Here is a 72,089-nt window from a genome sequence, read left to right on the forward strand (position 1 = left end):
GGGTGCCTAAGACTTTTGCACACTATTGTATATATAACCCCAATTTCCAAAACAGTTGGGACGCTGTGTAAAATGTATATAAATGTAAATTAAAACAGAATGCAATGACCTGCAAATCTCGTAGACCCACATTTTATTCACTATAGAACATAGAACACACATGAGACGTTGAAAGTGAGACATTTTACCATTTCATGAAAAACATTAACTCGTTTAGAACTTGATGGCAGCAACACGTCTCTAAAAGGTTGGCACAGGGTCGTGTCCACCGCTGTACAGCATCCCCTCTTCTTTAACAGTCCAGTCTGTAAATGTCTGGGAAGTGAGGAGACCAACTGCTGGAGTTTTGGGAGAGGAATGTTGTCCCATTCTTGTCTGTGTCTGATGTAGGATTCTAGCTGCCCAGTTCTGGGGCTTCTTTGCCGGGTTTCTCATTTCATGATGCACCAAATGTTCTCAATTGGTGAAAGATCTGGACTGCAGGCGGGTCAGTTCAGCACCTGGACTCTTCTTCTGTGAAGCCATGCTGTTGTGATGGACGCAGTATGTGGTTTATCATTGTCTTGCTGAAATATGCAAGGCCTCCCCTGAAAGAGACGCTGTCTGGAAGGCAGCGTATGTTGTTCTAAAGCCTCTGTATACTGTTCAGCGCTGATAGAGCCTTTCCAGATGTGTAAGCTGCCCATAGCACTAATGCAGCCCCAGACCATCAGAGATGCAGGCTTTCACTCTGAAAAGTGGCTTGTCAGATCTGCTTAATAAGATGACTTCATGTGGTCACAAGTAAATTGACTAGTTTCATTCGATTGTTATTTAAATGTGTTTATATTTATGATTATTGTTTATTTATCACTTCATTTATAAGCAGAATTCATTTTGTAATTTCTGTGTCACGGCAAACCCTCGTGTTAAGTGTTAAGTTGTGTTTTGCATGTTGATGTTATTCTCACCTTGATGGGGTTCCGTGTTCAGGTTCATCAGTGCAGTCTGGAGCCGTGAATGTTAACAGAACGGCAAACACCGTTAATTCTATTGTGGTCCTCAGAAATGGCTGATTTCAGCCTTAGCTAAGCCCTTTATTTGTTGCCATGTGAAACAGTCCATTTAAAGTAATGGGGCTGCTTTAATTGATGCCGCCACATTACATAAAGAAAGAGTGTCTGAATCGAGTTAACCTGACTGACTCAGACTGACCAGAACTTCATAAAGTCGAGAGCAGCTTTGATGGGAATTCAAAATGCCTCGGGTGTAAACCTTACTCACTGCAGAAGTGTGGATCGCTGAAAGATGGTTCTAAAAATGGTCCCTCAAGGGTTCTTTAGCAAAGAGAGTGATTGCTTTTAGAACAACTTCTATACAGAACCACTTCAAGCTTAAACTGTTCTCTGCATGCTTAAAGGTTCTTCAGATTGATGGAGAATGTGCTGTAGATGGTTCTACCTTCTAAGCTTTTGAAAAGGGTTCTATATAGCACCAAAATAGGCTTCTGCTTTTGTTAGGATATCAAGCTGGTAATAATAGAAGAACTCTGTTTGGTGCTATATACACTCTCAGAAATAAAGGTACTGAACTGTCACTGGATCAGTGCTCCTCTTGTCACTGGGGTGGGACCCTCAGTCAGGGAACATAACTGAACCATAATTCACTGAAATGATATTTTCTAAGTTGTGTTGACGCCACGGATCCCGTCCCGTCTCCAGGCTTTTATTCTACTGTTCTGTTTTAAGGAGTGGTGGACAGTAACTGAGTATCTGAGTAAATGTAATTAGTTTCTGTACTTTAGTATTTTTGGTGTATCTGTACTGAAGTTTCTCCGTTCTGGGCGTCTTTTTCCTTTCACTCCACTACATTTCAGAGTCTAATATCCGACTTTTTCCTCCTACATTTTGAGAAATCTGTCGTTCCTTTTGGTTTCTGTGTGTATAAAAACGTAACATGTCAAAACGAAAGAAGCGCAAAGCCAGAGCACCAATCAGGGCCCAGCGGTCACTTTGTTTAGAGCTGGTTTTGACCTGTTGGTCATACCGACCCAGTGCAGCACGCGGTTCAACGTCAGCGCAGCAGCGTAAAACTTTGGGAGAGTCTGTTCAACATAAATGATGAACTAACCTAACTTTGTGTAAATAGAGCTCAATATAGAAATATGTCCACATATGCAGTCGAGACTGACGCGGCTTTTTTCTGAATTTCTACAAACACCGTTTCATTTTATAGTAAATGAGTTTGGGCTGGTTTATGTTTATGAACAGACGCCTACAGATCAACATAGTAAAGGAGCTCATCTGTGATCCTGAGTTTAAAGCCAGTTTTTATTCAACTTAAACTTGGAACTAAGTTGCATGAAGTTAATTACTCTTTTAGTACTTTTACTTTATACTTAAGTACATTTCAAGGTAAATACTTTAGTACTTTTACTCAAGTGGAGGTCTAAAGGGAGTAGTATTTTACCTTGAGTATCTACTTTAACTCAAGTACGTGGTTTGTGTACTTCGTCTACTGCTGGTTTTAAGACATTCCTTTATGAAAAGATACAAATATGAGCTTTTCTCCTAGAAAAACGTATCTAAGGTTCTCAATCAGACCTTAAAACCACTTCTGTTCCTTTGAGGGAACATTTACTCTGTTCGTACCACAATGAATGAAAGGTGTACTTGAGCAGAACCCTAATTTCTATTAGTGTAGAACCATACCACTAAAGAATTCTTAAGAGTGTACAAGTAATATATAAAGTTATTTAAGCTGGAACCTTACTCAACTTTTTCGAAACCAAACACTTACATGATTTTTTAAAGCAAAGTCAATCAATTTAAGTTTACAATGAAGAAGACTGAATGCAAGTTATGAGTTTGGCACTGATTCACTGTTTAACCTCTTAGAACTGCCAGCCATCAGGACTTAAATGGTCCAGCAGGCCCAAAGTTTTATTACACACTTCTCTAACTTAAGAACAGCTCAGAAGGTTGGCACTGAAGTGACTGTAGTTACTGAATAATAAGCCTAGCATAGCATATAATAAACCTGAGATTTTAAGTGGTTAAGACACAGAATGTCATGCGATTAGGCTCTAAAATCAAACTGGACAATCTCGTGTCATCCTAAGCACAGGAACATGCTCCTCTAGGACTAGAAGGTTCTGGCCTCCCAATTAGGACACAATCTAATCAATAAATTCCAGCACCTACACGGAGTACAAACGTGGAATCACTTGTAATGTCAATATCTGATGATACTTCATTCAACTTACACAAAGAGGGCTGAACTATGTATTATGTAATGGGGCAGTCGTGGGCTGGAGGTTAGGGAACCAGCCGGCAGTACGTGACTGAAGTGTCCTTGAGCAAGACACCTAACCCCTAACTGCTCAACGGACCCTGTGGATAGGGCTGCCCACCGCTATGGGCAAGTGTGCTCACTGCCTCCTAGTGTGTTTGTTCACTAGTGTGCATGTGGTGTTTCACTGCATGGATGGGTTAAATGTGGAGGTGAATTTCCCTGTTGTGGGACTAATAAAGGGTAAATTAACGTATAACAGTCCTTCACTGTATTTGTATTTTTTTTTCCTGCACAGCTCATATGTGCTCTAACGTGAGCCCACAGCTGTTTGAGAACCCTCAGTTTTGCTACACTATGTAGTGTAACATGTAAAAACACACCGATCAGGCATAACATTATGAGCACCTCCTTGTTTCTACCCTCACTGTCCACTTTATCAGCTCCACTTACTGTATAGCTGCACTCTACATAAATACTAAATAGTACCTGCTCTGTGAGGGTCCATGGGGGTTCTGACCACTGAAGAACAGGGTAACAGTGTATCAGAGAAACAGATGGACTACAGTCTGTAACTGTAGAACTACAGAGTGCAGCTATACAGTAAGTGGAGCTGATAAAGTGGACAGTGAGGGTAGAAACAAGGAGGTGGTCAGGATGTTCTGCATCTGGTTTATATGCAAACAGATGCAATTTTATAGGGAGCTCTTGATAGCAACTGTGTGAACATTCCTGCATGGTTAGGAAACAATCATGATTCCACAGCGCAGCTCTGTTTGTCCACCACAGCATGAACTGAACAGCACTTTGCAGCACTGACTGATCTTCTACCAGCTATTAAGACCACAAGACAGCAGCAATATTAATGGTAATATTGGTAATATTAGTGGACGCAAAACACGGGTCATTTAGCAAAGCATGTAAAATACATTCAGACATGCCTTCGTGGCAAGAATTACATGTGAAATGAACTGTGGAAGAAAATATACCACTTGGAAAATAAATAAACAAAACTGCAAGGAATACTGTGAAGCTCCGCCCCTTTATTACAATATTCAGAGACAGGCTGCTCAAGACAGCACGTAATCCCAGGCACTCTGCCTACATGCTTTGCAAATAACAACTAATTAACAGCTAAATAAAAGCTCACATCTTACATTCTTGGAAAAGAAGCTGAACCTGTTTCTCCCAGAATGCATCATTCTTTACAGCATTTACAGATTTTACAGAATACAGCAGCTTAATGTAGAATTTATGTGTTAACTGACATCAGTTCTTAAGAAGTTTTGTTCAATATTTAAAGAATATTGAGGACTTATTATATGACAAACAAACACTGTGGTTGGTCAGTGTAGTGGGTAACACCTCTGCCTTCTACTCTGTAGGCTGGGGTTCAATCCCCACCTGGACAAGCCCACTACACCAATAAGAGTCCTTGGGCAAGACTCCTAACACTAACTTCACCTCCCTGTGTAAATTGGTCAAATTTTGAGTCGCTCTGGATAAGAGTGTTTGCCAAATGCCAAAAATGTAAATAGACCAATGTACTGTACATTAAACTGCACTATTTTTACATAAACTATTGTGTATGTTTATGCTGTAGCTGTGTTCTGCTGTACACGTATAGGAATAAGCGGTAAATAAATACATAAGAACTGCTTAAAACTTTATTTTAAACTGCAAACACAGCTTTGAACAGTTGTAAACACAGAAAACCATCATATATTTCATTAAAACACAACAAAGTGCTTAACTGTAGAAGATATGTGACAATTAATGTTTCACATTTAGCTTAAAACAATGGGATCCAACTGCTCGCCATGTGACCATGGACAGGAACGCAGCCTCACTTCCTGGCTAAAATGCAGGGGCGTGGCTAAAATGAGTCTCCGCCTACAGACTAACAAACTGTTTCAGTAGTGACCTAAAATTGTGGAGTTTTTTTCTACTTAAAAATTAAACTCATGATAAATCTTTCAACCTCGTTGTAAAAGAAATAAAAACAAGCAATCAAACAAAAAAAAAACATTAAAAATGAAAAGTGAAAAAATGAAAAATTATTTTCAAAGTGTAAATATAGGGGTTATGGGTTGGGACAGACAGCTCCTAATAAAATGTATTCTATAAGTGATGTATATATTTTTATATATTTTGTCTATTCCTGTCTGTATTAATGCACTGGGGTTTAAATACATCAAAACATAATCCTGGTAAATATTTACAGTACTTACTATACTTGTTATACTGTGGGACTGCAACTTCAACTGATTTAATAGAATGATCCTCAAACGCTGGCTCTGGGCTTGAACTCCTCGAGGGTACGACTTCAAACTTTGAAGTCCTTTCTTGGCTCCAGACTTTTTATTTCAACTTTCAATATCAAAAAGTTATGAAAAGTTACAAATACCCACAGTAAATGCAGTGTACCTTTAAATCGAAAGCAATTTAAGACAGACAACTGAACCTTTAGGACTATGTTACTTTGACAAGGTACATTTACAATCGTAAACATTTGCCCCCCCCCGCAGTCAAATGACATGTCTTGCTGATTTTTTACGTGAAAATAAGTGAACACATCATCTATATTTTTAATTTGTTGAAGTTACTCAGCAAACACATTGAAAATATGCAGAAAGTGTCATAGCTAAGAACGTTTTCTGTAGAGGATGTGTTAGAAAATCAACCAAGCAGGTCATTTGCACATGACTGCATGATTGGTTTGTCTTTTTAATGCTTGTTGTAAATGATCAGTAATATGGTTAAGGGGGTGGGGTTTGCTTGGGGACCCCAAAATATTCATAAACAGCCCAGTATGGACGCAACGCTGCTCAGCCGAGTCACAGAAAGCCAATGTGTTCAGTAAAGTATTTAACCTGGAACGCAGCACAGAGTTCAGCTCTGAAACCAGCGCTTCTGCATCATGTTAGACTTTAGCTTCGGTAGCCTTTTTACCCTTTTTAACCATTATTATCTTATTTTCATTATATTATTATTTATTTGTTGTTTATTTATTCTTATTCTTATTTCAATTATGATGATTTTACTATTATTATAGTCATTTTCATGAAGGTTTTGTTTACTTTTTGATATTGGCTTTCTTTTATTTTATTTTGATTATATTAACCTTTCCATTTCTGCTGCATTTTAATGAAATTTTTATATTTTTTATTGCATGTTTATGTATTTTTATTATTTATGTTTAACTTTTTTATTTATTAAATGTACTTTTATTATTTGATATGTTCTTACTCATTATCAATCCCTTGTTCTATAACAACTCGGTGACATTGTAAATGAGGGTCATCTCAGTGTTCTCCGAGAATGAATAAGGGTTGGTGGGTTGGTTGGTTACTTGGTTGGTTGCTTGGTTGCTTGGTTGGTTGCTTGTTTGTTTGATTGGTTGGTTGCTTGGTTGGTTGTTTGCTTGGTTGGTTGGTTGCTTGTTTGGTTGGTTGCTTGGTTGGTTGCTTGTTTGGTTGGTTGGTTGGTTGCTTGGTTGGTTGGTTGGTTGCTTGGTTGGTTGCTTGTTTGTTTGATTGGTTGGTTGCTTGGTTGGTTGTTTGCTTGGTTGGTTGGTTGCTTGTTTGGTTGGTTGCTTGGTTGGTTGCTTGTTTGGTTGGTTGGTTGGTTGCTTGGTTGGTTGGTTGGTTGGTTGGTTGGTTGGTTGGTTGCTTGTTTGTTTGATTGGTTGGTTGCTTGGTTGGTTGTTTGCTTGGTTGGTTGGTTGCTTGTTTGGTTGGTTGCTTGGTTGGTTGCTTGTTTGGTTGGTTGGTTGGTTGCTTGGTTGGTTGGTTGGTTGCTTGGTTGGTTGGTTGCTTGTTTGGTTGGTTGCTTGGTTGGTTGCTTGTTTGGTTGGTTGGTTGGTTGCTTGGTTGGTTGGTTGGTTGCTTGGTTGGTTGCTTGTTTGTTTGATTGGTTGGTTGCTTGGTTGGTTGTTTGCTTGGTTGGTTGGTTGCTTGTTTGGTTGGTTGCTTGGTTGGTTGCTTGTTTGGTTGGTTGGTTGGTTGCTTGGTTGGTTGGTTGGTTGCTTGGTTGGTTGCTTGTTTGTTTGATTGGTTGGTTGCTTGGTTGGTTGTTTGCTTGGTTGGTTGGTTGCTTGTTTGGTTGGTTGCTTGGTTGGTTGCTTGTTTGGTTGGTTGGTTGGTTGCTTGGTTGGTTGGTTGGTTGCTTGGTTGGTTGATTGGATGATTATTTGGTTGCTTGATTGCTTGACTGTTTGCTCGGTGGGTTGGTTAGACACAGTCAAGTCCAGTTTGAGATCAGAGTGAGATTTAAACCATTTTCTCCTGCTTCTGAAATTTGTCTTCAGAAAAATAAATAAAGCTCAGATTTTTTCACTTTGATCAAAATGAGGCTGAACATTTTGACTCGTCTCAGCCCGGTTCAGCTGAGTGATCTCTCCATAAGAAAAGTGTGAGATCTCATCATTTTATTATGCAGCTCTGTTCTATATTACAGAGCTCTTCAGAGAAGAAAGAGAAGTCACGCTTTTCTCCTTCATCACCAGAACGTCTCACATTGACATGCTGATGTTAATCACCTCTTTCCTCCTGAGGAGGTTCAGGAGAAACAATTCAGAAATAAACAGTGGTGGACGAAGCACACACACCATGTACTTGAGTTAAAGTCGAGACACCCAAGGTACAATATTCCTCCAGTAAAAGTAGAAGTTCCTCCCTTTAGACCTCCATTTGAGTAAAAGTACTAAAGTATTTACCTTCAAATGTACTTAAGTATAAAGTAAAAGTACTAAAAGAGTAATTCTGGCTCTGATGTCCTGTTATCATTTTTATAACCAGACTGGCTTCATGAACTCATTTCAGGTGAAAGTCCTCCAGCGTCTCTCTTGGTAAACCAGTCTTTTAATAGAACGTCATTAATTAGTGACGCTGACGTCTATTAAAATGATCAGAAGCACAAAACACTGAAGGTAAACAGTTTCCATCAGGGAGAACCGAGTGGCTCTGAAATCACTTTTTACACACAAGCAAAGTTTCAGTTTCAGATTTATTTACAACTTAGTTCCAAGTTTAAGTTGAATAAAAACTGGCTTTAAACTCAGGATCACAGATGAGCTCCTTTACTATGTTGATCTGTCGGCCTCTGTTCATAAACATAAACCAGCCCAAACTCATTTACTATAAAATGAAATGGTGTTTGTAGAAATTCAGAAAAAAGCCGCATCAGTCTCGACTGCATATGTGGACATATTTCTATATTGAGCTCTATTTACACAAAGTTAGGTTAGTTCATCATTTATGTTGAACAGACTCTCCCAAAGTTTTACGCTGCTGCGCTGACGTTGAACCGCGTGCTGCACAGGGTCGGTATGACCAACAGGTCAAAACCAGCTCTAAACAAAGTGACCGCTGGGCCCTGATTGGTGCTCTGGCTTTGCGCTTCTTTCGTTTTGACATGTGACGTTTTTATACACACAGAAACCAAAAGGAACGACAGATTTCTCAGAATGTAGGAGGAAAAAGTCGGATATTAGACTCTGAAATGTAGTGGAGTGAAAGGAAAAAGTCGCCCAGAACGGAGAAACTTCAGTACAGATACACCAAATAATACTAAAGTACAGAAACTAATTACATTTACTCAGTTACTCAGTTACTGTCCAGCACTGGAAATCAGTGATCCTTCAATATAATATTGAGATCTGCTTTACGTCTTACATTTCTTTGCTCTGGGGCTGCCGACTATTGTGAACTGCTTAATACAATAAAGCAGCTTGTGTTAAATGACTGCCTTCTGGTGACATCAAGTGGTCTGATGGGAAACAACCCCGTCTACCCTGTGAGATCTCTTCAAAGGCTTACCGTACTCTAAAGCCACATTCTTTCTTGAATGAGCTCAGTTCTCTTATTTGTCTTATTTAAAGATTTTCAACAGGTTAGGTTGCCTCTTTAATTCTACTCTCCACAAGTGATGCTTATATAAGCAAACCTAATTATTTAATGAGCTTTAATCCTGGATGTTTTAGAGATAATGGTTCATTCAAAGCTCTGGCTGATCCTGGGAGTATGTCTGTGATTATCTGCATACTTGTGTTTCAGCGCAACATACACTCACCAAACACTTTAATACGAATGCTAGAAATTACACTAGCTAGCGCCTCCCTTTGCTCTAAAAACAGCCTCAGTTCTTCGTGGTGGGGATTCCACAACACATTGGAAACATTCCTGTTTCCATTCTGGTCCATGTTTATATAATTGCATCATGTAATTCCTGCAGATTGTCCACTTTCATGCTGTGAATCTCCTGTTCTACCACATCCCGAAGGTGCTCTACTGGATTCAGATCTGGGGAAAGGGAAGGCCGCTGAAGAGCACTGACCTGGATGTCACGTTCATGAAAACAGTCTAAGGCTTTTGCTCTGTGACATGGTGCATCATCATGCTGGAAACAACCATTAGAAGATGCTAAATTCAAGCCATGAAGGGATACACATGACCAGCAGCAATACTCAAACAGTTTGTGGCATTCAAGAAAAGATGAATTGTATATATTGTATCATAATTATGACTTGATATCTCATAATAATGACTTAGTGTCTCCTAGTAATGAGAAAGTTACTCATAATTATGACTTAATATCTCATAATAATGACTTAGTGTCTCCTAATAATGAGAAAGTTACTCATAATTATGACTTGATATCTCATAAAAATGACTTAGTGTCTCCTAGTAATGAGAAGGTTACTCATAGTTATGACTTAATATCTCATAATAATGACTTAGTGTCTCCTAGTAATGAGAAGGTTACTCATAATTATGACTTGATATCTCATAATAATGACTTAGTGTCTCCTAGTAATGAGAAAGTTACTCATAATTATGACTTAATATCTCATAATAATGACTTAGTGTCTCCTAGTAATGAGAAAGTTACTCATAATTATGACTTATTATCTTATAATAATGATGCAGTGTCTCATAAATAATGGGAATGTTACTATCACTATGACTAGCACTGAAAAGAATACACATTTATTCAGTAAATCATAATAATGTGTGTTGTACATAGTTATGACTTAGCATCTCATAATTATAACTTACTTCTTATTATCATGCATCACTAACACTAGTAATTATTATGAGATATTAAGTCATAACTACGAGAGATTAAGTTATGATGATGAGACTGAATCTCATCATTATGAGATACTAAGTCATTACTATGAGATACTAATCGTGGAAAATCATTATCATAATAAAAATAATAAAACACGATTGTGATGAACTGTAAGGTGTGTCCTAAACCACATACTAGCGTACTACACATATGACACCCTATGTAGTGCGCTTGTATGCGGTTTGGGACGCAGCCGTAGTTTCAAGTTTCTCGGCTTCTCGGTTTCCCCTCTGCGCGGTGTCCGTTTCCATGGATACGGAGTCGCTGGCCAGGTCTGCTAGATGCGGGCTGTAACTCTGCTTCGTCGTTTCGGTTGATAAGCACACAGGCGTAGTTAGTAAATAGTTGTATAACTTAGTTTTCCACTGGTTTCCTCGTAATTAAAGAGGTGGGCTGTTGGGATGCCATTTAAAGGCTGTTTCGATCGATACTGATGGCATAAATGTCGTCAATTTCGTAGCCTGTCACCTGTCTATGCTAAGCTAACTGCACTGCCTCAGTTCGGCCATGTCTCACAGGTCAGTAACTACGTTACGCTGCACTGTTAGGGATTAAACAAAGGTTAAGAAAGTTAGCCAGATAAATAACAATACACGAAGCTGAAGTTTGCCTCCTGTTCGCCAGCTTCTTGTGCGAATTTTCCCGTTCCACCTTAAATGGTACCTCAGGCGCCAGAATGTAGCTTAACCGCTGCACCATTTAAGGTGGAACGAGAAAATCCGAATAAGAAGCTGAGCTGAGTTACTGTGCTCAAAAGTAGTCTCGGTTAAAAAAGTTAAAGAGGAATTCCACCCATTTTTGCATGATTTGTGCATAATTAAACGGTTAAGATGTAAACAGAGCGGTTTGGTGTGAAACGCTCAGCTCTAGTGAAACTTCCAGAGTCAGAACTGTTCACAGTGGTGGTGATAGGAACCAGACGGTTTACCATCATCCACATTACATCCAAAACTCAGAAGACACATGTAGGTTCACTGGTGGTTTTGGACACTAAATGAAATGGCAGTTTATGGGTTGTAGACATTGTGACCCCTGGTTCCTGTCATCACCACCACCAAGAAATCCAAGTTGGCAAGTTTCTCTACTGTTAATCATCTCACATCAGGCCACTCTGAATGACTTTGTTTGCATCTCAGTGCCTGAATTATACAGACATTTTGGAATTTCCCTATAACAGCCAGCAAATTAAACCCAGGCGCGTGGGTGGGACGAATATTAGGGTACCTTTCCTTCATGTATGTCAGTGTTTAGTATGGAAATATGTAATATTTAATATATAGTCTAGGTTAGAATTGGATGTCTTTACAGTGGTGGTGATGGGAACCAGGGGTCATCATGACTGCAACGCAAATATAGAATATTTAATTTACCATCCAGAACCACCAGAGAACCTACACAGGTCTTCTGAGTTTTTATATGTAATGTTGATGATGCAAAATAGTGGAAAAACTGAAAAAGTAAGTTTTCTCTGGGGAATGTTTTTCCTCACACCACCCTACATGTATTCCTCCACTATGAATGTCTTCTTAAAAATACCTTTTAGGCCAAGATCTTACTTCAGAACTGTCATAAAACAGTGTCTCAGACATCGGGCAGGGCATTTATAACCACTTCATGTAGGAACTTTCTGAGGGAGCTTTTAGAGGTGGACGTCTGGTTCCTATCACCACCACTGTGAACAGTTCTGACTCTGGAAGTTTCTCTAGAGCTGAGCGTTTCACACCAAACCGCTCTGTTTACATCTTAATTGAATTGTGAAAGTTTTGAAAAATGTCTCCTTCAAACAAAATCTGTTTTGATGCAATTATTTCCATGTCAAACAGACAAGTTTGTTAAAAGGAATAAAAGACTCCAACAAAAATCGTCAGGATAAGCCTTTTAGTGACAAAAGAAATGTCAACATCATTGCCAAGGACACCAGGCAATAGACGGTGTCTACCCTGCTAACAGCCCTGGGTCTGGAGTACTCCTGCTCTGCGCATTTTGATGTTTTCACGCTCAAACACTTGCTTTATTGCTGATTTGTTGAATCAGGTTTATTGAAGACATTGAAAACATGTGCAGGGCAGGGCTGGACCAGGAACTGAAGCCAATAAATTCAAGCAGAATTTGTGCTTTTTGCGTTGCAGTACATACAATAAGCTATGGGGTGAGGCCCATGAGGAGCTGAGCAGCCTTCTGACCCAAGAATTACCCGCAGAGCCGCTTCGGCCGGAGAGAGACAGAGTGGTCTTCTTCCAGCGGCTGGCCACCCTCTACGTGCGCTACGTCCAGATCTTCAGGCAGCTGGAAGAGGCCTATGACCAGGTCGTTCAGCCTCAGAAGAGGAGACTCATCAGAGAAGTTCTGGATGGTGCTATGGGGCGCGTGCTGGAGCTCAAGAATGAGATGGTGGAGAAGGAATTCTCAGAGTACCACTACATGGATGATGTCATCCAGGATTTGAAGCTAACACCTGTACGTTTGTAGGGGGGGGGTGTTAGGTAGAGTTATAAGAACTGATATGAATATTCATTGCTTATTCATTGGTTTATTTATTGAATTATTGGCTTCATATGACACCTTCACAGTTTGACTGATTGACGCCACTCTTCCTGCATGTTGTGTTTTTTGTTTTTCTGATGTGCTTCATCTACTTTAATTGTTGTAGGAGGACCTCGAGATTCCAATTCCAAGGTATTTCATGAGCGAACGGAGCAAAGTGCTTAGAGACCGAAGCAAAATGCTCTCCAACATGCTGGACCTGATGGGAGTGGTGGAGAAACCAAAAGTGAGTACAGTTCAGTGTGATGGATGTTAGCGGATGGAACTCATTGTTCCTGGGCCTCATACAGCCTTTTGCTTCGTCCCTTAGCCTACTGGAGAGCGAACCCTGAGTGTGGAGGAGGCCGTTAGGATTATTCAGGTGACGGAAAGGGCTCGGCAGGGTCGCTTGAGGGCAAAGTTCATGCGGGAGATCCAGAGGGATCAGGAGAGGCAGCGAAAGTCTAAGGACAGAGACCTCGGGGCATCCACCATGGACCAGGCTGCAGTTTGCATCCAAAAGGTATTACAGGCTTGCAGGAAGCGGCAGAAAACACTATACTGTAGTACACAGTGCCATTTTTTGACTTACTCTTATTTTAATTTTAATGACATTTTTAGCTTTCAAATTGCCATTTTGACTGAAAGTTAAATAAATGGGCGTGGTCTTTCGCACTCCGTGTATAGATCGATCCTTGTGCATGAAGGTGTAACTTATGCTGAAAAGCCAATTATGTGAAACGTGAAGAGTCGACTGACTTATTTTTTATACTGCATAAATATGTAGAAAGTAAAGCATTTATAACCACTGCCACTGTGGTAGTGCATCTACCTACATCTATCTACATGTTATACACTCTATTAGACACTCCTACCTTGGTCAGTCCACCTTGTAGATGTAAAGTCAGATGTAAACATCTGCTGCTGCACCCTGGCCCTAATCCTAACCCTCACCTTAACCTCAACCCAAAACCTAATCCTAATCCTGGCTCTAATCCTAACCCTCACCTTAACCTCAACCCAAAACCTAATCCTAATCCTGGCTCTAATCCTAACCCTCACCTTAACCTCAACCCAAAACCTAATGCTAACCCTCACCCTGTCCCTAATCCTAACCCTCACCTTAACCTCAACCCAAAACCTAATCCTAATCCTGGCTCTAATCCTAACCCTCACCTTAACCTCAACCCAAAACCTAATGCTAACCCTCACCCTGTCCCTAATCCTAACCCTCACCTTAACCTCAACCCAAAACCTAATCCTAACCCTAGTCCTAATCCTAACCCTCACCTTGACCTCAACCCAAAACCTAATCCTAACCCTAGTCCTAATCCTAACCCTCACCTTGACCTCAACCCAAAACCTAATCCTAACCCTAGTCCTAATCCTAATCCTAACCCTCCTATGTTTCTGACATGTTACTGAGAGTCTGCTGAGTGTTTGTTTCATCTAAAAAGGACTCAAAATAAAGTGTCACCATGATTTTCTCTGCAGGTGTGGAAAGGTTTCCTGCAGAGGAAGAGAACAAAGCGGGAGCGGGAAGAGGAGATGATCTTTCTGGGCATGGTGAGCTGAGCGCTGCGCTCTACGGCCGATTAGACTGAAACTACTTCCAGCAGAAAACCCAGTTATTACCAAGCACATGTTACAATAAAACAGAAATAAAATAATAAAACCGCCTGTAGACGTTTGGAAGAGGAACCCTACAGTTCACTTTCTATTCATCACTATTCAGAAAGCTCTCTAAAGAGATGCTTCTTCAAGGGTTCTTTAGCTCTTCAGATTGATGGTGAATGTGCTGTAGATGGTTCTGTACAGAACCTTTTTGAACCTTCTATTACAAGCTTGACATAACAAGACAAGGCCCTTTTGGGTGCTATATAGAACCTTTTTCAAAAAACGTTCAATACATCACATTCTGAGGAACACTTTCATGATGCAAAGAAGTGTTCATGGTTCTTCATAGAACCGTTTTCTATACTAAAGAACCCTTGAAGGACCATCTTTTTTAGGAATGTATGTATTCTCTCATTTTTATTATACAAGCGGTCAGTAGGTGGAGCCGTACCACTGTTTGATGAAGAAAACTCCACTCTGGTCTCACTCTGTACCAACTGTAGGCTATGGACCAAAACCTGCCCCAGTTTTGTCCGGCGGCTTTGGTTGCGGAGGCCACCAAGACGTGCAGAAGGACTAAGCAGGAGGAGCATGAGGAAGACTACCAGAAATCCCTCATCTCCATCACCAACAGCCTCCGAGAGCTGGAGGGCCCCAACATGACGGAGACTATGAAGGATCAGATACGGCAATGGTTTATTGAGTGCCAGTAAGTGAGACTGTGTTAGAGCTATGAAAATACGGGTAGATTCATTCGAAAGAGGCCCCGAGTTTCTGTTGTAACTCCCGTTAGGATGAAGCAATCTGAACCAGAAATATATGCTACAGACGTAACATCCTGACCGCCTCCTTGTTTCTGTGCTCACTGTCCACTTTATCAGCTCCACTTACTGTATAGCTGCACTCTGTAGTTCTACAGTTACAGACTGTAGTCCATCTGTTTCTCTGATACTCTGCTACCCTGTTCTTCAGTGGTCAGGACCGAAGCTCCATGGCTTGAAGAGCACATTGCATGTTGTTTGGTTCAGATTGCTCTGTTTTGTCTCCTTCAGCCTGTTTTAGGCTCCTTTGGGTCGAGTATTAGGGGTGCAAATCTCAGACAATGATCTGATTCTCTGATTCTTAAAGAAATGAGTCACTGCATCATGAAATCTCACCTCTGTCCAGTTCAGAATTAATAAAAAAAAATACATGGAATGCACAAATGTGCCTGGAGAAACTATTTTACATTACATTACATTTAGCAGACGCTTTTATCCAAAGCGACTTACAAATAATGAGGTACATAGAACAGACATAGTCAGGCCTTAAAGGAGGCCAAGGGGTAATAGCGGGGTAGAGAAGGGAAGGAGGGCAAGAAGGAGATGAGGTTGGTAGTGGTTAGATTTGCAAGAGGCGATTAGAGCAAGTGCTCCTATTTATCCACAGTAGAAAATAAAAAACAACATTTATTTTTACTCAGTTCTCTCAGATCAGTTACTAGTTCCTGCCCACTACTTAGATCTCCCCCTGTCACAAGATAGCTGCAAACCTGTGAGGAAAAGGCTAGCACATGCTTTAACACACCACACCATCACATCTCCGTAAGCTCATCTCATCAAATGATAAAGAGGGGAGGAAACCGGCCCATCCTTCCCATCCAGGGAGCAGCTAATGGGATTCAAACCCAGCAGTAGGGTGAAAACTTTGTTTCCAGCAGTATCTGAGCTCAGGACCGGCTTTCTCTCAAAGCAAAGACACTTTCTCTAGATAGACAAAGCACTGCTAAATGCTGTACAGGTGAATTTTAAACAAACAGTTTTTTGCCAGAGCTTCTTTTTATTTTTTTGGACAGAAATTGAGAGCATGCTTTATTACATATTAATTCAACAGATCATTATTCAAATAGATCGAAAAAAATCCTAGATGCAATTGATTCAGCACCTTCTGTAACGAGTCAGAAGCTCACCATTAAAAGGAGCAAAAGAGGCTTTACTGATGGAATCGCAGTCCAGGTTGGGTCCAGAAAATCCAGAAAACACAACCAGCACAAAAATACAAATATAACAGCGTCGGAAAAACAGGCAAAAATGGTCAAACACACAATAGAACGCTCAGTAGATCAGAAATAATAAATACCTCTCAACTGCTCTGTGTTAAAGTCCGGGCTTATAAACTAAACTAGGAAGATCACATGATACACAAGGCAGGTGAACAGAATTAGTATTCCGGGGAGTGAGAGCGCTGACTGGAGCGTGAGGGATAGTCAGGAGTCGATGGAGTCAGATCTCTCAGAGGACTGAGAGATGGAGTCCGAGTGTGTCTCAGCGCCAGAAGGGATGCGTGACACCTTCAGAGACAATTTTACACCAGTATCTAAATTAGTAATCAGTAGTTTTGATTTGTGAACTGTGTCTGTCTGTAACTACAAGTAAATCATTTTTGTGCAGTGATGCAACAGGTTCATTTCCTGACTACCCCGAAGAGGAAGATGGTGGCTCTGCTGTCATTTTTGCTGATAAAACACCTGAGCAGGTAATCTTATTTGAAATAAAACCAACAAAAATAGATACGGGTGATTCTACAGCAACGTCCATTTTTGTGTCCCTAGCATTTACAGATATATTGCACTTCAAAAATATGTTTGGGTTACAATTCATTTATATTTTAAAATGAAACAATGTTATTTTAACAGTTAGACCTTCTTGATCCTCAATTTAGCAGCATTGGTTTTTAAGTCAATTATCTAGAATTCCAAGCATCACAGAAGAGCTCGTGTCCACAGTCATGCGTGAAGGCTGAGGCCGTATTTGGAAGAAAAAGAAAAAAAAATTCAATTTTAACTACAATAATCCACACATGACTATGAGATATAGAAATTAAATGATACCCAATAAATAATAAATAAATAGTAAAATATATTATGAAAGTCGTGGTCCCCAGGAGGCGTGTCACTGGTGTTACCACGTAACAAAAAATCTCTTATTTTGCAATAAAAATCACACTGATGACATCACTCGACTCCCTTTTGCCAGTTTTCTGAGGATCTATGAAGAAAAGCAGAGATGAGATTCTCATTTAGCTCATGATTTTATATGAAGCTTTTAGCTGACGTCACTGGTGTGACCGACTTTATTTTAAGGTAATTGTGAAAAACTAGAACACAAATGGATGAAATTACATATTTTAGTGGATGTTGCAAGACATGTGGTCTGATGTTCTGTAGCAGCCATTTTTTAAAGTGCATTGTCCATTAAAACGTCTCTGGTGTTTCCTTTATTATGTGTAACACTAATGAAGATCAGTGACACCAGTGACACCTATGGAGAGACAGAACAGCGGGCGTTTCTGTAGAAAATGGCCCATACAGCCTTGTTTACGATGCTTAAAGCCATTTTTTTGTTCAGATTTTCTCCACCCTTTCCTTAGACAGAGGCTGATTTCTCATATATATATTTGCTGATTCTGTTGCACATGTTTATAAAATATAGAAATAGCATTAAAATGAATAAAGTGCAGGTATTTTAGTGCAGTAAGCCTTCTACTGAAGCGCAATAAATACCTCACCACATTTCAGTCTGAAATGACCGCTAAATCTGATCTTTTTAAGCAAATATTTGCTGAAAACCGATATGATTTCGATGTCATTGTACGTCCCTCTACTCTGATTTGCACCATTTGCCAGGGTTGTTAGTTTCTTGCAACTAACTGCATTTGTCACTGCAGTTGATGGAAGAGTTGGCAGCTAAAGAAGAGGAGGAAGCCAACAAAAAGCCAAAAGGCAAGGAAGAGACTAAAGACAAAGGGAAGAAAGAGAAAGCAAAAGGAGAGGAGGTGAGCATATGACAGACCTACCAACCTTTACACATTTTGTATAGCAGATACGCATTTTGACATCAAACAGCTGGTGACACTGAGTTCAATTGTACATGTACAGTACTCAGATCTAACAGCAGGAGGCAGCAGTTTCTGGCCTCCTAAAAAACTAAAGAAAAAGAGTTTGACCAGTCACAGCGCTGGATTAATTCCCTGGGGATGACAAATGTGTAATGTCAGTCATTTCAAGAGACCGCAAATCGACAGCAACACTAAATGGTCCCTCTCATTCGTCCTCCTCTCTCTGTCTGTCTTCCACAAGGGAGGGCAGTACTTTGCAGCTGGTAGTTTGTGAAGGTAAATGGGCTGCATTAAGAGGAGGGATTTAAACAGGAAGTAGAAATACCGCTTATTTTTCACATGCATGTGTTTCACTCACGATTTTCTCAAAAATTCCGGTTTGCTGAAAGTGCAGTTCAGGTGGAAATTACACTGCTGCGGTGTGGTTTTTGTGCTTGGACAGCTTCCTGAATGAACCGCAGCCACTGAAAGTGGTTGAAAACGAATAGTTTTATGAATATACGGTGACCCTAGTTTTCAATAGCTGGCAACCCGTTCTGTTTCTTCAGGGTGCGAGTGACTCGAGACTGCTGCAGCTCGAACGCGCTGCCCATTCAAAGCAAAGGAGCAGCAAGAAAGTAAACACAGCCACTCACCGTGACCACGGCAACACCCCAAAATTTAGAATTTTGAGATTCTGTCCAATCAGAGTTTCATATTTATGATGTTCGCGACAAGATCTGCGACACAGTTTCCCTCTTTTGTGGTTTTACAGAAGCTTCTTAAGTCTAAAATCTTCTGTTTAGTCACCATGACAAGTTAGGAGTGAAACTAAGGCCCAGTCCCATTTCTTCTTTTTACCCCTGCCCTTGTTTCTGAGAGTCACCATAACCCCTTAGAACTGAGCTACAGGGCAGTGGTTGAGATCTTCCTCTATGAAATGAGGCCCTCTAATAAAAGAGCATCACTTCATTAACAGCTACCAGCGCTGCTCTGTAGGCGACCCTGCCCGTCTGCAGGGACAGCAGAGGAGGGGAAAGTTCAGCTCCTCACTGCTGGGCTTCAGTTACATTTAGGGATCAAACGCCTTCAAAGAGGGGGCAATTATTTATTCTCACCCCCCACTAATTCTTCAGTGATATGAAGCTGAAGTCAGAGATTCTCCAGCTTCCTTTTCGATTTTTCCTGTTCCACCTTAAATGGAGCAGCAGTTACATTCTGGCACTTCAGGTGTCAGAACTGCCGGACTATTTAAGGCGGAACAGGAAATTTAGCTAGCTAGCTATTGAGACATTAGCATGATATTAGTGATTTTTTATGCTCATTATGTAGAAAATGACCATAATTCACTGAAGCGACATTAAACTAAGATAAAACAGTGATTACTGTAGTTTTTTAACAGAGAAAATCCTCACATTTGTGTGATTCTTAGGTCTCAGGCTCAGCTTTCTTGCCGGTTTTCCTTTTTTCTTTTTCTCTCTGTTTGGAGAGTCTCTGAAAAACCTCTGTTTAGAGGGCCATGCCCCAACACTTCGCCCCACCTCTCAACAGGAATTGGGACACCCAACCCCTAGACATGAGTGCGCAAACCAGAGGGCTAAAGGCTAAGTGGTAGGGGTGAGGGGTGAAATGGGATTGGGCCTAAATCTCCTAAGTATAGTATCCTAACTTTAAGATAAACCCCAGAGCGTCTCAACTTCGTTTAGCCATCTGTTTCTGCTGTTTTATGCGGTGTCAGGCAGCACAAATCACTCTTAACTGGCAAAATGACGTTACATTTATCTACACTGAAGATGCTGCTTTGACTTATGAGGGTTTTTTTCTAACAGTGTTTTAAAACCCTCAGATGCTGCAGACTTGATCTCCATCGTCCCCTCTTATTACCTTTGTGTTAATGTAGGTGATAAAATATTACAGTGGTGGTGGTGAATAATGAGGAGACAGTGCTGAACGCCTCTCAGTTGGTAGGCAACAGACGTGACAGTTGATTATCGACTTTATTCGAGTAGTTTAAGGTTTCCTAACTTGAGATATGGTATAAGATTCCTAAATAACAATAAGATTTGCTTCTATGGTATGAATTTGTGAAAAATCTAATCTTGACCTGCCAGATCTTACGACAAAAAGGCAGGAAGTTTGTGTAATACTATAGATTGGCCTTTACTGTTAACAGGTCTGCCACTTTAGCCTTTACTCACAAAATAATTAATCTGATGATCCGATGTAACTTTTGTTACAGGAAGAGGAACCTGGACTGAAGATGCTGCCTTCTGCTTTTCTATCAGAGCTACAGAAAGCGCAGAAAACATTTACCGGCAAGTCTAAATGAACCCTTGTAACTCCAGAGATCATTATCTCAGTCCAATCAGGGATTAAGCATAGAATGCTTTAGGTCTTTGCATGATCTGAGAATGCTTTGCATTCCAAGACTAGGAGTAATCAGTGGACGGGAAACCAACCCTTGAGATCTGGGCAATTCCTCACTCTCATAACTATAGAACTTACACATTAGTTTCATAGTAACTAAAAGAAGTCTCAATAATGCATCTTCAGATAATAAGCCTGTCTTTATGTCTGATAACAGATGTCTGGCAGAACAGAGATGAATCCAAGAACTTTAACCAGAGACATGAAGCAGAACTCATAAAAGAGGAGAAGAGGAAGGAGATAGAGGCAGAAATAAGACTTCAGGTAATTTGGAGGATCCTTCATTAACTCCTCGCTTTCTCTGAATGTGTGGAGAGCACATTTCAACAACAGAACACAAGAGGGAGTGTGTTATCGCGAAATGACATCACGGCTCAACCTCGAGTGTTTCTACTGCTTTAATACAGTTAAATAAATTTTAAATAAATAAATATGCTTTAATGTTCAGGTCCTTCACCAAATTATAGCTCCTTAACGAGCTGCTCGTCAGAGTAACGAGCTCCGCCCACTCGCTGCACAGCTAGCAGTTCGTTCTCCAGCTCCTTACAGTAAATTCCCAAACTGCCGTCACCACTGAGCAGCTTTTCAGTCGGCAGCTGTGACAGAAGAACAGCTGAACAACCTGGAATCAGCCAGAAATGAACCCAACACCATTCGCCAGACGTGTCTGATCTTCAGAGTCGGACCAAATCAGACTGAGCCATAAAACTGACCCAATATCAGGTTCAGCTCAGCTTGGTCAGTTTCTCCAGATCAGTATTAATGTTGTTTTGTTCCAGCCGGTCTGTAAAGCTTCTTACAGCCCGTTTAGTCTGGCGAATGGTGTTGGGTTCATTTCTGGCTGATGCTGCATCTTGTGCTTCCTCAGAACAGTGTGATCCTCAAAGTAACCCATTTTCTTTTTGAATCGTGTTAATCAATTTAATCAGATGCATTGCCTTGATGCTGCTTTGGCAGGTGGATGAGCTGATGAGGCAGGAGCTTGCTAACTGGAAGCTGGCGGTGGACAGAGACAAAGGCAGGAAGGCCAAGGCCACAGCGAAGGTCTGCTGGAATCTGGAAGTTAAAATCGACTAAAGTCTGAGTGATTATCCTGCTGTATTTACAGCGGGTGTTTTTGAAGAGAAGGCAGTAGAGGGCAGTGTGTCTTTCTCTCTCCATACAGAAAAAGAAGGCATCCAAAAGTGGAAAGAAGAAAAAGAAAGACAAAGACCTCACGGCCGATAGGTGAACTGTGCTATGAGTGCGATGTTTGTGTGCAGTACTGTAGTTACTGCCTTCTTACTGAGTGAGTGAGAATTTTTTGGAAATAAAGTTTATCTCTTTATCCCTTCATATTTGGTCAGGACCACTGAGTCGCTGTATCAAGAGCTGGTGGAGCAAAGGCTGTTAAAACCAGCAGATAATGTTAAACTACAAGACTACATAGGTATGCACCCGTATTTGACCAGCTGTCAAAGCTCCTTTATAGTCTTCCTTATTGTCTGATGTGTGTAACTATGCAGAGGCCTAGAAACTGGGGCTAGAAACATCAGCTGCGCTGTTTATGGCCTGGGCAGTTATGTTGTCAGCGGTATTTGTATTTGTATGATTTTTTAAATGTTTCCTTATCCTTTAGGGGACTATAGCTACCTTGGCACTACCCTTCGGCAGACGGACATAGAGCCCATGCCTTCCCTGTCCGATGTACGGCAGGTTATAGCTCTTTACGCTGTCTTACCTCTAGGTAGGTAGACTTCACATATTATTCTTCTTGTTTTTAGCTTCAGACCCTCCACCCTCATGCACACAAAGCGTCTAATATCTACACTACAAAGACGAGATATTTAATGTTCAAACGGATAAACTTTATTGTTTTTTACAAATATTCACTCTTTTTGAATTTGATGCCTGCAACACGTTCCAAAGAAGTTGGGACAGGGGCGTGTTTACCACTGTGTTACATCACCTTTCCTTTTAACACTCAATAAGCGTTTGGGAACTGAGGACACTGATTATTGAAGCTTTGTAGGTGGAATTCTTTCCCATTCTTGCTTGATGTACAGCTTCAGTTGCTCAGCAGTCCGGGGTCTCCGCTGTCGTATTTTGTGCTTCATAACACGCCACACATTTTCAATAGGAGACGGTCTGGACTGCAGGCAGGCCAGTCTAGTACCCGCACTCTTTCACTACGAAGCCACGCTGTTGTAACACGTGCAGAATGTGGCTTGGCATCGTCTTGCTGAAATAAGCAGGACGTCCCTGAAAAAGACGCTGCTTGGATGGCAGCAGATGTTGCTCCAAAACCTGTATGTACCTTTCAGCATTAATGGGATCTTCACAGATGTGCAAGTTACCCCTGCCATGGGCACTGACACCCCCCCACACCATCAGAGATGCTGGCTTTTGAACTTTGTGCTGATAACAATCCGGACAGTCCTTTTCCTCTTTGGCCCGGAGGACACGACGTCCATGATTTCCAGAAACAGTGTGAAATGTGGACTCGTCAGACCACAGGACACTTTTCCACTCTGCGTCAGTCCATCTCAGATGAGCTCGGCCCAGAGAAGCTGGCGGTGTTTCTGGGTGGTGTTGATATGTGGCTTCGCTTTGCATGGCAGAGTTTTAACTTGCACTTGTAGACGGAGCGACGAACTGAGTTCACTGACAGTGGTTTTCTGAAGTGTCCTGAGCCCATGTGGGAATATCCGTTACAGAATGATGTGGGTTTTTAATGCAGTGCCGCCTGAGGGATCGAAGGTCACGGGCATTCAGTACTGGTTTTCTGTCTTGCCGCTTACTTGCAGAGATTTCTCCAGACTCTCTGAATCTTTTGATGATATTATGGACTGTAGATGATGAAATCCCTAAATTCCTTGCAGTTGCACGTTGAGAAACGTTGTTCTTAAACTGTTGGACTATTTGCTCACGCAGTTGTTCACTAAGTGGTGAACCTCGCACGTCCTCGCTTGTGAATGACTGAGCCTTTCAGGGATGCTGCCTTTATACCCAATCATGACACTCACCTGTTTCCAATGAACCTGTTCACCTGTGGAAAGTTCCAAACAGGTGTTTTTTGAGCATTCCTCAACTTTCCCAGTCTTTTGTTGCCCCTGTCCCAACTTCTTTGGAGCGTGTTGCAGGCATCAAATTCAAAATGAGTGAATATTTGCAAAAAACAACAAAGTTTATCCGTTTGAACATTAAATATCTCGTCTTTGTAGTGTATTTAATTGAATACAGGTTGAAAAGGATTTGCAAATCATTGTATTCTGTTTTTATTTACATTTTACACAACGTCCCAACTTCACTGGAATTGGGGTTGTATTGTACGATAAGCTGGTCTTGGATCAGGATCCATTGCATTCTGATCGTGTTCACTGCGCCAGACAGAGACTCCTCTTGAAACAACAGATAATCATTTCAATAAGTGTTTCTCTCTCTTTACTCTGTTAAAGGGTCTCAGGTGGTCCATGAGAAGGCCCCTCTGGTGAAGGCCATCCTACTGGTGGGGCCTTCAGGAGTGGGGAAGAAGATGTTAGTCCATGCTATCTGTCATGAGACAGGAGCCAACCTCTTTGATCTTTCTCCTTTGAACCTTGTGGAGAAGTACCCAGGCAAGAGCGGCTTGCAGATGATGCTTCACCTGGTGTTTAAGGTAAAGCTGGCATACTGCTGCGTGAAGAATGATGCACAGTAGGTGTAGCCCACTGTTTTAGCACGTCTGTGTGTATTATTAATGTGATCTAATACAGTTTCTCAGTCCTGAAATCCTCCCTATATCCACCTAACTTATACCCTAACCCGCTTCTAAAGAGCCATCGTCATCGTTTCGGAGATACGTTACGTCTCCCAGCTATACCGTTACGCTTTAGGGTGTGCACAGTAGTTATGAACCACTGTTTTAGCCCATCCGTTTGTCTTACTGACGTGATCTATTATTGTTTCTCAGTCCGTTTTGGCCTTTCAGCCAGGTGCTAACTGTTGGTGTGATATTGGCCTTCATTATTCTGATATGCAAAAGGCTGCAATCTGACCTGTCACTGACTGTTCTGCTGTATGTTGTGAGCATCCCTACCAACCACAAATGTGCTCTGGGTGTTAGAATAAATATAAATTATATTTCAAGAGATTTCATAGTCGCAATATGTGGAGTACTTTGCCGAGACCACCCTTCATTTATGTAATGTCCAGTCAAAATCACCAGTAAGTAAAGAATTCTGTGTTTAGTGCATCACTCTTTACTGCTCTGCTGCAGTTCAGTGTCAGTGTACATCATTGATGTGTTTATTTTGAGTGTTCACCATCACAGCACTCAACTAATAATATTTCCATGCAAACACACATATTTATATTTATTGCGACAGAGTGTTTGTACATGGACATTCCTGGACACTCCTGGCTCAGGATTAATTTAGTCTGTCATACATCCCTTTGCACAGCAGGTGTCACTAGTGAGAACGATTCAGTGATGCTTCGGGTAAAGAACCTTTTGGTGAACCTTTGGGCTGGAAAGCCTCGTTTGGCCAGCAAGTTTAGAACATACATGACTTACATGAACTGCAGTACGTCGTGGTCTTGGGAAAAGGCCCGCGCTGGGTTTGAGCTGTCCTTAAATAGTGCCTAGGCCAAGTTCAGACGTGCTCAGTAGAGCCCTGTTGGAGTGATCCATTTGGAGGGGAGATCATGGGATTCATATAGTCTTAAATGGTTTTTATTTATTTATTTAATTTGATCCTGTTCATTCTGCGTGGTTTTAACTCGTGATTCAAGGATCCATTGTGAACAAGCTATTCTTGGATTTTGCATTTATTCCATAAGCTATTATTGTTGGGTATTATTGTTATTTTGTTTCCCCCTGCAGAGGTGAAGGGCTGGTATGTGCTGGGTTGGGTAGACCAGTGGATGTCTGTTTAAGGAGCAATGCCTTTCTGTAGAGGAGGAAGGTGGTTGGGTGATTGTTGAGCCAATGTGTGTTGAGGGAAACTTGCTGCCTCAAAAGGCATATTATGTTCTATAAATAGTTTTTTTTGTATGTTTGTTTATTTTTCTTTTCTTAGCATTTTGTTAATTTCTAGGCACCTTTCACTAAATGTACACCCTTGCATTGAATGTGCTGTTGTGGTTTGCCATTGCTTTGTCGTACAACTCACAACCTTGTCAGAGCATTTCTACCCTCACCTGCAAGCGAGATGTGACACTGTTATAACAGCTAAAGGAAGTGTTCTTGTTTGATAATGATTCTAGGTTGCCAGGTTAATTCAGCCCTCCGTGGTGTGGATCGGGGATGCTGAGAAAATGTTTTACAAAAAAGTACCAAAAGAGGAGAAAGAGGTAACAATTAGATTATAAGAATTTTGCTGAATACACCAGTCAGACACCACATTATGACCACCTCCTTGTTTCTAAACTCACTGTCCACTTTATCAGCTCCACTTACTGTATAGCTGCACTCTGTAGTTCTACAGTTACAGGTACTGTTTAGGTGGTGGATCATTCTCAGCTCTGCAGTAACACTGACGTGGTGGTGGTGGTGTGTCAGTGTGTGTTGTGCTGGTCTGAGTGGATCAGACACAGCAGTGCTGCAGGAGTTTTTAAATACCTCAGTGTCACTGCTGGACTGAGAATAGTCCACCAACCAAAAATATCCAGTAAACAGTGTCCTGTGACCACTGATGAAGGACTAGAGGATGACCAACACAAACTGTGCAGCAGCAGATGAGCTGTCGTCTCTGACTTTACATCTACAAGGTGGACCGACAAGGTAGGAGTGTCTAATAGAGTGGACAGTGAGTGGACACAGTGTTTAAAACTCCAGCAGCGCTGCTGTGTCTGATCCACTCAGACCAGCTCACACACTAACACACCACCACCACGTCAGTGTTACTGCAGTGCTGAGAATGACCCACCACCCAAATAGTACCTGCTCTGTGAGGGTCCATGGGGGTCCTGACCACTGAGGAACAGGGTAACAGAGTATCAGAGAAACAGATGGACTACAGTCTGTAACTGTAGAACTACAAAGTGCAGCTATACAGTAATCAAGGCTGGTCACAGTGTTATGCCTGATCGATGTTTGTCTGTATTATGATTCATAATAAAATGCTTACATTTACTTATGTCTGCATGCTGGTTTTAAATGTATTCACAGCTTGATCCAAAGCGACTAAAGAAAGACTTGCCGAAGATCCTTAAAAGTATGAAAGGTGAAGACCGTGTTCTAATCGTCGGAACGACAAGCAATCCACTCAGTGCAGACCTGAAATCACTATGCAAGCTTTATACCAAGATCATCCTCATACCACGGCCAGACTACGCCTCCAGATACAGTATGTGATCCAAAGACTCGCGTTTCAGCATCTCAGCTATGATTCAAAAGTGTCAGTATAGCCCTCCAATTAATGGGTAATTCCAGTTTCCCCTTCATAAAGATTTGTTTTTTTATCTGCTTTTAAAAGCTGCTGTTGAGTAGATGTGGGTGGTATCATTTTAATACATGAACTGTATCAGAGTATTTTGAGAGGCAGATGCAGTTCACTAGTAGCGCCACATTTAAAAACAGCCATCAAAAACTCACAAATGATTTTTATTCAACGTTTCATATTCTGTACTGCACTAAAACCAGTCAAACAGGATAATGTTCAGTTTTTGATAGCAAGTCAGTTTCCCTTAAGTACTAAGGATATACACACTTTGCCCAGAAAAGCATTGTTTATAAAATTGATAAAAAATGCTAAAATATTATACGGCCCACTCTCCGCTGTAGAGTAAGTCACTTGGGTTGCACTTTGCTTGATCCCTGCTACGTAACACTGACATAACCCTGCCATAAACGTGTCATGGAAGGTCTCATATGCTGTCATCAGTTTGTCAGAGATTTTGTTCAGTCATATAACAGCGTCATGCTACCATTACTGGTAATCGTCGTGACAGATGTATGATGTCATGACTGGTAACCAGGGTACACAGCAAAAATGAGCTGTCATGACATCACACATTACGGCATTTGTCATGACAGTTAACAGTGATGGTAACATGATACTGTAGTATTACTGGATATAATTGTCATGACAGCATATGGTATATTCTATTGCATGCTTGTGGCAGGGTTATGTCAATGTTATGCAGCAGTATTACCATTACTTGCATCATTAGAGTCATTTAAGTGGTAAGTTTAACCCCTTAAAATCCCAGGCTTTATTTATTACAATGCAAACTAGCTGAGCTATTCTTGGGTTATGCAAGCGTGTAGTAAAACTTTGAGCCTGCTGGTGGACACTGACCATTTAAGGGGTAGTTATTGTTTGGTGTGCTGGCACTCTCTGCCACAATGGCAGAAGCCACCTAACAGCACGGCAACCTTTGGCTGCTGCTGCTTAGCGACATCATCACTTAACGCATTTTTCGTCCATAACACGGCTAGAGAGGTACATTTAATGAACCGCGTTGTTGAAAATCATAGAAAAGTGTCTCGGTTCCTGGTGGTTTTCAGTAGTGGCTAATGGTATTCTGTGTTTTCCTAATGGGTTGATATCACAGTGTAAAGGATTCTGATCGTTTAATCAGGTGGGACTGATTCCAAATGCAATTCATCATTTCCCAATGGCATCTAATGGCAACCATCAAGCCAATTCCCATTAGGAACCATCAGGTTTTATTCCTAATGGCCCTGCAAACACAGTTATGTTGTGACAACGTACTGTTTTGGTGCCCAAAAGTTATGACAACGTTGTCTTGACAACTTTCTAGGAGGTTGGGACTCCTAAGATAAGATAAGATAAGATAGAGAGTGCATGTCTGCAGCCGTGTCTGAAGACCCTTCTTGTAGGTTTTGGCTCACAGTCCTATGGCATGTAGAAGAAAAATGTGTCACAGGTATTACCATACAACACGTCACGACTGCATTTGGGGGGAAATAGGGGAAATGAAATTTAATCGAAAGCATTCCTGATGTGTCTTTCTGTAGTCATGTGGAAGCAGCTGATACAGCGTAATGGTGGAGTGGTGACCAGTGCTCTGGACCTCAGCTCCTTGGCCAAGATCTCAGATGGCTACACGCAGGGTCAAATGGTGCGAGTGGTGCAGGGCATCCTGACTGAGCGGCGCATTCAGCAGCTGGCTAAACGACCGCTGGTCTCAGCCGAGTTTGTTGCTCACCTGGCCAGGACCGACCCTGTGTTCCAGGACGAAGAGGAGGCCCTCAAAGTAAAGAAACAGTGTGGAAGTCAAATATGTCTGTGGGAGTTACTAAGGCAGAAAAAACACACCTCATAGAATCTGATAGAATACAAAGAGCTCAATAATTGTATGTGCATTCGAATGCGAAGATTTGGGCGCCCTGGTCAGATATTGATTTTCTAAGTGAAAACAAGTTAAAACATTCCCATTTATTTACTGAGTCTGGACTAATTGGAAAAAGGAAAACATACAGTATAAATGTGCCTTTTGCACAGACCACATTTTATGTTGTTAACATATTAAAATGTTAAATTCAGCAGATAAACACTGATTGTACGTTAAAATGTGGAGAATGTTGTTCCCTTTAGAGGACGTGTGCGTCGGCTGCTTTTAAGTGGTCTTTGTTTTAGTCAGTTTAAATGTACAGTTAAACCCCATTTCATTTCTGCTTCATTTGAGTTGGGAAAACAGGCCAAAGCTGACAGATGCCAGCAAGCTAATAAACCACAACACCTATTTTACGACTTCAGTATTCAGTTCATCTGTCATAAACCACATAAATGCACATCTGGTGAACAGGTTCCTTCTCGGTCTCGCAGGCCTCGCAGCATTTTCTTACTCTTAGAAAGTCAGTTGCATGATTTGACTATGGGCGCCCAAACTTTTGCATACGCCTGTATAAGAGATTTAATCCCAGCTCATACTTTGAATTCATGTGCTGTTTTTCCACAGGCCTGGTACGCCAAGACTCCTCTCGGTAGGAAGAGAGTCAAAGCTGCCTCAGGGAAGGATGAGGAGGAAGCTCCAGCAAAAGGAGGCAAAGATGCCAAGAAAGGAAAGAAGTAACTCAAACTCACTGATCAACCAAAGACAGTGTCTCTTGAAAATAGATCCGTGCCCAGGTCTGGAGGGACGCAGTGTATTTTTGATGTCCTGCCCAGGTTGTTTATATATTAGCGCCCCGACACCAAGATTTGAAATAGACCCAGATTTGCTGACAGCAGACGGCAGCGTGTGTGTGTGTGTGCGTTTGTACATGTATGTGTGACTGTGAGTGTGGGTATGTGTGTGTCTATGACTGTGTGTGTGTGTGTGTGTGTGTGTGTGTGTGTGTGGGAGGGTGAGTGTAATACTCTGTGGATCTGTTAGCTGTATTAATAAATAGACATCCTTGTCATCATAATTAAAAGGAGATGCCCTTTTCCATTTTCTGTGAGACAGCTCCACCACAGAGCAGCAGCTCCAACTTATCTGTATTCGCTCCGCATGTCGTTCTAAAGGGATATGATTTTTATAAATACGCAATATGCAAAAGTTTGGGCACCCCTGATCAAATGACCATCTGTTGTTGATTTTCTAAGTGAAACTAAGTGAACACATCCTCTACACATCCACTTGTGTAAACGTTATGGCACATTTTATATGTTTATACATATACATATATATAAAATACATCTAAAATGTGTAACAAATCAGGGAGAACATCATCACCACCTCCTTGTTTCTACACTCACTTACTGTATAGCTGCACTCTGTAGTTCTACAGTTACAGACTGTAGTCCATCTGTTTCTCTGATACTCTGTTACCCTGTTCTTCAGTGGTCAGGACCCCCATGGACCCTCACAGAGCAGGTACTATTTGGGTGGTGGATCATTCTCAGCACTGCAGTAACACTGATGTGGTGGTGGTGTGTTCCAGTTATAGTGTGTTGCTCTGGTAGCAGCGCTGCTGTGTCTGGTCCACTCAGACTGTATTTGTCTATATTTGTCTGTGTTCATATTTCAATACATTAAACTCAGCAAATAAACAGAAACTGTGCATGAAAATTTGGAAAGACATGTCATATTTAAGTGTGTAGAGGATGTTTTCACTTATTTTCACTGAGAAAATCAACAAAACATGTAGTTTGACCAGGAAAGCAAAACTTCTGCATACGACTGCATGTATAAGGAGCAGATGTGTCGGCAGATATGTGACAATAAATGTTATGATGAGTCACTGTTATTTATAAAGTCTGAACAGTATTTGCGAGGTGCTTACAGTGAGACTAGCGACCAGTATGACTAGAATGAGGTTGCAGGCTAACATGCAAAAAACAAACATAGTCCTGAGGGTATTTCATAAACCTTTCTTTAGCTGGATAGCTCAATAAAGCTCAAAGTGAGAATTGCCTTAAAGGGGAACTCCACAGATTTTTTAAAAATTCTGTATAATTTAATGGTTGAGATGTAAACAGAGCGGTTCAGAGCGGTTTGGTGTGAAACGCTCAGCTCTAGAGAATCTTACAGAGTCAGAACTCTTCACAGTGGTGGTGATAGGAACCAGAGGTCCACCTCTAAAAGCTCCCTCACTGAATCTTATTACATGAAATGGTTAGATATGTGCTGCTCCATGTCTAATCCATCCATTCTAATCCATTCTTGGTGGAGGGGTAGATTCAGGGTGATGTGAGGCGAAACAGTCCAGTAGATAAACAGTAGATTTGTGACAGTTTTACCATTATCACCACATATAAGAGCTCAGAAGCACATGTAGGTTCACAGGTGGGTTTGGATAGTAAATACGCACACACACACACACACACACACACACACACACACACACACACACACACACACACACACACACACACACACACACGCTCCTTCTGGGTCACAGAGGTAGCTAGAGCCTATGTCAGCAGTCATTGGGCAGAAGGCAGGAAACATAGGGCAAACAGACATACACTATATTTCCAAAAGTTTTCACTCACCCATCCAAATCATTGAATTCAGGTGTTCCAGTCACTTCCATGGCCACAGGTGTATAAAGTCGAGCCCCTAGGCCTGCAGACTGCTTCTACAGACATTAGTGAAAGAATGGGTCGCTCTCAGGAGCTCAGTGAATTCCAGCGTGGTACCGTGATCAGACGCCACCTGTGCAGCAAGTCCAGTCGTGAAATTTCCTCACTACTAAATATTCCACAGTCAACTGTCAGTGGGATTATAACAAAGTGGAAGCGATTGGGAACGACAGCAACTCAGCCACGAAGTGGTCAGCCAGGTAAAATGACAGAGCGGTTCTCGCTTCTCCATCTGGCAATCTGATGGATGAGTCTGGGTTTGGTGGTTGCCAGGAGACGGTACTTGTCTCACTGCATTGTGCCGAGTGTAAAGTTTGGTGGAGGGGGGATCATGGTGTGCGGGTGTTTTTCAGCAGTTGGGCTCGGCCCCTTAATTCCAGTGAAAGGAATTCTTAAAGCTTCAGCACCAAGAGATTTTGGGCAATTTCATAATCCCAACTTTCTGAGAACAGTTTGGGGACGGCCCCTTCCTGCTCCAACATGACTGACCACCAGTGCACAAAGCAGGTCCATAAAGACACGGATGAGCCAGTTTGGTGTGGAAGAACTTGACTGGCCTGCACAGAGTCCTGACCTCAACCCCATAGAACACCTTTGGGATGAATTAGAGCGGAGACTGTGAGCCAGACCTTCTCGTCCAGCATCAGTGTCTGACCTCACAAATACGCTTCTGGAAGAACGGTCAAAAATTCCCATAAACACACTCCTAACCCTTGTGGAAAGCCTTCCCAGAAGAGTTGAAGCTGTTATAGCTGCAAAGGGTGGGCCGACATCACATTAAACCCTATGGATTAAGAATGGGATCTCACTCAAGTTCATATGCGTGTGAAGCCAGACGGGCAAGTACTTTTGGCAATATAGCGTATACATTCACAGTTAGGAGTAATTTAGCGTGTCCAATAAACCCGACTGCGTGTCTTTGGTAGGAAAACTACAAAGACACAGGGAGAACATGCAAACTCCACACAGAAAGGACCCTGGTCATCCGGCCAGGGAATCAAACCCAGACCTGTCTTGCTATGAGGCAACAGCGCAACCCTCTGTGCCACCATGCCTCTCGGAGCATAAACCTCTGGTTCCTGTCACCACCACTGTAAAGAACTCTGCCTCAGTAAGTTTCTCTACAATGAAGCACTTCACATCAAACCGTCCTGAATGTTTACATCTCAAGGACTGTACTATTCAGAAATTCTAGAAATACTGGTGTACTTCCCCTTTGAAGGCTAAAATGAAAAAAGCCTGCATTGCCTACTTGCCTCCTACTGTGGTGCCATAACAGACCTGAGAGTGAGATTTTCCAGTTTAGAGAGGGAACCCCCTTCCTGATGATGCATCTGGGGCATGTCCTTGAATGGACTGTTGGAAATGTTGCCTTATGTCATGTCTTAGTGCATTTCTTTAGCGGCGAGTCGGGCGGTACTCTCAATGGTTATATGATGAATTTGTGAACTGCATGCTGGGTATTGTAGTGAGACAACATTGATGGACAAAAGCACGAACAGAATGGAAAATTCTGCTTTGCTGGATCACTGCTAGCATTCGTAAACTTGGTCAGAAAGCTGTAGTAGCACTGTGCTCCACAGTTCTGCCTCAGATTGATCTGATGTATGAGCGTGCACATGCATCTCTGGCGTAGTTCTAAATGTCAAGCGAACGTTAGTGGCTTTCTCTTGTCAGGAATCCAAACCAGAGGTTGCAGTTGTTAGCTCCAGACCATACATAGAGGTGAAAAGACCGCATGTGCCTCACTGTAGCGTCAAGGTCGACTAAGAGGACAAGGGGATTTCGCGGCCTCAGTTAGATGAGTGGGGCTGTGATTGGTCTCGGCTGAAACTGAGACTTCTCCCAGACTGGGGTTTAAAGGATTATCTCAGACCAGCAAATGGACAGGGGCTTCATCACAGCTCATGTTCAGCGTCGGTGACTGTGGTGAACCATTGAAGTGCTTTGCTTTCACTGATGATTGAATAAGGTGCAATTAAGCTCTGCTTAATAAAGTAGAAAGGAAAACAACTTTATTTCATGACTCATTCATAGTGTTTACTGTGTCTGTCTCTGTTTTGGATGGGCTTAAAAATGTCCTTCCACCCACTTGGCATGTTGTGTCTCAGTCATTGTGCTTAAAGGCCCATATCTTATATATATATTAATATATTAATACTTATATATATATTATTAATATATTCTGTATTAAAAATTCCATTCCATTCACTTACATTAAGAGTAAAGAAGGTTTTTTCCTTCTGTTACCATTTTGGAGATTTTCTTCCGATAACAGCGAGATATACATAATCCCTGTAAGGGATGTTTTCACTTACTTTTACTTTTTAAAACATGGAGTTTGATTGCGGCTGTTCAAAATTTTGCATACGACATGTGAAAGTTTCATTCCAAAGTCTTTACATCCATTTGTAACAGATTTCAATATAAAGTGTTTTTTAAAAGAATAACAGCTGATGTTAATGAAAAGCACTTTTTTGTTATTCTAATAAAGGAATCATGTAAACCATATTTTTAAAGGACAATATGTCCTTTAAAATATGGTGGTTGGTTAGTGCAGTGGGTAACACCTCTGCCTTCTACACTGTAGACTGGGGTTCAATCCCCCACCAGGGTAAACACCCTACACTATACCAATAAGAGTCCTTGGGCAAGACTCCTAACACCGCCTTGGCCTACCTGTGTAAAAATGATCAAATTGTAAGTCGCTCTGGATAAGAGCGTCAGCCAAATGCCAGAAATGTAAATGCAATACTACAAAGACAACAGATAAAACCCTGAAACTGAGAAATTTTATTTATTGTTTTTTTTATATCTTGCACAGCATGGCAACTTTTTTTTGGAAATGGGGTTGTATACACACACACACACACACACACACACACACACACACACACACACACACACACACACAGACACACACACACACACACACAGGACCCCTGCAGACCCTCACAGAGCAGGTACTATTTGGGTGGTGGATCATTCGCATCACTGCAGTGACACTGACGTGGTGGTGGTGTGTTGGTGTGTGTTGTGCTGGTCTGAGTGGATCAGATAGCAGTGCTGCTGGAGTTTGAGAGAGTTGGAGAGAACACTGTGTCCACTCACTGTCCACTCTATTAGACACTCCTACCTTGTCGGTCCTTGTAGATGTAAAGTCAGGGACGACAGCTCATCTGCTGCTGCACAGTTTGTGGTGGTAATCCTCTAGTCCTTCATCAGTGGTCACAGGACGCTGCCCACAGGACGCTGCCCACAGGACGGTGCTGTCTGGATCTTTCTGGTTGGTGGACTATTCTCAGTCCAGCAGCGACACTGAGGTGTTTAAAAACTCCAGCAGCACTGCTGTGTCTGATCCACTCAGACCAGCACAACACACACTAACACACCACCACCACGTCAGTGTTACTGCACCGCTGAGAATGACCCACCATCCAAATAGTACCTGCTCTGTGAGGGTCCATGGGGGTCCTGACCACTGAAGAACAGGGTAACAGAGTATCAGAGAAACAGATGGACTACAGTCTGTAACTGTAGAACTACAGAGTGCAGCTATACAGTAAGTGGAGCTGATAAAGTGGACAGTGAGGGTAGAAATGAGGAGGTGGTCAGGATGTTATGCCTGATCGGTGTGTGTGTGTATATGACATTTTCCAGTCTCTCTGCTTCTTACTACAGGCTGTTTTTGTCTCTGTGCCTTTAAGACTCACATGTGTAAATGAGCTTTGTTCTGGTTGGCTGCCCAATTAAAAAGCTGTCTGGACTGAAACGCTCCTTATAACTTTGGCATTAATGGGCGGAGCTAAACTGCTGCAGGCTGAACAGGCGGATGTGTTGGTTTTCGTGACATCACAAAAACAATGAATTCAAATTGTTCAGGAATGGATAATGGGCTGGAGAGTGAAGAGTGTGAGCTGAAAAAGTGATTGCATTCTGCATTAAACTCTGAAAAACTGGGAAAAAATGACCACCAGTTTCTGTTTTCACTCATCTGCATACAGTGTCGCAGGGAGCATTATTTGGATATTATTTGGATGATCTGTCTGGCTGGAGGAAAGAAAGGCGGACCCTTTAACATCAGTTTGGTGAGAGGGGCCTGATTAAACTTGAAAATAAAGGTCAGTCATAATTGCTTCCAATGCTTCTTTCGCATGTGGAGTTACCTCGTGTTCTGTATGTAGGTCGTGTAAGTCGGTTGTCAGCAGGGAGGAGAGAGTCAGGGCCGCAGGCCATGTGAAACTCATAGCCATGGGCTCTAAACAAGCAGGAGGCTTAAGTGCTGGGTTCAGCTGTATTGTCAAGTTCTAATTTCACCCAGCACCTCCTCACATGGCTACAGGTCCTTAGCATACAGCTATTTTTAAGTGGCATCAACGATACTCTGTCTGCACCACATTACCGAACCGAGGCCTCATCAGAAAGCCACCTGTACACACCTGTAAGCAGACAGAGGCCGCCTTCATGTAAACAGCCTTCGAGTTTTGAGCAAGAAGTAGTTTATCAATATTTTTTAACCACTTGCTGCAGTTTTTGCTTCTTAAACTTTGCACTGGAGCTACGAGGCTAATGTGGCTAACAACTCATGGAAGCTTGCGCTTAGACTGACCACTCAGTAACGTCACGTGACTGAATCGCTGCATCTTCAGCACAAACTAACGAGCAGAACGAGCTTCGCTGAGAAGATCATTAACTCTGATCAGCTCTCAGCTTCATTATTAGAGCCAGACGAAGGAGGAAAAGGTGAGATGAGCTGCTTTTCCACCGTTTACAGGCTTTAACGTCTGTTCAGCGCTGCTGCCATGGTAACGCTGAGTGATGGCGCAGCGGGAAAAAAGGACATGAATTCCGATCTGAGCGTCACATTGAGGTCACATGGCCACAAATTGGATACGTATCCGGTCTAGGACCACATATGAAAGTGTCTCACGTCGGATTTGGAAAGATCAGATTTGCGTCCACACAGCCCTGAAAACACCAGATCTGATTTGTGCCACTTCAGCCTGGTAATGTGAACGTAGCCATTCCTATGTGATCCTAATATATGTAAATGAGCTCTGTATTGATTGGTTGCCCTGTATTGTGCCTCAGCCTGCATTATACACCAGTTATTTCTGGCCACGCGAGCTGATTGGTTGAGAAGCGTTCTAACTGTGCTGTTATTTCACCATAACATCACAGGTTTTTCACAAACACTGTATCACTCCACCGAGACGCTGTTGCTAAGCAACGACTTTGACAGCTGTAGGAGACGCTCAAGCCGTTTGAACGTTTTCACTTCTTACTTTGCCCCAAACAGAAAACGGACACTGTTAAGATCACATCTGACCGACAGCCGATTTGGTCCGACTCTGAAGATGAGACGACACTAAATTCCCAAACTGTTGTCACCACTGAGCAGCTTTTCAGTCGGCAGCTGTGACAGAAGAACAGCTGAACAACCTGGAATCAGCCAGAAATGAACCCAACACCATTCGCCAAACTAAACGGGCTGTAAGAAGCTTTACAGACCGGCTGGAACAAAACAACATTAATACTGATCTGGAGAAACTGACCAAACTGAGCTGAACCTGATATTGGGTCAGTTTTATGGCTCAGTCTGATTTGGTCCGACTCTGAAGATCAGACTCCACGTCTGGTGAATGGTGATGGGTTCATTTGGTGTTGGGTTCATTCCGACTGAAAAGCTGCTCAGTGGTGACGACAGTTTGGGAATTTAGTGTAAGGATCTGGAGAACGAACTGCCTGCTAAGCAGCGAGTAGGCGGAGCTCGTTACTCTGATGTAGCAACAAGCTGCTCGTTAAGGAGCTATAATTAGGAGGAAGGAATTTCCAACATCGCCTTTGGCTCGTTCTTGCAACCAAATCACAGCCGTGATGCTATTTTGCGATAACACACTCCCTCTCATGTTATATTGTTTAGTTAAACACTCCTTTTAGTGTTTTAATGTCTTAGTCTATAACCTCAGTGTGAATGTTGAGAGCTAATATGTGTTGGTTTTTGTGACATCACAAAAGCAATAGTTTCAAAACAGGCTGTTTTTCTGCTTAGTCCTTATATGGACTGTATGGACTTGGGAGTGAACTTTAATAATGATTATTTAATTCTCATTCATTCTAGAGCAAAATGGCTCGATGATTCCTTGGAAAGACCCTATTGGAAAGGTTTGAACAGATCCCCGAAATCTATGTGTGATTCTCCTCCTCTCAGTGTCCCATCCAACAGTAAGTGGACACTGCTGTAGATTGACCAGCTCTGCCACACATGCTCTCGTCTATCAAGCAGTTCAAGGAGACCAAAAAGGCTTTGCTTCATCCTCTCCACTGTCGTACAGAAGTCTGGTTGCTGTCATTATCACCCAGAGGAGGAGATGCATGTGTCATGACGTCAAAAGCAAAGATGTTTTGGCTCATGAAGAACATCTGAATCGATGGTTAATGTGTCAGTAAGGTTGATCTAAATGCGCCACCTCCGGACTGACTTTATAGCTTTGTTATAGCAGTGCCGGTCTGAAGTTTTCTGTCATATTCTACCAATGATCTGCTGCTCTTTCACTGCAGGTCTGCATGCAGAGTGGTGACGTATCAACATGGCAGTGAGAATCCTTTAATCTCCACCGGCATTCCAGCCTGAGTCACTCTGGCTGCTCTGTCAGGAATATAGATCACATAACCTGCACTGTGGATGCAAAATATGGGTCAGTGTAGATATATACATGCTGCAGTCCAAACAAGCACCTAGGAACTCATAGCTTGGTATACATTATAGTTTGCATATGTCTGCATACAGTTTAGATTAAAACCTCTCTGTAGCTTCATTTCATCTTCGGTGCATCTAAAAATAGAGAACAATGGAGCTCAGGAAGACTCTGCCCCCTTCATTTCACTTAGCAAAACGAATGTCTGAGGTGCACGTTATACTCAACCTAATCAAAAGCCAAACTGGTAGAGCCTCAACTATTAAATCTAGTGTCTGCTGTTTGAGTGTTTCAGTTTTCAGTGCGTCACTCTTCACCTTTATTCCAGCTTCCATTCTTTTCAAGAGGCTCACTTTGCAGGCTCACCTCCAGAGCTCAGTCTTAGAAGCTGGTTGATGATTTTCTGAAGTAATCAAACCCATTCAGTGGTGCTGAGGCCTGGACTCTGGGGCGGTTAGTCCATCGTCCAGCTTCTTTGTTTGATGTGTCCATCTCCTTTTCTCAGTGAGGTTCTTCTTGATCAGCTACACGTCCTTTCAGACCCACAGCGCTGAGTGGTCTTCTCACAGTGGAAGGATGGACAGAAACACCTGTGGACGTTTTCAGATCTGAAGCAGCTTGATGTTCTCCTCTCTCTCAGAGATCAAAGCTTTAAGTGCTGTTTATCTGATGGGGGCAGCTTTGGTGTCTACCAGCTTTTCCAGGTGGTTGTTAGTAATCCCATTTTCTCTCTAGGTTTTAATCAGTCATGAACTCCAGTTTTGGAAATTCTTGTTCTTTAATATATATATATATATATATCGCTGCTGTAAGTTTAATGCCGAAATGGACTAAGAGAAGCGGCCCAAAATTACTTGAAAAAGGTCTGGTTTCATTGACCTACATTAAAAGTACAGTATGTGTTTTCCTTCTCCTGTAAAGTTCTCATTTTGGAGACAAAAGGTTTTGTTTTGACAGCAAATTATATATATATATATATATATATATATATATATATATATATATACACACACACAACCCCATTTCCAAAAAAGTTGGGATGCTGTGCAGAATATAATGAAAAATTGCATGCAATGATCTGCAAATTATATAAGCCATATTTTTAAAAGGAAAATACTCCAAGGGCGACATATCAAATGTTAAAGCTGAGAATTTATTATTTTTTTGCCCAATTTGATTTCAATTTGATGCCAAAACACATTCCAAAAAGTTGGGATGGGGGCCTGTTTACCGCTGTGTTTCATCACCTCTTCTTTTAACAAAACTGTAAGCGTTTGGGAACTGATGAGACACGGCTGTAGTTTTGAAAGTAAATTGTCTTCCGTTCTTGTTTGGTATATTTTTCATTTCATAATGTGCCAAATGTTTACAGTGATAACAGGCCTGGACTGCAGGCAGGTCAGCTTAGCACCTGGACTCTTTTAATACTGAGCAATGCTGTTGTAATACATGCAGAATGTAGAATGTAGAATCTAGATGTCTAGATGGCAGCATATGCCACCAAAACATGTATATATCATTCGGCATTAATGCTGCCTTCACAGATGTGCCAGTCACCCATGCCATGCGCACTAATGCACCCCATACCATCATGAATACTGGCTTTTGAACTGTGCACTGATAACCAGCTGAGCCCAGAAGACATTATTGTTGTTGTTAGTGTCCATTATTTCCAAAAAGAATTTCAGATTTTGACTTGTTTTATTTTGTTTTTTTTTTTTTGGATTAACTCAGCAAATAAAAGACATTAACAGAGAAAATCTATAGTCTCTACATAAGATTGTTCTCTGTAGAGAATTGGTAAACTTATTGCCTCTTAGAAAATCAACAAAATGTCTTTTGACTGGGTGTGTTCAAACTTTTGCATATAACCGTTTATCATCCTTTCTTAAACATATTTTTCTCTCATGTTTGGCCGCAGTGCAGTCGACAGTCTGTGCCGTCTGAGAGCGAGATGTTGCTATCTTTACAGATAATGACACCCGGCTATTTCAGAGAACACAGTGTGAGGAGAGACATGTCAGCTGTTCAGCATTAGGCTTTAGTGCGGCTGAAAAAAAGAGAAAACACCCTCTGCGCTGTGGCTCTGGAAACGAGGGACTGCACACTGACCCAACGTGTGAAACTCTGGCCAGACTTTTGTGGTTAGTCTTTGGGGATTTGTGCAAAAGAAACACAAAGCTTGGATGAACTCTTCGTACTTCCTGATGCTCTTTGGCCACGGTTTTCTCTCTGAAGTGTGATTTTGTGGAGCAGATTGTGAAAGACCTGTTAACCTCACAGCGGTCAGCCGATGGTGAGTAGTAAACAAGCTGATTTATGCTTCAAATTACTCACCACTTTTTGTTGTAAAAATTCATGTTAATTCTCTCCTGTTGTTCGGCTGTATTGTAAGTGTTCAGAGGTTAGACCTTTGGCATTTGTGATGCATAAAACAGATACTGTCAAACATCTTTTTACTGTTACTCGTTACCGGGATAAAAGGGAGAGTAAGTTAGAGCACATAGTCATTTCAGAGCTAATTAATCAATCAGGTCATGATTAATGATTGGTCAGGTTCATGTTTAATGGATCATAATATTGCACCTCTTTGTTATTAACACTCATATACTAATGATGTAATGGAACACATTTTTAAGTTGCATATTAATTGTGAACTTGTGAACTACAGAATGAAAGACGTCTTCAGTGTTTCGTTGTTAATGAAGTTGTTGTGCTATCGTGTTTGGCGTGATATCACATTTCGCTTTCATCCTCATGCTGGTTTATGTGCCTCTCTAGCGCAATGCTGACATTTGAAAGGAGATCATCACTGAAAGCTTAAGATAACTGGTTTCCGATGATCACTAATGGGCCTATTTTCGTTACATGGCTGTGATGTTCTGCTGCATTTTGCCACCGTCAGAACAAAACCACACATCTACATTTTTGTTGTTTTTCAGTTTTTGACATCTTTTGGAAATTCCTGCTGCCCTTTATATTATATGTAAATTTCATGATGAATGGGCCAACAGAAATATCCCAGAATGACTTGGAAAAAATTCTGGTTCCGTTGCATTAGAAGTAAAGTAGGTTTTTTCCTTCTCCTGTAAAGTTACCATTTTGGAGACAAAAAAAAAAGCCGTTTTGGTCTGACAGCAGCGATGATCATTGTAACGAGAGGTTGTGCGATTTAACCAAACAAATTCAAGGTCAACTCATATACCACTTGGAAAAAATGACCAACTTTTTCATTAAAACCTGGGACCCTTGGCTGTCCCTGATCTATTCTGTAGTAAAAAACTGAGCAGATCAGTGTTTTGGATCAATGTTTACACTATACACCAATACAGACTGGTGTATAGTGTAAAACAGTGCATGGACAAACAATGAACTGCAATGTTTATAGTCATTTTAAATTGGTAATATTGACCATATTATACATTACTTTTGTTTTTTCTATATATTAGTGGACTGTATTGTGATACTGCACTACTCTAAAGGAGGCTCCACAGTCATTCAGAGTGGTTTGGTGTGAAATGCCCAGTGGCAGTGATTGGAACCAGACATCTATATCATTTCATTCCTGTAAAAGCTCCCTCACAGGAAGCTTGTGCATGAAATATTGTGAAATATATTGTTTTATTTTTCAGATTTTCCATATTGTCTATCCATCAGCGATCCATAACAGACTCGTGTTGGTTCACCGGTGGATCAGGATTGTAAATAAAATGTCTATATCTGTGTTGTCGTCATGGCGACCCCTGGTTCCTATCACCACCACTGTAAAGACATCTGAACCAGTTCACACCAAACCCACTCTGAATCTCTCTGTTTACACCTCACTCACTGAATTATTCAGAGGTTTTGGGGAAGCAGTGGAATTCCTCTTTAAAAGAAAAGGATAAGATGAACTTCAACTTGGCAGTGATGCTGAAGTTTGTGGACTGTTGGGTTTCGCTGTTGCCAGCTCAGAATCTCTCAGAGTCTTTGGAGTTTGAGTGACAGGTCAAAACATTGTAACAACCTAACAATTAGTTAGTGAAACTATTATTAATATAGTAATCAGAGGTGGAGTCTGATTGGTTTCAGGCCAAAAAGAGGAGCTCATAGAGTCGACATCATCAATGTCAGTATCCAAGCCAATGTATGTGCATTAAAGTTAAGACCGTTTTCCTTCTGAAACAGTATTTATTTATTTATTTATTTATTTATTTATTTATTTTTATATGATGAGATGTTTTCTTATGACATGGTGTGGGTCGTTCCACAGAAACGTTCACTTTTCTATCTACCTATAGGAGTCACTGGTGTTACCGATCGTCATTGGTGTTCCACATAATAAAGGAAACACCAGAGACGTTTTTAATGAACAATGCATTTTACAAAACGGCTGCTACAGAGCATCAAACCACACGCTGTCAGTCATTGAATCTCCACTAAAATGTGGAATTTAATCCATTTGTGTTCAATTTTTTCACAATGACCTCACAATAAAGTCGGTCACACCAGTGACGTCAGCTAAAGGCTTCATATGAGATCATGAGCTGAATGAGAAGATCTCTGAGAACTGAGAGACGCAGTGGACTCACCAGGATCTTCATAGATCCTCAGAAAACAGGTCAAAGGAAGTCGAGTGGCGTCATCGGTGTGACTTTTATTTCAAAATAAGAGATTTTTGTTACGCGGTGACACCAGTGACACGACTCCTGGGGGACTTTTATTCTATATTATATTATTCTATTATTTATTTGCCTTTTGTTTTCTTTATGCCATTTAATTTATATATTTCACAGTCATGTAGAAATTATTGTACTTAAAATGGCAGAAATTGATTTTTTCTTCAAAATACGGCCTCAGCCTTCACACATGACTCTGGGGACGAGCTCTTCTGTGGCGCTTGGAGTTCTAGATAATTGACTTAAAAACCAATGTTGCTAAATTGAGTATCAAGAAGGTGAAATTGTTAAAATAACATTGTTTTATTTTAAAATATAAATAAATCGTAACGCTACCGTGGAACAGAACACTTTCTATTTAAATGTGTACTAACAAAACAAAAAAAAAAAGAAACACAATTTCCAGTGAAGTTGGGACGTTGTGTAAAACGTAAATAAAAACAGAATACGATGATTTGCAAATCCTTTTCAACCTATATTCAGTTGAATACACTACAAAGACGAGATATTTAATGTTCAAACAGATAAACTTTATTGTTTTTTGCAAATATTCACTCATTTTGAATTTGATGCCTGCAACATGTTCCAAAGAAGTTGGGACAGGGGCATGTTTACCACTGTGTTACATCACCTTTCCTTTTAACAACACTCAATAAGCGTTTGGGAACTGAGGACACTGATTGTTGAAGCTCTGTAGGTGGAATTCTTTCCCATTCTTGCTTGATGTACAGCTTCAGTTGCTCAGCAGTCCGGGGTCTCCGTCGTCATATATTGTGCTTCATAATACGCCACACATTTTCAATAGGAGACGGTCTGGACTGCAGGCAGGCCAGTCTAGTACCCGCACTCTTTTACTATGAAGCCACGCTGTTGTAACACGTGCAGAATGTGGCTTGGCATCGTCTTGCTGAAATAAGCAGGACGTCCCTGAAAAAGACGTTGCTTGGATGGCAGCAGATGTTGCTCCAAAACCTGTATGGACCTTTCACCATTAATGGGGCCTTCACAGATGTGCAGGTTACCCCTGCCATGGCGAACTGAGTTCACTGACAGTGGTTTTCTGAAGTGTCCTGAGCCCATGTGGGAATATCCGTTACAGAATGATGTGGGTTTTTAATGCAGTGCCGTCTGAGGGGTCGAAGGTCACGGGCACTCAGTACTGGTTTTCTGTCTTGCCGCTTACTTGCAGAGATTTCTCCAGACTCTCTGAAACTTTTGATGATTTTATGGACTGTAGATGATGAAATCCCTAAATTCCTTGCAGTTGCACGTTGAGAAACGTTGTTCTTAAACTGTTGGACTATTTGCTCACGCAGTTGTTCACAAAGTGGTGAACCTCGCCCGTCCTTGCTTGTGAACGGCTGAGCCTTTCAGGGATGCTGCCTTTATACCCAATCATGACACTCACCTGTTTCCAATTAACCTGTTCACCTGTGGAATGTTCCAAACAGGTGTTTGAGCATTCTTTAACTTCCCCAGTCTTTTGTTGCCCCTGTCCCAACTTCTTTGGAACGTGTTGCAGGCATCAAATTCAAAATGAGTGAATATTTGTAAAAAACAAAGTTTATCCGTTTGAACATTAAATATCTCGTCTTTGTAGTGAATTCAATTGAATATAGGTTGAAAAGGATTTGTAGATCATCGTATTCTGTTTTTATTTATGTTTTACACAACGTCCCAACTTCATTGGAATTGGGGTTGTAAAAATAATTTCGATTTTATTTGTTTTTAAATACAATCAGACGACATAATTGTTGCCGTATTGTTGCAGCCTGACCCAGCAGAAGTGAGCACACTTCATTTGGACACAATAGAGGCCATTGTTTTAACTGCTATTGTTTGTTTTTCGCTTGGGTTCATCATCATGAATATTTTCACATTACTTTATGGATTCTCTAAAAAAAATATGCATATGCTCGTTTTGTTTGTTTGTCTTTTTCATGCTTGAATGATTAATGGCACTCAGTTCCATTGCTGCGCAGTGTTGCCCTGTGGCCACATATTGCAACATGCCCCCACTTTTTTTTGTTTTTCCTATTATTACACATTTTTAATGAGAAATATCATAAAACTAAATTCTATGTGCCCTTCGTAGTTCATAATAGAGAATATAAAATATTAAACATTTTGTACATATTTGAAATAAATGTTTTCCAGGCTTTCTTTCAGTCGGTCAGGAGATGGTGACCCAGATGGACGCTGAGAGACGCTCGTGAATGACAAGGGAGCTCCACCATGGCATGTAAGGCCTTGTATTTCACCTCAAGATCAATCTTGCACTGCTTTTATCTGGAGCTGGTTGCCAGTTTCAAACAGAAGAGTGCATTTCTAATCAGTGTAAAGTGACTGAAACCTCCGAGCTGCTTTGTTCCCTGTTTAGTGAAGAAGGTCGAGGTGGTGAAAGGTCTTGAGGACGTGTCGCTGTGTGAGAAGGGGTCCTGCTCGTTCGAGGTGACTCTGAATCACTCTTACGTCCGCAGCGTTTGGGCCAGGAATGGCGTTCCGTTCAAATCGAAGCCCATGTGCCGCATCTCAGCTCAGGGGAAGAAGCACACGCTGACTCTGACGCGCGTGTCTCTGTCAGACGCAGGTCTGATCAGCTTTCAGGCAGAAGGAGCTGAAACCTCCGCTACTCTCACTGTCACAGGTATCACAGTGCAGCACTGTAACACTGCATCCATCTTCATTTTTGTCATTTTTGACAGTTTTTGACGTAATTTGAAGGTACCCCTGGTCCAATTTCTTATTTGTAAGTTTCATGAGGAATGGACTAACAGAAATGACCCAGAATTACTTGGAAAGACGTCTGGTTCCATCGACTTACATTAAAAGCAGAGTATGTTTTTTCCTTCTCCTGGAAAGTTACCATTTTGGAGATATATATCCAAACCAGAAAATTTTCACGAACATTAATATATCAGCACATATATGTATTCTTTTTTCAACAGTATAAGTTGTTGCTAGTGAGCTTTATAAATGCAAGAAATATTAATTATATAATTAATACTACTTTATTAGAGAGATAATAATGTCTTTTTCATTAACATCCATGCAGTCAAATGGCACATTTTGCTGATTTTCTAAGTAAGCTAAGGTAACACATCCTCTATACAGAGACACACTTCTGCACATTTTAATACACAATCACTGTTTATGTACTGAAAAAATCTTAAATGTGCCATCACATTTGCACAGGCTGTTTTACTTTTCCGCCGATACGTTAAATTCGGCACATAAACAGTAATCGTGTATTACATTTGCAGGAGTACCACAATGGGTAATTTGACTGGGGTGCCAAAACTTTTGCATATGAGTGCATTTACTTAGATGTACACAGAAAGCTCAGCCTGTACGTTCATAGTATAGACAGAACAGTCATTCTAAAGGTTCTCGCTTCCGCTCTCCTCCAGCCAGAGATATTCAGATTGTGAAGCACCTTCAGGACGTCGGTGTGACTGAGAGGGAGAGCGTGACGCTGGTGTGTGAAGTAAACCTGGAGGACGTGGATGGAAAATGGTTCAAGAATGACAGCAGAATAAAGGCTGGAGACAACGTCAAAATCAAGCATGAATGTAATCGTCCAAATTGAGATTTTGGGGTTGTTTGTCAAATTTATTCATTCATTTATTTACACAGAAATATCATAATATTATGACCACCTCCTTGTTTCACTTTGTGGTGGTGGTGTGCTAGTGTGTGTTGCGCTGGTTTGAGTGGATCAGACACAGCAGTGCTGCTGGACTGAGAATAGTCCACCAACCAAAAATCCAGTCAACAGCATCCTGTGACCACTGATGAAGGACTAGAGGATGACCAACACAAACTGTGTAGCAGCAGATGAGCTGCCGTCTCTGACTTCACAAGGTAGACCGACAAGGTAGGAGTGTCTAATAGAGTGGACAGTGAGTGGACACAGTGTTTAAACACTCCAGCAGCACTGCTGTGTCTGATCCACTCAGACCAGCGCAACACACTAATACACCACCACCACGTCAGTGTTACTGCAGTGCTGAGAATGACGCACCACCCAAATATTACCTGCTCTGTGAGGGTCCATGGGGGTCCTGACCACTGAAGAACAGGGTAACAGAGTATCAGAGAAACAGATGGACTACAGTCTGTAACTGTAGAACTACAGAGTGCAGCTATACAGTAAGTGGAGCTGATAAAGTGGACAGTGAGGGTAGAAACGAGGAGGTGGTCATGATGTTATGCCTGATCAGTGTATATATATATATACACACACAGTATATTTCCAAAAGTATTCGCTCGTCTGGCTTCACATGCATATGAACTTGAGTGACATCCCATTCCTAATCTATAGGGTTTAATATGATGTCGGCCCACCCTTTGTAGCTATAACAGCTTCAACTCTTCTGGGAAGGCTTTCCACAAGGGTTAGGAGTGTTTATGGGAATTTCTGACCGTTCTTCCAGAAGTGCATTTATGAGGTCAGACACTGATGTTGGACGAGAAGGCCTGGCTCACAGTCTCCGCTCTAATTCATCCCAAAGGTGTTCTATGGGGTTGAGGTCAGGACTCTGTGCAGGCCAGTCAAGTTCTTCCACACCAAACTGGCTCATCCACGTCTTTATGGACCTGCTTTGTGCACTGGTGGTCAGTCATGTTGGAACAGGAAGGGGCCGTCCCCAAACTGTTCCCACAAAGTTGGGAGCATGAAATTGTCCAAAATCTCTTGGTGCTGAAGCTTTAAGAGTTCCTTTCACTGGAACTAAGGGGCCGAGCCCACCTCCTGAAACACAACACCACACCATGATCCCCCCTCCACCAAACTTTACACTTGGCACAATGCAGTCAGACAAGTACCGTCTCCTGGCAACCACCAAATCCAGACTCGTCCATCGGATTTCCAGATGGAGAAGCGTGATTGGTCACTCCAGAGAACACGTCTCCACTGCTCTAGAGTCCAGTGGCGGCGCTTTACACCACTGCATTCAACGCTTTGCATTGCGCTTGGTGATGTAAGGCTTGGATGCAGCTGCTCGGCCATGGAAACCCATTCCATGAAGCTCTCTACGCTGTTCTCGAGCTGATCTGAAGGCCACATGAAGTTTGGAGGTCTGTAGTGATTGACTCTGCAGAAAGTTGGCGACCTCTGCACACTATGCCCCTCAGCATCCGCTGACCGCTCTGTCATTTTACGTGGCCGACCACTTCGTGGCTGAGTTGCTGTCGTTCCTAATCACTTCCACTTTGTTATAATCCCACTGACAGTTGACTGTGGAATATTTAGTAGTGAGGAAATTTCACGACTGGACTTGTTGCACAGGTGGCGTCCGATCACGGCACCACGCTGGAATTCACTGAGCTCCTGAGAGCGACCAATTCTTTCACTAATGTCTGTAGAAGCAGTCTGCAGGCCTAGGGGCTCGGCTTTATACACCTGTGGCCATGGAAGTGATTGGAACACCTGAGTTCAATGATTTGGATGATTGAGTGAATACTTTGGGAAATATAGTGTATATATATATATATATATATATATATATATATATATATATATATATATACATGCTGCTGTTGGAACAAAACCTTGTATGTCCATATTGGTCGTTTTATAGTTTTTTACATAATTTGAAAATGCCTCTTACTCTGTATAGGTACACAGTGTGTCATCTGTGTCATCTCTGTCCTTCAGTAGTTTGGGTTGTCTGTTTAAAAGAGGAAATTCGCTTTTCATCTTTCAAAATGTCTGCATAATTTAATATCTGAGATATAAACAGAGTGATTCAGAGAGCTTTAGTGTGAAATGGTTCAGATGTCGTTACAGTGGTGGTGATAGGAACCAGTGAACCCACACGTGTCTTCTGAGCTTTATATGGAATCTTTATGATGGTAAAATATTGAAAAAGCTGTTTTCTTTCAGGGACTACTTTACCTTATTTTTTACTATACCTAATGTATCCCTCCACTATGAATTGATTTTGAAAATGTGTTCTAGGTCCAAACCTTCTGAAAGCTGTCTCAGGCATCAGACAGTGTATTCATAGCTGTTTTCAGTAATAACTTTCTGTGAGGGAGCTTTTAGAGGTGGACGTCTGGTTCCTATCACCACCACTGTGAACAGTTCTGACTCAGTAAGTTGCTCTACAACAGAGCGTTTCACACCAAACCGCTCTGAACGACTCTGTTAACCTTTAACCTTATGTCTTGATTCTCATTGTGATAAAATTATTTCTTAATGTAAACACAGGTAAAACTCACTCATTGACCTTCAAAGCCATCAAGCCAGAAGATGCGGGTGAGATCAGATTCACGGCAGAGAGAGTTTCCTCAGCTGCAGTGCTGAGAGTGAAAGGTAAAAAATCAGTCATTTCAAATTGAGCTGCATTTATTCTGGTAATCTGGAATGCAGGTTTACAACTAAGCAACTTGTTGTAGAGCTTCCAGTTCATATTGTGAAGCCCCTCCGGGTGAAGATTGCCATGTATAAACATCGAGCACTGTTGGAGTGCCAGGTCTCCCGCACCAACGCTGAGGTCACGTGGTACAAGAGGAACCGAGAGATTATACCTAATGGGAAATACCAAGTGATCAGTGAAGGCGTTTACAGACAACTCACCATTGATGAAGTCGGCTCTTCAGACGAGGACATCTTCATCTGTGATGCTGGTGATGACAAGACCTCCTGCCAGCTGTTCGTGGAGGGTGAGATACTCAGAGCTGTTTAGTAAGATCTGGATACTGTAGCCCTTTAAGAAGGCCTGTATGGTTTATTGCTATCACCATAAACCCTGATAGCAAGAGCTCAGTGGGCCCCTGCTGGTCCACTGATGGCAAAGTTGGTGGTCCACTGGCATTTTACTCAGCGTTTCCTGGGCGGCCCACTGATGGTTAAGTGGTGATTGAACAAAGTTCAAATAATCATTCAATTTCCACTCACAGTCCAATTTAATGTTTTTTCTTTCCTTCCTTTCTTTTACATCTTAAACTCCTCGAGACCACCGGTAGTTCCAAAACGCACTCCGTCATGTTCTTCATAACGTTCATAAGCTCCATTCAGAAGCTGGGCGTCGTGTGAGGCTGTAGCTCTTCTCTCCAGTCTAATAGACGGTGATGTCATTTTAAACCCTTATAATAAAAGAAGCTGAACTTTGTTTTTCTACTGAAAGTCGAGCCGTTTTTCCCCAAATCTGGGCTCTAAACTATAAACAGACGGCGTCTCTTCAGTGATCTGCTCTGGAAACATCACTTTTAGAAAACAACACAAAGAGCGTCTGAGATTTTTGGCTTTCATCAGTAAATTGTGAGCATATAGTGACGTGGAGATCATAAAACACATTCACTGCTAATTTGAGGGGAACTTTTATAAAAAAATAAATAAATAAAATTAAAAATGCGCATTTATTTCATGCAGTCACTGAATAATTGGTCATGAAAATTGAGATGGAAAAAACAAAATATACCCTGGAGAATAAGAGGTTAATTATACCTTATAAATGAGTTTAGTAAACAAATTTAATCCAGCTCAGCTTTAGCAACAACACTTTCTATAGAATCATCTTATATCAGGCGTAGTCATTTTTTTTCCCTCTCAGTTGTTTGTAATATTTGTTTATTTTCCAAAACAAAGAAAATAAATTTATTTTCTAAAATAAGTTTATTTTCTAAAATAAAAGTCTCTGTGCATTTAAAATCTGTTTGAGGAGATTGAACACTAGTCAGAGCTTGTATGCAGGACAGTACTCTAGGTGGTCCGAGGGTGGTCCAGTAGTGACAGTCAGTGGGGTGCCGACCTTTTCAAGCCAGCGGACCGATATATGCTCGCTATCTGGGGAGATACTCCCAAATTTGCTTATGTCGCTAACAATGAAAGAAAGATAGATACCGTGACCTGATTTGCCTGATATCCTTACAATGTACAAAACAACTAAAACTAAACTAAAAACTAAAACTGCTCAAAGTGGCTAACATGGCTAAGAGTGAAACAAAGCCAATTAGCATCCTCTGATTTGCATAGTGTTTTCAAAATGTGCAAAAATAGCCAAAGGAATACTTTACTCATACTTGCTGACATGGCTACAGTGAAAAGAAAGCTAATTCGCATGGTCTGATTAACAAAATATTCTCTCAACATACAAAAAAGTAGATAAAAGCTCAGAAAGTCGGGTATTTACTGTACTGAAAACTGCTAACATTGCTAGCAATGAAACACAAAGTTAGCATGGGTCAATTTCCAATTTCCTCACAATGTACAAAGGAACCACAAAGAAAGCCAACATGGCCCGCTTTGCATAACACGCTCACAATTAACAAAAAGGGATAACGAAGCAAAATAGCTAAAATGGCTAACGATGAATGAAAACTACAAAACTACCAAACTACACGACGTCACTTGGGTCTTGCTCACTGTGCTATTAGCAGTGCTAGCTCTGTGAGTGAAGCATTACTCTTGTGCTGCTGTTGATGTGAATGAGGTTTTAACCCACTGGCTAACGTTAGCATTCATGAATTGAGCTGGTACTTTTACAGATTGTGAATTACGCCTGTCTTTCCAGAGCAGGCCATCAGCATTGTGCGCGGACTGAGCTCAGTTGAAGTAACAGAGCCCAAAGAGGCTCGTTTCAGAGTGGAGACCGGCATCAAGGCAGAGCGAGCACCCAAATGGACTTTGAACGGGGAGCTGCTAGCCTCCAGCCCGGAGGTTAAGATCGAGAGAGAAGGAACGTCGCACCGGCTCATTTTCTCCAGCACCGACAGCAGCATGTGCGGCACTGTCCAGTTCAGCTCAGGGAAGAGCAAGTCAACCGCAGAGCTCACTGTTACAGGTGAACAAGCAAGCTTGGACGATAATGTATATATGAAGATCCAAATTTAGCCAGGAGGTGCTATATGTAAGCATACCAGAGCTTTAACCTACTGCTTGCATTTTCCCTGATGGTAAAATAATTACTATATAATTACCAACTCAACTAGATTCTAATATTGTAGTATTTAATATTACTTGTTGGTTGGCACACGGTGGTTGGCTCTACTATAGAGTAGCCACTCTTTAACGAGTCCTCGTCCACTTGGCCTCTTCATTTCCCCTTGAGGGAACCCCCAGTGCCATTTCAAGGGCCGTTCCATTACTTTATTATCCCCTTCAATGGCCATGGCACATCGGCGGGCCCATTTTTATACACGCTTCTATAGCCTAAGAACAGCTCAGCCCGTTTGCATTGAAGCCCCTGTAGTTGCTCAATAATAAGCCCTAGCATGTAATAAGGCTGGGATTTTAAGGGGTTAAATCCCCTTTCTTCCCCATTCTGATGCTCGGTCTGCACTTCAGCAAGTTGTCTTGACCACCTCTACATGCCTAAATGCACTGAGTTGTGGCCGTGTGATTGGCTGATTAGCTGTTTGTGTTAACAAATGGTACCTAATAAAGTGGTCAGTGAGTGTACATGTAGTAAGTCAAACTGGACGAGGGTAATTTAAATTAAAGTATTGAAACAGAGCTTGAATCTTATCAGCCCATATCTGCTGTAGAGCCTGTAATACTGAAAGAGCCAGTAGATTTCTCTGAATGAACATTTCCCTCTTTGTGCACCTGAACTATCCTAACAGAGCGTCCCCTGGTGGTCACCCAGCCCATCTCAGATGTGGAGGTCAAGGAGAATGGGTCGGTGACGCTCACCTGCGAGTTCTGTCCTTCTCCCAGAGTCGTGCGCTGGTTCAAAGGGAGAATCCCTTTGCTGGACAAAGGCAAGTACAGAATGAGGCGTGAAAAGAACCGTGCCGAGGTGACCATTATGGGCGTGAAGGCGGCGGATTCAGGGGAGTATCGGTGCCTGGCTGGTGGAGCCGAGAGCAGGGGTCGGGTCAGGGTAGAAGGTGAGGGTCATAAGGTCATTTTCCCAGGGACTTGCCTGCTTTATCTGGCATGAAACTGTATTTGTAATCAAGTGTCAGTCCATAAATAAGACATTACAAAGATATGTGTTCTTTAATGCAGTAAAAAGACTGAAGATCGTACGGCATCTTGAGCAAGTGGAGACGGAGGAAGATGGAACTGCAGTGTTTTCCTGTGAGCTAAACCACGAGGCACCCAGTGTTCAGTGGCTTCTGGATGACAGAGTGATTCACCCCAATTACTTAAACAAGATCCAGAACTCAGGAAAAGTGTACAGCCTCATTCTCAAAAAGCTCACTCCGCAGGAGAGCAGAGTGACTTTCAAAACCATCGGCCTCAGTGAGTCCACAGCACTCAGAGTGAAAGGTGAGCTCTGTTCAGATCTGTTATCTTAATAGTTAATGGAAGAAAAGTCAATTATAAAACACTTTCTTAAAAAAGTGAAAATTAGTACATTTTGTTTGGCCTGTATGAAATTGAAAATAGTACAAAAACATGATATTTATGTTTTTCTTTATGAAATGCATTGTTTTTGTAAACACTCTCATTCAAAATTTCATGCCAGCCACATGTTCCAAAAACCTTGGGACAGGAGTGTGTTCACCACTGTGTTACATCACGTTTCCTTTTAACAGCACTTAATAATAATTTGGGGACTGAAAATACCAGTTGGTCCAGTTTGAAAGTGCTGTGTGTTTTCAATGGGAAACTGTTCTGGACTGCAGACAGGACAGGCTAGAACCCACACTCTGATTACGTAGCTATGCAGAGGGTTTCTTGGCATTGTCTTGTGGAAATATGCATAGGGGTCCTTGAAAAAGACGCTGTGTATTAGGCAGCATGTATGTTACTCTCAAAAGCAATGGTACCTTCACAGATGTGCAGGTTACCCACCAATACTCCCCACACTATGACAGACATTGACTTTTGAACTTTATACTGGTAACAATCAGGATGGCCCTTTTCTTTTTTGCCCAGATGAGCTTGACCCCAGAGAAGTCTGCAGTGTTTCTGGACATTGTTGACATATGACTTCCACTGTGCATAGAACGGTATTAGCTTCCATTTGTGGAGGCAGCAACAGACATTGTTTATTGATAAATTTGTCAAACTATTCTCATGTGGGATATCGATCATAGAAGACTGCCTTAATGCCCTTTTTTCATGGTCATTCAGTAGTGGTTTTCAACCTTGTCATTTATGCATAGAGATTTCTCTGGATTCCTTAATCTTTTGATGATTCACGAAGTTTGATTAAGTGGCACTTATTAGTCCCACAATAGGAAAATTTTACCTCCACAATCTAACCCATATGTGCAGTGAGACACCCACATACACACTAGTGAACACATACACTAGGAGACAGTGTGCCCAGAGCGGTAGGCAGCCCTGTCTGCAGTGCATGGGGAGCAGCTGGGGGTTAGGTGTCTTGCTCAAGGGCACCTCAGTTACTTACTGTCGGCTCAAGGGATCGAATCAGCGACCTTCTGGTTGCAAGGCCGGTTCCCTAACTTCCCGCCCACGACTGCCCCTTTATATCATGATGTTATCCATGATATTATGCACTTCAGAAGGTGACCTTAAACTCTTAAAGTCACTCACTGAAGAACGTTATTCTTAAACCGTATATATGGCAAAGTGGAGAGCCTCGACCCATCCTTGCTCATAAAGGACTCGGCCTTTCCTGGATGCTCCTTTTTATACCTAAATGTGATTACATCACCTGTTTAAGATTATTGAACATTTCACAATGTTCCTAGTCTTAAAATGAAATGTGTTGCAGGCATCAAGTTCAGAATGATTTACAATATATAATTAAGTTGATAAAGTAAAACTTTTGTTTTTTTTTTCATAAAGGTGGGTTTATAAATCAATACTTTCTGTTTTTATTTGCATTTTACCTTTTATGGACTCTAATGTTCCAGTGTCCATTACGTGACTGATGCATTTTCACCAAGGTTCTCTCCTTTTTATGCAGAAAGACCTAATCTAGACTAATGCTCATGTAAGCATCCTCACTAGTCACAAGCCTGATGTTGCTTGTCCCACACAGCTTTAACAAAGCTATGCATTTCCCATGCTCTCCCTCTGTTCAGTCCGAGAAACTTACCAAGTGAAAGCCGACAACCAAGCAACAGCTAAGACTTAGTAGCCTTGAGGGGCCACACATAGGCTATGTTCACATTACCAGGCTGAAGTGGCACTAATCCAATTTTTTGCCCTGAAGTGACTCAGATCTGGTGTTTTCAGGGCTGTGTGGACACAAATCTGATCTTTTCAAAACCGACCTGAACCACTTTGATATGTGGTCCTAGATCAGTTATTTATCCGATTCGTGGCCCTGTGACCTTAATGTGACGCTCAGATCGGAATTCATGTGCTTTTTTTCCATCATTCAGCGTTACCATGGCAGCAGCGCCGAACAGACGTTAAAGCCTGTAAACGGTGGAAAAGCAGCTCATCTCACCATTTTTCTCCTCCGTCTGGCTCTAATGATGAAGCTGAGAGCTGATCAGAGTTAATGATCTTCTCAGCGAAGCTCGTTCTGCTCGTTAGTTTGTGCTGATGATGCAGTGATTCAGTCACGTGACGTTACTGAGCAGGAGGAGCTCATGAGGGTCATTTCAGGAGCCGGCTCATCACATTAATGACGGATTTGAATCAGTTACCTAAACGAGTGTGAACCATCGAGTCAGAGAGATCGGATCTGAGCTCAACGCAATGTGAACGTAGCTGTATTGTAACACTCTCTGTCCTGGTCTTTCTATTTTAGCCTTTTTCTTGGTTTCCCAGTGCTGTGTGTTTTTGTATGTCTGCCATGTGCTTTTGGTGGCATGTTGGCTCCTCCCCTGTCCTGCCCTGTCTTCACCTGTTCTTTGTCTCCTAACCCCGCACTCTCGTTGGTCTCAGGTGTTTCTCATTGTCTATATACCCTGTTGCTGGTTTAGATCTGCTTTACTTTGTTTGGTCATGGATTTATTTAACCTCTGCCACTGTGTTTTTGGACTCTCATTTAACTAAAAATAAAAACTTGCATTTACATCCTGCTTCAACACCTCCTTCGTTACACATTATTCCCGTGACGAGAATGCACTTCTCTGGGGATAACTTGGTAAACTTGGTGCTGAGCTGTTAACAAAACCTGACCACGAATTCCTCTCGTCTGTGCTCTTTCAACGTCTGGAGTACAATTCATAATGCAAGTAAAACAAGCCAGTTTAGTGGAAGTGTTTCTCCCATGAGAGAGGTTTTGTTTATTTTTACTGCATGTAATATGTTCTGGGCGGCACGGTGGCATGGTCAGTAGCACTGTCATCTCACAGCTAGAAGGTCCTGGGTTCGATTCCCCGGCCGGGCGACCAGGGTTCTTTCTGTGTGGAGTTTGCATGTTCTCCTTGTGTCTGCGTGGGGTTCCTCCCAAAGTCCAAAGACATGCAGTCAGGCCAATTAGACATGCTACACTGCCCCTAGGTGTGAGTGAATGTGTCTGTCTGCCCTGCGATGGACTGGCGACCTGTCCAGGGCGTATCCTGCCTTCTGCCCAATGACCGCTGGGATAGGCTCCAGCACCCCCCTGCGACCCAGAAGGAGAAGCAGCTTAGAAAATGTGTGTGGGTGTGTAATATGCTCTTCGCACACGAGACTCACGTCTGCATCAGAATTTTTCGGGGCTTTATTTCATCCATGGTAGCTTACGCTACATCCATGTGCTAATGACTGGCTTTTTAATCTGTTGGCTGATGTTGATGAGCGTCCACATCCCCACCCACATTTAGCCCAAAACTTCTCAGGAATGTCCACAGCTGTTCTTGTTATGAGAGCACATCTGGCCACACGAGACTAATGGCTGAGTGAAAGCTAAGCTAAAAAGATGGTTCCTCAAGGGTTCTTTAGTAAAGAAAATGGTTCTATGTAGAACCGTGAACACTCAGAGAACCCTTTGCACCATTAAAGGGTTCTTTGCATTGTGAAATGGTTCTTCACAGTGATAGATGTTCTTCTCTTAGTACAAGCTTGACGTCATAACAATAGAAGAACCTTTTTTTGTGCTATGTAGAACCATTTTCAAAAAGTTTCTATTTAGAGCCATCAACAGCAAATTCTCCATCAATCTAGGGGACAATTCGAAGAACCCTTAATGATGCCAAGGGTTCTGTGAGTGTTCATGGTTCTATATTGAACCATTTTCTTTACTAAAGAACCCTTGAAGAACCATCTTTTTTTTTAAGTGTGTAGGAAGCGTAACTGAGCTTATAAGCTGTCGAGATAGCCTAATAGCTCAGTGGAAGCTCAGTTAGGAGAACAAGGGTTCTCTGATTCTGGTTTCAAGCGTGACTCATCATGACCTCAAAATAACGACGTTTTCCTGAAGTTTTGCTTGAAATAATGACTAGTCAAAGAAATGTTGTTACTCTTCATATTATGTTAAAGATGCCACAAATCTGAGAAAATAAGTATTTATTTTTTACTTTCTGCTTTGTAACATTCATTATTTCTTAAAGAAATATGTTTTAACAGCTCTGTTTTCTCTGAGCGCAAATATTGACACCAAAAATACGACTTTAACTGCCGTTAAACAGTGCACTGTCTGTATTTGGGGTCAGCCTTGATTTATTTGAGTAGGTGCTTTATTGTAATAACCTCTTCTTGTCCAGGGTATATTTTGGTTTGTCCATCTGAATTTTTGTGACCAAATCATAAGGCAAATTATTCAGTAACTGTATTAATTAATTGTCATTTTTTGTTTATTAATTTATTATTGTGTAAAAATCCCCCTCAAACTAAAGAACGTGTGTTTTCTGATCTCCACATGTCACTATACGCTTATAATTTACTGCTGAGAGCCAAAAATCTCCGCCGCTCTTTGTGTTGTTTTCTAAAAGTGATGTTTCCAGAGCAGATCACTGAAGAGACGCCGTCTGTTTATAGTTTAGAGCCCAGATTTGGGGAAAAACGGCTCGACTTTCAGTAGAAAAACAAAGTTCAGCTTCTTTTATTATAAGGGTTTAAAATGACATCACCGTCTATTAGACTGGAGAGAAGAGCTACAGCCTCACACGACGCCCAGCTTCTGAATGGAGCTCATGGAATATGAACGTTATGAAGAACATGACCAAGTGTGCTTTGGAACCACCGGTGGTCTCGAGGGGTTGAAGAGGTTAATCTCCTCCCAGTATGCTGCCTTTTGTGTTCTTCTTATGGGCATTTAATGGCCGCTGCTTTTTAACGTTTTAGTTGTTTGCTGTGGTGCAAAATGTTAGTAAATCTGAAATTTGATTGATTCAGAATAAAAAGAGTAATAATTGTCCATCTACTCTGCTGTATTTGTCCCTCAGAGAGGCCAGCAGTGTTCCTCAGGTCTCTGGAAGATGTAGTGGCTGAGGAACTTGGCAAAGCATGTTTACAGTGTGAAGTCTCCAAGCAAGAAGTAACTGCCATTTGGAGGAAAGATGGTACAGTCCTAGCGGCCAGCGAGAAGCATGAAATTCTACACTTGGGCAGGTCATTAGCTCTTATCATTCACAGGCTCAGAAAAGACGACGCAGGAGAATACTCTTGCGATGTGGGAACCAGCCAAACAAAAGCCAAGATTGTTGTTCGTGGTAAGTTCTATACGCACCGATCAGGCATAACATCCTGACCACCTCCTTGTTTTTATGCTTATTGTCTATTTGATCAGCTCCACTTACTGTATAGCTGCACTCTGTAGTTCTACAGTTACAGACTGTAGTCCATCTGTTTCTCTGATACTCTGTTACCCTGTTCTTCAGTGGTCAGGACCCCCACAGACCCTCACAGGTGGTGGGTCATCCTCAGCACCGCAGTAACACTGATGTAGTGGTGGTGGTGTGTTAGTGTGTGTTGCGCTGGTCTGAGTGGATCAGACACAGCAGTGCTGCTGGAGGTTTTAAACACTGTGTCCACTCACTGTCCACTCTATTAGACACTCCTACCTCGTCGGTCCACCTTGTAGATGTAAAGTCAGAGACGACAGCTCATCTGCTGCTGCACAGTTTGTGGTGGTCATCCTCTAGTCCATCAGTGGTCACAGGACGCTGCCCACAGGACGCTGCCCACAGGACGCTATTTTTGGTTGGTGGACTGTTCTCAGTCCACACTGAGGTGTTTAAAAACTCCAGCAGCTCTGCTCTGTCTGATCCACTCAGACCAGCACAACACACACTAACACACCACCACGTCAGTGTTACTGCAGTGCTGAGAATGATCCACCACCCAAACAGTACCTGCTCTGTGAGGGTCCATGGGGGTCCTGACCACTGAAGAACAGGGTAACAGAGTATCAGAGAAACAGATGGACTACAGTCTGTAACTGTAGCACTACAGAGAGCAGCTATACAGTAAGTGGAGCTGATAAGACAGTGAGAGTAGAAACAAGGAGGTGGTCAGAACATTTATAAAATAACAGACCAAAATGACAGTAATCACATGCGACGGATCCTTTCAGATCTCCACATCACTATCATCAAGCGCTTGAAGACGACTGCAGTTCTCGAGGGGGAGGGCTGCCATTTTGAGTGTGTTTTGTCACATGACATCATCGATGAGGCTTCCTGGACGCTGAATGGTGAGTTGATTGTCAGCAACGGAAGAATCTCGGTGGATGCCAAGGGGCGCAAGTACACAATGGACATCCATGAGGTAATGATTTCTGATGCTGGGGATGTGGTCTTCACCATCAAGGATCTGAGCTGCAGGACCATGCTGTTCGTCAAAGGTACGGCATCTGCACCAATTGTGAGTAGATTGAGTGGATTCTTTGTTTCAACTGCAAATTGAGAAGGTCCTCTGTCTCCTCTGTTCTCAGAGAAGCCTGTGAGGGTCTTTAGAGACATGCTAAATGTTAAAGCAACACCTGGAGAAGACGCCGAGCTTAGCTGTGAGATCACCAAGCCTCAGGCCACCATCAAGTGGTTGAAGAACGGCAGGTTGATCAGAGCCAGTCCTAAATATGAGATTAGCCAAAAAGGCTATCTGGTTAGGCTAATTATCCGTAACACAGCTGTAAAGGACTCGGGAGAGTACTGCTGTGAGGCAGACGGCATTGCTACTAGAGCAAGGTTAGAGATCAGAGGTAAGTGCCTTAGTTAGTCATTAATATAACCAGTTTGTATCTAAAATGGAACTTGGAGGTTCCACGTTTTATTACAGTTCATTTAATTGGTTGCAGGTCGTGAAGAGGTCGATTTGACCCGAGGCCAAATTCTCTAAGAGCAGCTACACTCAGTGTCTAACAGCCCATCTTTCACACACACTTTTAAATGGAATTCCCCTTTAATTTATGCATAAACCAGTCATTGAGATGTCAACAAAGACGTTCAGAGTGGTTTGATTCTGGAGTAGCAGGCTGATGCTTTACAGTGGTGGTGATAGGAACCAGAGGTCCTGATGTCTACAGTATGGACATAACAATTTATGTACTATCCAGAACCACTAGTGAACCTTCTGAGTTTTTTATGATATTTTGTTACTGTTCTGCCTTACAATTGTCAGATGTGATACCCGTCCTCGCCCCCAGAGGTCAGCCTCACTCGAATACTGACATTCTCCCCTGACCCCTCACCTGCAGCTCATTTCACCTGACTATTTAAGGACCTTCAATACAGGAACTCAGTCAAATTATTGCCAGTTTTTCCTGCATACCAAGCCTCGTTACCTCAATGTTGATGGTTCTGGATTGCTTTGACCCCGTTTCTGTTCTCTTTGACCCCTTCTGGATCTCCCTTGGTGCTTTTTGCTGATTTTGGGCTTTTCTTGTGTTTTGACCTTTTTTGACTTTTTTTATGATTTGGATTATACGGGATTATGGATTCCACTCATTCTGGAGAGTCTTCCTTACAACAATGCTCTGCATGTACTCCTCCACTGTGATTTATTATTTTCAAAAATACATTTTAGGCTAAAAGCTTTTTTCAGAATGATCATAAAACAGTACATCGTACATCAGGAAGCATGTTTGTGTCACGTCTCCTTCCGCGGATGCCTCTTGTGCCTGGTCCCTTTCCCCTGCAGAATCACTTGAATCCATGGACTGTGTAGAGCAGGGGTGTCAAACTCAACCGCTAAAAGGGCCGTCTTAAAGAATCTCAACGAAACCGTGGGCCAGAGTACAGGTCTGTACTCCTGCGGATTCCTGTGGGACCCGTGGAACCCGACACAATATCTCATGGCGTGGGATTCGTTTTAAATATTGCTTGCGAAAAAATCAATTAATGAAGAGCCTAAATAAAGTAGAATGATCGTTAAATCATATATAAACAGTTCAAATGAATAAAGGCATTCTCGAGCAGCCGATCATCTGAACGACACGCAGATTTTCATAGGTCTGATTCACTCTTACTGCGGCTGTGCAGCGTGAGTGAGGTGGAAAGTCCTGCTTTTCATTTCGGGGCCTGTGTTGAGTGGTCAGTGCTTTTGTGCGAAGCGGTAGAGTCTCAGGTGCCACGCCGAAGGAGCAGGAATGTCTGTGTACCTTCCTCGCTGCTTCGCGCCTCAAACGCTGTGTGTGTGAAAGGCTAGCACGTCAGAGCTGTAGCGCTCGTGCTGCACTTCACTCACGCCACACAGAGGCAGCAGGTGTAAATCAGGTGTTGGAGAACGACAGCCATCACTGTGATGGCCACAGCTGCCCAGCAGAACACCAAAAATAGCTGTTCTGTGGTTGGAGTTACTCACAGTGAGCCTCATGACCACGAATTCCATGTTATTTCAGCAGAGAATAATGTATTAGTGATTAGACTGTGTCAGATATTAGACATGTGCAGGACTGTGCAGGCAGGAGATGGTCTAATCATTTCAGTTGAGGGCAGGAGCAGGAGAAATGATTCTGATTTACTGTGGGAGCAGGCGGGAGCGGGACCTCTAGGCCAGAGAATGTCCTCCTTCATCGCCACCACTTTTCTGATGCCACTGCTGTCTATCCAACTTTCTGGTGTTTTGTTTCATAATGGTACTTAATGTGGTATTACGCCACACCGTCTCTGCAAACGAGACAGATTTTGGAAGTAAAAATGTATCTGAGATCCCACCTGTCTTGAAATCCCCAGCGTTCACTGTCCATGTTTCACTTTTAGGAAACTAGGTGTTTTCTTAAGCTAGCTGTGTTCATATTCCACCGGGTTCTCTGGTTTCCTCCCACAGTCCAAAGATGTGCAGTCAGGCCAATTGGACATGCTAAATTGCTCCTAGGTAGGTGTGTGTGTGTGTGTGTGTGTGTGTGTGTGTGTTCATATTGGTTGGACTGAGGTGAACTTTGAACTGTTTTTCACAGCGGGGATTCTTGCCTCATATAGCAAGACAACAGCGTTAAGGTTCAACTGATAAGATTTATGGGGGAAATATTTTATTAGACTATACTAAAAAAGTAATTTTCCAGTCCACTGTTGAAGTGGACACTAGGGGGCGCTGCAGAAAGAGGAGAAATATGTGGAGAAATAGATTACAATGGCTGTTTTAGTTACAACCACTGAAGCACTGGATATCAGAAAGACCCTTTGCACCCAGCCCAAGACGCAAAGTGATTCTTGATTTATGGCTGTTCATTAGTGATCAGAGAAACGGTTCATCTTCCTCAGATACGTAATATTCAGGCTTGTTGTTCTTTTGCCTCCACGTCTTCAGAGCTCCAGCACACGTTTGCTAAAGAGCTGAAAGATTTACGAGCAGAAGAGAAGAGCACGGCCATCCTGGAGTGTGAGACCAAGAGGCCTGCCAGTAAAGTGACCTGGTTTAAGGGCATGGTTGTGCTGACTTCAGGCCAGAAGTACCTGATTAAGAGGAAAGAAGTTGTCCTCTCTCTTACCATCTTCAACCTTGAGAAGAGTGACAGTGATCTGTATACCTGTGACGTTGGCACGATGCAGAGCAGAGCGTGGCTCGCAGTACAAGGTGAGACCTGCACTGTATGATGTGTTAGTAAATGAGAGGACTTCATAATCCACCTTATGGAATGTCTCTTATGCCGGCTTTACACCAAATGACTTTTCAAGCCATTTCACCATCGCAGACAAATTCCCAATGTTTTCCAATAGAGTTACAAGAGTCTTGCTAGATGCTTACATCCACTCATCCATTTAGTGTGAGGTGGTCAGGATGGCTTAATTAGGCTTAATTAAATAGGATGAGCTCCTGAAATCTTTAAAAATGCACATCGGCTCCACTTTGAAACAATCATGTTAACTTAAAAATATGAAGTGTCTGTTTTAATATTTAAAGATCACCAAGGCTGTAACTTTATTTATTGAAGAAGCCTCAATTTTTTTCCTTTTTTCTTTGTTACAGGTGCTTTTTGATTTGCAAATCTTTGTTAACTAAAAGAATAACTGCACTTTTTACTAGTCCACTAGGCCACTCACTGTCCACTCTATTAGACACTCCTACCTCGTCGGTCCACCTTGTAGATGTAAAGTCAGAGACGACAGTCTCTAGTCCTTCATCAGTGGTCACAGGACGCTGTTGTCTGGATATTTTTGGTTGGTGGACTATTCTCAGTCCAGCAGTGACACTGAGGTGTTTAAAACTCCAGCAGCACTACTGTGTCTGATCCACTCAGACTAGCACAACACACACTAACACCACCACCACGTCAGTGTCACTGCAGTGCTGAGAATGATCCAACACCCAGAGATAGTACCTGCTCTGTGAGGGTCCATGGGGGTCCTGACCACTGAAGAACAGGGTAACAGAGTATCAGAGAAACAGATGGACTACAGTCTGTAACTGTAGAACTACAGAGTGCAGCTATACAGTAAGTGGAGCTGATAAAGTGGACAGTGAGTGTAGAAACAAGGAGGTGGTCAGGATGTTATGCCTAGTTGGTGTATGTGCTTACATGTATCACTCTAGATGTGAGAGTGTCACACTTCAAATGTCTCTTCAACGTCTTCTAGTGTATGGTTAGCATTAGATAAAGGTAAAAAAGAAACACATTAATAAACACCGTTCAATGTCTGTATTACCTTTATGGCCTTTAGGTCAGAAAGTGCTCATTTTGGATGAACTGGAGGACATCGAGTGTCTAGAAGGGAACACCGTGACGTTCGGCTGTCGCATCTGTCCGAGCAACTTCACTGAGGTTAAATGGTATCTCGATGAGACTCTGCTCTACGCAAATGAATTAAATGAGATTAAAATGCTCCCTGGTGGCTACCATACCCTGACCATCAAACAGCTGGAGCGCAAAGATACAGGAACCATCTCTTTTGAAGCTGGAGACAAGAGATCCTACGCCTCACTGCTAGTAAGAGGTAACATAGACACAGCTGGCGTTTGAAATACAACCTCATTCTCAAAAAAACTGTGCAGAATGTACATAAGAACAAAATGCAGTGATGTGCAAAACCATTTAAGCCCTATATTTAGCAAATTTTAAAACTGAGAAATGTTGTTTATTAAAAAAATATTAGCTTGTTTTGAATTTGATGCCAACAACACCAAAAAAGTGATCTTTGGGCCCTCAGGCAGCACTACATTAAAAACAGATATGATTCTGTAGTGGAAATCACTGCTGAAAACCACTACTGCATCCACAAATGCAGTTAAAACTCTAAAACTAAATATAAAAAGAATCCAGAAACGCTGCCACCCTCTCTGGGCCTGAGCTCATTTAAGATGAACTGAGGGAACGTGGAGAAATGTCGGAAACGCTAACAGGTGTTGTTAAAAGGAAAGGGGATGAAAATCAGTGGTAAACATGCCCCCATCCCAACTTTTTAAAAACGTGTCGCTGGCATCAAATTCAACATTGCTGTATATTTTTCAAAAATAATAGCAGGTTCAAGATTTAATTTGTTGTCTTTGTACTATTTTCAATTAAATATATGGTTTACGTGATTTGCACATCATTGAATTTTGTTTTTATTTACATTTTGAACAGCGTCCCACCTTTTTTGGAAGTTGGGTTGGAGTTCACGGTTAGAAATATGAAATTATAGAGCTGACTTTTGTTTTGAAATGCTTTAATACACATCAAAGTACATGTCAACTGAATGCAGAAGATAATGAATTTCATGTGTCATTGCAGAAAGGCGCCCCACAATTACCAAAGCATTAGAGGACACTGAAGCCATTGAGGGAGGAAGTTTGATGCTGCTGTGCAGGACTTCCAAACCTTGTCATATTGTGTGGTATAAGGATGGCTGCTTAGTGTGGAATTCCTCCAACTGCCTGATGAGTCGAGCCGGAAACGAGGCCAGGTTGACCATTCGTGAGGTCAAAGACATAGATGCAGGAGTGTATGAATGTGATGCAGGGTCTGTAAGCACCAAGGCTGTCGTGACGGTTAAAGGTACATCAGAGTGATTGTCACCCACAAACATGCCCACAACAAACCGTCTACATGTATCAATGTGTTTTTGACACCTATCAAGATACATCGTTTCCGAATGAGGGGATAAAAACAGGCCAAAATATGGTGAGAGCGCTGCTGCGAGTCGCCCTGTAAAGCCTGAAATAATGATTTAGAAGTCAAGGATGTTGGGTCGGAGTTTTTCACACATGTCGTACGTCTTTATGTATAAACATCACACACACAGGCTCAAAAAGAAGGTCTGGCTTCATGTTTAGGCGTCAAATGATCTCAAAATCAACACTGATGAAGATGTGATGACAGTAGTAGATAACTCACTCTCATCCTCGGAGACGCTGTCCTTCACCAGATTTGACTGAGTTCTCTTTGAATTCTCTTTCAGTCGTCAGATTCATCCGCTTAGGGAAGGAGGCGGAAGCACAACCTACACTACAAAATGTTCTTCTATATGTACCATGCCATAACGCATACCAACAAGAGAGCTGCATAATTATCAGAATCGGGGAGCACTGCGATGCGAACGTGGGCGATTCTGAATTGATTCACATTGATTTTCTAAATTTCTAATGTAATATTGTTGGAATGTTAAAAGCGGAACTTGGAAGTGCGGAAGTGCAGCACCCGGACAGTCTGTGAGGAGCACATAACAACAACACAACTGGATGAGCGAGAAATCCGACCGGCTCTGCATTAAAGCCAGGTTAGGTCAGAAGTCACAACCCGAATGTTAAGAAGAGACATTTTGTCCTTTCTACAAAAATCAAACCACCTTGGGAGCCTCAACATTTAATGTCCAGTGTGTCTCGGTGTGCTCATGTCCTCGTACAGGCTGACAAATCTAAACGAAAACACAGATTTACTCTGCTCTGCTTTGAGCTTTAGTTCTAGTCTCTTCCCTCACATCTCCGCCAGAAAAATTTTCCTCAAACGTTGAACAGTTTATTGTAAAATGCCTCTCAACGTTCGGCTGTTTTACGAGGCTGAAGTCTCTTCTCGTTCTCCTTCTTCTTGTCGAATTTTCCCATTCCACCTTAAATTCTGACTGAGGCGCCGAACATAAATGCAGCAACATTTAAGGTGGACTGGGAAAATTTGAAAGAGAAGCTGACTTCGTAACTTTTTAGTGTTTTATGGTCTCTCGTTGCACATTTAACATTCCAGGAAACCAACTGCGCTGCTTATAAATGTGTCTGTTAGTCTCCAAAGTGTTCGTCTTAAATCTCTCTCTTTGCCTTTTTGTAGCTACTAGCCAGGTGGGACTGCATTGCTATGTGACCTGAAGTCAGATTGAGAACCAGGGCTTTCACACTGTGTTGTGCACTTTGTAACCAAGAGACAGCGTCCAGTCTTGAAGATATTTGGTCAATTGGGAATATTTACAATTCCCATGATGTAAAGATATAGATATTTTCTAATAATGTCAAAAGGTGAAAAATGACAAACAATGGTGATCGCAGATTTTATTCCAACAGCGATGACATGCATGCACACGACCCATAAACGGTTGATATATAAAATGTGGGCTGATTGCATCCATTTCTGTACACACCCTAAAATGATGGTTCTTCAAGAGTTTTTAGTAAAGCAAATGTTTCCATACAGAACCATGAACACTCAAAGAATCCTGCATCATGAAAGGGTACTTAAGTATAAAGTAAAAGTACTAAAGTATTTCCTTCAAATGTACTTAAGTATAAAGTAAAAGTACTAAAAGAGTAATTCTGGCTCTGATGTCCTGTTATCATTTTTATAACCAGACTGGCTTCATGAACTCATTTCAGGTGAAAGTCCTCCAGCGTCTCTCTTGGTAAACCAGTCTTTTAATAGAACGTCATTAATTAGTGACGCTGACGTCTATTAAAATGATCAGAAGCACAAAACACTGAAGGTAAACAGTTTCCATCAGGGAGAACCGAGTGGCTCTGAAATCACTTTTTACACACAAGCAAAGTTTCAGTTTCAGATTTATTTACAACTTAGTTCCAAGTTTAAGTTGAATAAAAACTGGCTTTAAACTCAGGATCACAGATGAGCTCCTTTACTATGTTGATCTGTAGGCGTCTGTTCATAAACATAAACCAGCCCAAACTCATTTACTATAAAATGAAACGGTGTTTGTAGAAATTCAGAAAAAAGCCGCGTCAGTCTCGACTGCATATGTGGACATATTTCTATATTGAGCTCTATTTACACAAAGTTAGGTTAGTTCATCATTTATGTTGAACAGACTCTCCCAAAGTTTGACGCTGCTGCGCTGACGTTGAACCGCGTGCTGCACTGGGTCGGTATGACCAACAGGTCAAAACCAGCTCTAAACTAAGTGACCGCTGGGCCCTGATTGGTGCTCTGGCTTTGCGCTTCTTTTGTTTTGACATGTTACGTTTTTATACACACAGAAACCAAAAGGAACGACAGATTTCTCAAAATGTAGGAGGAAAAAGTCGGATATTAGACTCTGAAATGTAGTGGAGTGAAAGGAAAAAGTTGCCCAGTAATGAAGAAACTTCAGTACAGATACACCAAAAAATACTAAAGTACAGAAACTAATTACATTTACTCAGTTACTCAGTTACTGTCCACCACTGCCAGGAGCTCATTTTTTCTGTTTTACCCAGCAGTTTTATTTCACTTCAAATGTTTAGACCTTCGTTCTGTGTTTATTTAACCTTAGCGGTGCCAGCTGAGTTTACAAAGCAGCTTCAGAGTCAAGACGCTGAAGAGGGAGGCAGTGTGACACTGTCCTGTGAGTTCTCCGTGCCTGGTGTTCAGTACTTGTGGCGTAAAGGACCAGAGACACTCAGATCTGGAGAGAAGTACCTGATGAAGCAAAGGAAACATCACATTTCCCTCACCATCTACAACATGAAACCTGAGGACTCTGGGACTTACACCTGCGTCTGCAGAAACCAAAGGACTATGGCCACCATTACAGTCCATGGTGAGATGAAGTGGAAGTCATTCCACTTGTATTGATCTGTGCTTTAACCCCTGTGTGGTGTTCAGGTCTGTGGGTCCCATTTTCAGTGTTTACCAAAAGAAAAACTGATGTGATTTATTATTATTTCATCCTCAGATTCTTGTCCTTTGCTCATTTTCTGTGACGAACATATAAAATAACCCATTTTCAGTGTCTTCACTCTGTTCACCCCCCACACCTCTATATTACACATGTGGTGTTGGGCTGAACCCACGGGAGGAAAAGTGTGGAGGTGCTGTGTCCTTCACTCTGTTCTCCTCCTACATGGCCTGCTGTTAGTGTGTATGTTTCTTGCTGTGTGTGTATGTATTTGTGTGTGTGTGTGTGTGTATGTGTGTGTGTGAGGGTGGACAACATGGACAGGCTAACTGGCTACAGCTGAGAACTCTATGCTGTGATATTTTAAACATCTGGCATTTTTACATAAATTATTATGGCTGTATTGATTTAAAATACAATAAGTTAAGTGATACTTTTTAAATCCCACCTCCGCATTTAACCCATCCGTGCAGTGAAACACCCACATACACACACTAGTGAACGCACACACTAGGGGGCAGTGAGCACACTTGCCCGGAGCGGTGGGCAGCCCTATCCACAGTGCCCGGGGAGCAGTTGGGGGTTAGGTGTCTTGCTCAAGGACACCTCAGTCATGGACTGTCGGTGCTGGGGATCGAACCGGCAACCTTCTGGTCACAGGGCCAGATCCCGAACCTCCAGCGCACGACTGCCCTCATGTGATAATGTGGTGGGTTGACCAGACCACTGAGTAACAAACGCATCAACACCACACACGGGTTACGATTGTAGAATGACTGTCTAACATTCTTTCATTTGACCACTCTCCTCACCAGCGGTCCCCATCACATTCATTAAGGAGCTAAAAGATCAGGAATCAGAAGAGGGCTGGCCTGTGACGTTACGCTGTGAACTCTCCAAGGCAGGCGTGCCAGTGGAGTGGCTGAGGGAGGAGGAAGTGCTAAGCCATGGGATGAAGTATCTGATGCGACAAATAGCGTCAATACAGGAGCTGGTGATCAGGAGTTCATTGCCAGAGGACAGCGGAACCTACAGCTGTCTCTGCACAGGCCAAAGGACTAAAGCTACAATTAAGATTAATGGTTGGTCATGTTTTTCAGCGTACAGTGCTTTGTGTTTTGGCACACAAGTTTGGCGAAATGGGCATTATGAATTGCAGTTTCGGTCCTAAGATCTGACTGGCTGAGTAGCGTTCACAACAGTGATTTATTTTCTTATATAAAATTTTGAGAGAAAAGTCATACAGTATGATATTTTGGAATAAAGTCATAAAATTTTGGGAGAAAAGTCGTAACATTTTGAGAAAATAGTCATATGGTATTATCAGTTGTAATATTTCGGGAAAAAAGTCATAAAATTACGACATTAAAGTGGCATTAATACCAGGAATGGTTGTAATATTGTGGCCAAAGGCTTTGCAAAGTGAATGCAGCTCCTCGTGATAAATGAGGGACGTTGAGTTGGTGGAGCTGCACCTTCATATGGATTCACCCATAAAGAATCCCTCAGTCTCCCCGTCTTTCCTGCTCATCAGCACCAGCCTGGTATTAGTGTAAGAACCGGCTGAACCGGCTGAGCAGGAAACTGTTTATCTAGAATAAAGAGCCAGACGGACTCGGAGGAAACCGTCTGTCTGTGTTGTTGAAGGAGAATCTCAGGCAGGGTGGTCTACACGGCTATCGGGGGCTACACCTCCTCCCATTCAAAGAGGGCATGAAGTTTCACAGACGGTGAGAATGAAGATCAAAATGATCCACAGAGAGACGGGAGTGAGTGGAGCTCCGGCGCCAATGCAGCAACCGAGACCCCAACGCATTATAGCAGCCCCCCTACAGTTAGCCCCCCTACAGTTAGCCCACTATCCTCCAAATATTACGACTTTATTCTCAAAATATTATGAGTTTTTTCTCGAAAGAATACGACTTTATTCTGGGAGTTTACTTTTTTTTTTATTAACAGTGGCCCTAAAATGCCATCATAGATAAAAACACAAAAACAAAAAACAAAGGAGGGTAAGAAAGTCAGAACTGCCCCTCTACTATATCCCATTTACAACTAGAGACAGCTTGCTAGACATAACGGTGGAAACCTAGACAGTGCAGCCAAATACAAACACGTACAAGCTAAAGCCTTGGGTTCACTGCACGACTTATAAAGCCTTTACAGATCAGAAATAGACTGGGCATCTCACACTATACAACTGTTTTTTGCAGATTTTCTTGGGCGACTGAAATATTGGGGATCACACATTACTCAGCGTTTAAGCTGTTGCTGAACCGAATGGAGCTCACTGAACTTGTGCGAACTCTTGTTACTGGAAGACGCAAATAACAGAAGTAGAGCTGCTGCTGTTTTCTCAAATGTTTGAATTAACACAGTAAAGAAGCTTGTTGCTACGTCAGAGTAATGAGCTCCGCCCACTCGCTGCTGACCCAATATCAGGTTCAGCTCAGTTTGGTCAGTTTCTCCATATCAGTATTAATGTTGTTTTGTTCCAGCCGGTCTGTAAAGCTTCTTACAGCCCGTTTATTCTGGCGAATGGTGTTGGGTTCATTTCTGGCTGATTCCCAGTTGTTCAGCTGATCTTCTGTCACAGCTGCCGACTGAAAAGCTGCTCAGTGGTGACGACAGTTTGGGAATTTAGGACCAAATCGGCTGTCGGTCAGATGTGATCTTAACAGTGTCCGTTTTCTGTTTGGGCCAAAGTAAGAAGTAAAAACGTTCAAATGGCTCGAGCGTCTCCTACAGCTGTCAAAGTCGTTGCTTAGCAACGGCGTCTCAGCTGAGTGAGACAGTGTTTGTGAAAAACCCAGGATGTTATGGTGAAACAACAGCACGGTTAGAGCGACTCTCAACCAATCAGCAGCTTGCATGGCCGGAACTAGCTGTTATATAATATGAAATAAATTACTAATAAGAATCTTTGAATGATCAAATTATTTAATTATGTATATATGATTTAACCAGGGGGAAAAAACTTGCTGTGATTAAAAATCTTATTTACAGGAATGTCGTAGTCAAGATGGGTAGCATCGCAAAATATTCCCAGAAAACAAATACATTACAAACATAAAACAGCAAAAAATCAGCAATCAACAATCCATAATTAATCATTTAAAACATTGGCAAGCAGCTTTACCCACTTCCACTGTTTAAATAATCTTTTATAAAGTTCAGTGATAAAAGTTCTTGACGTTTTAAATCTTTCTGTAACAAATTCCGCTCAGAAGGTGCAGCATAACTGACACAGGACATATGATGGGGATCTTAAGAAGATGTACATTTTGAGAGCGCAGACCATAATTCCCAGTTTCTTTTTTTGATATATAAAATTACATAAAGCGAACAGATTTATAAATATAAATATCCTGTATAAAATATGAATCAGCCTGTGTGTAGACAGAGCTGCACCTTATATCTGATTATACTGACTGTTACCCTACAGCTCAACCCATCACATTCAAACAGAAGCTGAGACCTCAGACGTTTGAAGAAGGAAACAGTGTTGTTTTGCACTGCGAGCTGTCGAAACCTGGACTTCCTGTTGAATGGAGGAAGGGCCACGAGTTGCTCAGGTCTGGAGAAAAGTACCAAATGCGACAAAGAGGTTCAGTGACAGAGCTGAAGATCTTCTCTTTGAGATGTGAAGACAGCGCTGTCTACAGCTGCTCCTATGGCCACGTCCAGACATCAGCTAAAGTCACTGTTAG

At 41.9% G+C, this 72,089-nt stretch overlaps 2 protein-coding genes across 2 annotated transcripts in view; both read left to right on the forward strand.

Moving 5' to 3' along the window:
- The first annotated feature begins 10,753 nt into the window (after positions 1 to 10,753).
- On the forward strand, positions 10,754 to 30,166 carry zgc:153738 (uncharacterized protein LOC558115 homolog). The gene is made up of 19 exons (XM_017722363.2): positions 10,754 to 10,922; positions 12,534 to 12,861; positions 13,055 to 13,174; positions 13,259 to 13,450; positions 14,422 to 14,493; positions 15,048 to 15,253; positions 16,974 to 17,058; positions 18,250 to 18,357; positions 20,639 to 20,714; positions 20,984 to 21,090; positions 21,784 to 21,870; positions 21,992 to 22,053; positions 22,173 to 22,255; positions 22,445 to 22,552; positions 24,264 to 24,463; positions 26,053 to 26,139; positions 26,957 to 27,134; positions 28,772 to 29,010; positions 29,716 to 30,166. Exons 1-19 carry the CDS (start codon positions 10,912 to 10,914, stop codon positions 29,827 to 29,829), a joined length of 2,463 nt encoding a protein of 820 aa, XP_017577852.1. The 5' UTR covers positions 10,754 to 10,911; the 3' UTR covers positions 29,830 to 30,166.
- Positions 30,167 to 45,417: 15,251 nt separating this feature from the next.
- Positions 45,418 to 72,089, forward strand: part of obscna (obscurin, cytoskeletal calmodulin and titin-interacting RhoGEF a) — a 111,137-nt gene continuing 84,465 nt past the window's right edge. The window contains 17 exon segments of the mRNA XM_037535626.1: positions 45,418 to 45,424; positions 45,563 to 45,829; positions 46,593 to 46,754; positions 49,397 to 49,501; positions 49,585 to 49,851; positions 51,702 to 51,971; positions 52,753 to 53,019; positions 53,141 to 53,404; positions 58,375 to 58,641; positions 59,505 to 59,774; positions 59,865 to 60,131; positions 62,678 to 62,944; positions 64,030 to 64,302; positions 65,079 to 65,342; positions 68,035 to 68,301; positions 69,195 to 69,461; positions 71,825 to 72,089. The exon segment at positions 71,825 to 72,089 is cut by the window's right edge and continues 2 nt beyond it. Of these exon segments, the coding sequence (XP_037391523.1) occupies positions 45,418 to 45,424; positions 45,563 to 45,829; positions 46,593 to 46,754; positions 49,397 to 49,501; positions 49,585 to 49,851; positions 51,702 to 51,971; positions 52,753 to 53,019; positions 53,141 to 53,404; positions 58,375 to 58,641; positions 59,505 to 59,774; positions 59,865 to 60,131; positions 62,678 to 62,944; positions 64,030 to 64,302; positions 65,079 to 65,342; positions 68,035 to 68,301; positions 69,195 to 69,461; positions 71,825 to 72,089 (4,016 nt within the window).

The sequence above is a fragment of the Pygocentrus nattereri genome, chromosome 28 (genome assembly GCF_015220715.1).
Source record: "Pygocentrus nattereri isolate fPygNat1 chromosome 28, fPygNat1.pri, whole genome shotgun sequence".
In the NCBI taxonomy this organism is placed as follows: Eukaryota; Metazoa; Chordata; class Actinopteri; order Characiformes; family Serrasalmidae; genus Pygocentrus; species Pygocentrus nattereri.

Excerpts from the sequence above, each read along its gene's own strand:
- zgc:153738 (XM_017722363.2), top strand. Across the intron at positions 14,494-15,047 it reads AGATGATCTTTCTGGGCATG|GCTATGGACCAAAACCTGCC; the intron begins GTGAGCTGAGCG and ends TACCAACTGTAG. Across the intron at positions 21,091-21,783 it reads AGGCAGAAATAAGACTTCAG|GTGGATGAGCTGATGAGGCA; the intron begins GTAATTTGGAGG and ends CTGCTTTGGCAG.